A 71438-nucleotide genomic window follows, 5' to 3' on the forward strand; every position below is an offset into this window, starting at 1 on the left:
GCAGGTTACAGAGGCGGCTACAGACCACTCTCTCCTGCGGGGATGCGTGCACAGAGGCAGCCCTGGACAGGCTTCTCCAAAGCTGCCCCTTTGCCTGTACATCCCTGCAGTGTGCGGGGCTGATCCCTTCTGGGTTCCCCTTGTATTTTCCTGAGGTGCTCTGAGTAGGCCAGCTGGGTGCCCGCCCCCCCATGCCTTCCCCACCCCCACCCTCTGTGACCTCTGCCCTCCAAGGCGGGAGGGACAGCCGGCCACGGGAGTGGTGCTGGGGAAAGAGATGGGACCTGGGCCTTTCCCTCCCGCTCCTCTGCTCTGCGGGCCGTCCGTGTGTTGGTCACGGCTCTCCAGGGAAACCAGGAGGATGAGTGGACGTCCGGAGAGAGATTCAGTATCCAGAATTGGCTCACGTGACTAGATCGGCAGGTCCCAGGAGCTGCAGGCTGAGCGGACAGGCTCAAGACCCGAGAAGAGTCAGTGTTTCAGTTTGAGTCCAAAGACAGCAACGATTTTCTATTACTCAGGGAGCATCAGCCTTTTTGTTCTCTTCAGGCCTTTGGCTGATTAGGCGCGGCTCGCCAGGCCAGGGAGGGCCGTCTGCTTTACTCAGTGCAGCCGATCAGCTATCTGGTCTCAGCCAGGCAGCCAGAATAATGTTTGACCAAGTATTTGCACACCCCGTGACTTAGTGAAGCAGACACATAAAATTAACCATCCCCAAAACCCTGCCCGCCCACTGGTGGCACAGGATGGCAGCCACCGCGAGAGAGGCATGGGTCTGAAGACAGGCCAGAGCTATGAGCTGCTGTGGTTCATGCTGTGGGCAGTGTTAGAACTTCATGCCCAAACTCGAGCGCAGGCACCAAGGGGGACCCACAGATGGGTTGAGTAGTGAGACTGGGGCATCTGGCCCGGCAGCCCTGGCGTGGAGAAGCCCGGACCCTACTCTGCAGCTTCGCCCAGACGGCTCGTGTCAGATGGCCGTTGCTGTGGGGCGGCCCGGGTGCTGCTGGGGAGACCCTCGGGCGGCTTCAGGGCGGGGCCTCGGGAGCTCAGCCGCCAGCAGGGCCTGGGTGCGGGCAGGGCGGCCTCCCATCGCATGCACACACAGGACCCTTTACACCTACTGCCTTGTTCCTCAGACCACAGCAATGGCAAGTCCAGTAAGAGGCAGATGGTGTTCGGGGTCGTCACTGCCATCGACTTGCTGAACTTCGTGGCTGCCTGTGAGCGAGAGCAGAAGACCAAGTCAGGACCTGCCGGGGCCACGGCACAGCTCTGACGGCCCCCACGCCACTGGCCGGTGTCCGGCCTCTCTTGCTTTTGTCTGAGCACGCAAATGTGACTTTCAGCTGCCTGACGCTGGGCACTGCTCTAACATGATGGGTAGCAAGGACAGGTGCAGGATGCTTAGCCCGGGGCCAGCAGGAATGTTCGTTTTCCCTTTATTAGCACCTGGCTACCTGAATGAATCTATTTATGGTTTATTAGAGTAGATGTGTTTTTCTTTAACTTTCTTCTAAAATGTTTCAATGCAAGAATCTTCTTAAATAGAACTCAGCCAGGTGGAGGAACCCATGTGAGGATAGGAGCAGGGTGGGTAAAAGCAGCTGCAGGTGGCTTTTCTGGGGAAGAATCCAGAATGGGGAGCAGCAGAAAGGGGCTGGGGAAGCGTGGGTCAGTGTCTGCTTGGGGCTGGGTCGGTCAGAGCGACTCGAATGTTTGGGGTTTTTTGATTGAGGGGAAATTCCCATAACCTTAAATCAACAGTTTAAAAATGTGATGTTCTCGGTGTCATGTAGCCAGATCCCAGTGCACGTCATCACCTCCCCTCCCTCTCCTGGCCACCGCCAATCTGCTTTGTGTCTGCGTGGGTGTATCTGTTTGGGATCCATCATATAAACGGAATGCTACAGTCTGGCCTTCTGTGTCTGGCTTATTTCACTCAGCACGATGTTTCTGGAGTTCGCCCACACTGTAGCAAGGGTCGGTTCTTCACTCGTTTTATGGCTGAATAATGTTCCGTTGTGTGGATGGATGTTGTGTTTATCCCTTCATCCACGACGGATGGACATTTGGGTTGTTTCTGCCTCTCACCTGTTAGGAACTGTGCTGCCATGAACCTTTGTGTATAAGTGTTCGAAGATCTGTTTTGAATTCTTTTGGTTCTATACCCGGGCCTGAAATTGCTGGGTCACATGGTAATTCCACGTGTGATTTTTTTGAGGGACCACCAGACTGTTCCACAGTGGCTGCCCCCGGCTTACATCCCCACCACCCACGCACAGAGATTCCAGTTTCTCCACGTCCTTGTCCACATTTATTATTCCCTAGTTTTGGGGGTTTCTGTGTATTTGCTTTACAACCATGATGGTATAAAGTGGCATCTCATTGTGATTTTGATTTGCATTTCCCTAATGACTAATGATGCTGAGCATCTTTTTATGTGCTTTTTGGTCATTTGTGTATCTTTGCAGAAATGCCTATCCAGGTTCTTTATCCATTCTCAAATTGGGTTATCTTTTGTTGTCTTGCTGTAGGAGTTTTTATATACTGTAGATACTAGACCCTTATCAGATATGTGATTTGCAAATATTTTCTCCCCTTCTGTGGGTTAACTTTTCCCTTTCTTGATAATGACTTTTAGTGTACAATATTTTAAACTTTGATGAAGTTCAGCTTATTTTTTTTTGTTGTTATACCTTTGGTACTGTATATACGAACCCATTACCAAATCCAAAGTCATGAAATTTTACACCAGTTTTCTTCTAAGACTTTTATAGTTTTAGCTGTTATATTTGGTTCATTAACCCATTTTGAGTTAATTTTTATACATGGTGTGAGGTAGGGATCCAACCTCATTTTTTTTTTGTATGTGGATGTCTATTTGTTAAAGAGAGATTATCCCCCATTGAATGGTCCTGGCACTCTTGGTGTAAATCAACTGTCCAAGGTGGAAGTGTTTTTTTCTGGACTCTGAATTCTACTCATTGGTCAATAGATCTGTCTCTAGGCCAGTACCACACTGTTTTTGATGACTATAGCTTTGTAGTAAGTTTTGAAATCAGGAACTGTGAGCCCTCCAGCTTTGTTCATTTGTAGTATTATTTTGGAAATCATGATGCATCTTGATGTATTTTTCTTCATGTTTCTTGTACTTGGAATTCTTTGAGCCTCTTGGATTCCAATATTTGACTAGAGATAGTTCCAGGAAGAAAAGAGAAAGCAGGGAAAGAAATCACCAGTGAAATAATTCAAGAACCTTCCCAGACTGAAAGACATGATTTTGTAGGTTGAGAGGGTCCATCCAGTACCCAGCACAATGGATGGGGAAAGACTCATACAGGAAACATCACTGTGAAATGTTAGATCACTAGGGACAGGATCCAAAAGCAGCTTCCAGAGGTGGGTGGGGAAACCCAGCTCACCTAGAAAGTCTTGGGAATGAGAAAAGCATCTGACTTGATCTCTAGCTTGTGGAGGCTGGGAGACAAGGGAGCAGAGCCTAAAAACATCTGGAATGGAAGGAATATAGGCCAAGCCGTCCCTTAACAGCAAGATGGGGATACAGACATTTCCACCCAGGCACTGGAAGAGGTGCTCCCCAGGTCCTCAAGGGCACCCCAGAATGGCGGGGAAGGCAGGTCCCCTGACAGAGGGCTAGTGAGCCATGGACTGCAGCAGGACAGAGGGCTCCAGGGGATGCTTTGAGGGGGAGGGAACATCAGAGGCCTACAAACATTTGAGTCAAAGCCTGGTAGAAAGTAGGGGTTGCTTTAGTGTACCTAGGAAACACCACAAAAAGGCAATTTGAATGCAGGCTAGACCGTTGACCCTTGAACAGCACAGGGGTTGGGGTGCCAACCCCCCTCCTCCTGCAGTAAAAAATCTGCAGCGTTTTGTTCCTCAGAAACTTAACTGCTGGGGCGCCTGGGAAGTGCAGCTGGTTAAGCGTCTGCCTTCGGCCCAGGTCATGATCTCAGGGTCCTGGGCTGGAGCCCCACATCGGGCTCCCTGCCCAGTGGGGAGTCTGCTGCTCCCTCTGCCCCTACCCCCCTGCCCGCTTATGCTCTCTCACTCTCACTCTCAAATAAAATCTTTAAAAAGATACTTAACTGCTAATAGCCTACCAGTGACCAGAAGCCTTGCTGATAACATAGTTAACAGACTTTATATGTTACATTTATACTGTATTCTTACAATAAACTAAGCTAGAGGAAAGAAAAATTAAGACATCAAGAAGAGAAAATACATGTACAGACTAGACTATGGAGAACAAATCCACGGACAAGTGGATCCACGCAGTCCAAAGCTGTGTGGTTCGAGGGTCTGCTGAACGAGGAACGTAGTCACAGTGCCCAACACAGCTAAGCTGGGAGGAAGGACTGCCTAATTAAAACCCTGTAAACGCTGCGTGCCGATCTACACAAACGTGTGTCTGCGCTGGTGGGAAGGGGCTTGTGGGCAGGAGGGTCCTCACCCTCGGCAGAAGGACATGACTGGGCAACAACGACAGGGTGAGCAAGGGTTTGGAACCACGCGTGCAAGGGCCACGGGCTGCAGCTGGGGCGACCGAAGCCGCTGTCTCTCGAGTGCATGCGGTGGGTCTGGGACGCTCATGTTCATCGCAAGCCGCCTAGAACTCTGCCCTGGATCTGTGTGTAACGGTGATTTAAAAAAAATCTTTTTACACACGAAGCCAGTAAAAGCTAGTTTCTGGACGAAAAGGAAAGTATCTTGGGTACGTTTCTGAAACCCAGTAGTCCCTGTATTAGGCTTTTGTGAACAGTGACCGGATGGAGGAGACCGTCGTACCTGCTGCTGTCATTACAGGACTCCCGATGGGTCAGCAGGTTACTTTCCCGCAGCAATGCTGGTACTGGACCGTCCCCAACACGGTCATAGCCTGCTCCCTGGGGACCACGGTGCTCCACGTGGAGCTCCGAGCCTCCCCTCCCCCGGGCACCCCAGGCTTCAACCTCGTCAGGAGCCCGCCGGCCCCTGCTGCTCGCACTGGTGGCGGAAGCCGGCAGCCCCCGCGGCCTGCTCCTCATTCCTCCGTGCCAGCCCGGCCGAGACCCGGTGGGCAGCGCCGTGGCCACACGGGGCTGTCCTGGGGGGGCTCTCTGAGCTTCCCGGCTGGGCGGGGCTGCGGTGGAAGCAGCAGGCATGGGGCTCAGAAGCCACCTCCAGCACGTCCCCGGCTGTCCCCTCACCATCACCCCCGGACACCACCTCTCCGGAGCGGGAGGCCTTCGGCGACAAGCCTCCTGTTGCAGGCGCACCTCCCTCCCGTGCCCGCATCCTCTGGCAGAGAGCAGCCCGGTGCCCTGGGCACACCCCTTATAAAGCGCCGTTCCTTAGTCATTACCCCCTTGTCTCTAAGACGGAGGCTGCGACCTGGCATCCCGGGCCTGGGCTGTGGCGGGAAGCCCCTTGCTCTGGACGCGCTGGCAGTCGTAAGCACAGGTGGCCTGCTCCGCCCACGGGCCTGAACTTGGGGCGGGGCCCCACCTGGCTGCCAGGGAAGCTGGACTTTGGGGTGTTTAGTCAGCTGGCCACAGGCTCAGCTTAAAATGCCAGTGGTGGGGGACCAGTCCTAAGGAAAAAGGAAAAGGGGCGCCTGGGTGGCTCAGTCGTTAAGCATTTGCCTTCGGCTCGGGTCATGATCCCAGGGACCTGGGATCGAGCCCCGCATTGGGCTCCCTGCTCAGCGGGAAGCCTGCTTCTCCCTCTCCCACTCCCCCTGCTTGTGTTCCCTCTCACTGTCTCTCTCTGTCAAATAAATAAATAAAATATTTAAAAAAAAAAAAGGAAAAAGAAAAAGATGGGTGGGGACACACCCTGCCCTTTCCTGAGGGTGCCCTTTTTAAGGGAACCCCCACAAGTGACCAAGCTGGCTCAGGACACTAGTGTCCCAGAGGGCAAGGCGACGGAGCTCCTTGGGTCCATGTGACCATCCCATGTGGCCGGCGGACCCCCTCCTCCTGCTGAGTTGGGCTGGGGACCGTGGGTCACTCCTGGCCATGCCCAGAAGGTGAGCGCCCTTGTGGGTTGTGGATCACCTCAGCTCCCGACATGTCCTGGTGGGAGACAAAGCCCACCTTCCAAGCTGCAGACCGGGAAGCACCCATCACTCTCCCGACATCTCTGCAGCTAGGACGCAGGCACCGGAAAAGCCTGGCGGATCAGACGCACTGGCCCACGCCACCAGGAAGGAGGACGTGGAGCCCCATGTGGGATCTGGGCCAGGGGGTGGGGGCTGCAGTGTGGCATCTGCCCCATTCCCGGTGTGACCAGCGGTGGCTTGGCCGCCGGCCTCAGCCTGGTCCTCCGGCCTGAACCCGGTCCTCCGGCTTCAGGACCACTGGAGTCTGGCCTTCCCGGCAGTTTCCTTTTTGCCGAAGGAGCCACAGACCACGTCTCTTGCAGCAAGAAGCGCTGAGCAGGGACACTTCCTCCAAGGCCACCTAGGGACAGGTGTGTTCTCAGTCCCTTCCCCCATTCTCCGTCACAGCTGAGTGCACGGTGGATTCCAGAAGGAACATGCTCTTCCTGGAGCCCAAGCTGCGGGATGAGGAACCAGCCGTCCCCCACGATGGTCTGACAAGTGCTGGAAAGACTCCGGCCCCCGGACAGCTCTTCCTGGGCTTTGTCGCCCTGGCTCAAAGTACTGTCAGTCACACCTCACCCCTCAGGAGGCTGGCCGGCCAGCCTGCCTGCTCCTGGACTCAGAGACATAGGCCACAGGCCAGGTTCTTCTTCATCTGCCAGGTTAGTGAGGGCCAGGAGCAGGAAATCCCCCGAGTGGGGCGAGCCCCCCGCACGGGCCCCTGCCGGCTCCTGAGCGGAAATCGGTACAGCCTCTGGGGACGGCAGCTTGCCGGCCGGCACACACACTCTTGCATCCCACAGACACCGACTGAGCGTCTCTATACACCAGACACCAGTCCAGGCCCTGAATTACAAATGCCCGGACACCAGACCTTCCCTTCTGGTGGGAGGGGTCAAACAAGAACCAAACAAGCGCGCTCTGTACATGCGGAATATTACCCAGCCTTGGAGAGGAAGGACATCCTGACACATGCTACAAGGATGAACCTAAGGACATCACGCTCTGCAAAAGAAACCAGTCACGGAAGGACAAACACTGAATGCTTCCACTTGCAGAGGCATCTCGAAGGATCAGACCCATGGACACAAGACGGAGAATGGGGAGGGGTGGGGCGAGGAGCTGAGGGAGGGGCGTGGGGACTGTGTTTGATGAGGACAGAGCTTCAGTTTGGGAAGATGGAAAGTGCTGGAGATGGACTGTGGGGATGGGCTGCACGACAGAGTGAATGGACTTAATACCACAGAACTGTGTGCTTAAAAATGTAATTAAGATGCTATATTTTATATTGTTTACTACAGTGAAAACAAGAATAAAACAGGAAGAGAGTTGGAGAGAGCGGGGAGGCAAAGCGGCCACATCCCCCCAACCTGGGAGGGCTGGTGCCCACCGAAAGGTGACATTTCAGGCTGGAGAGCTGTGGGGGCCGCCCTGTGGGGCAGGAGTGTGCCGCCCGAGGGACCGGCAAGAGCAGGGCCACATCAGAGCCGGGGCAGAGCCGCCCTGTGCCAAGGCCCCCGCACTCCTGGCGTGGCGCTCGGCTCCCGGAGGAGCACTTCTGCCTGGCCCCGGGCTGCCCGGCAGAGCAGCATCCTCCCAGAGGCCAGCTCGTTGGTTTGGAAGTCCCGTGTGGCAATTCCTGCCCACAGACGCGTGTGTGCGAGCGCTCTGGACGGGGTGAGTCCACGGTTTCCACGGGTCTTGGCGACCGTGTTGGGGTGCCGCGCTCACAGCAGAGGCCACAAAGTCCTGAGAACAGAGCAGCTGCCCGGGCCGCAGGACTTGTCAGAGTGGCGCCGCCCATTCCTCTGAACCCTTTGCCAGCACAACCAGGGGTGGGGGCAGGGAGAGCGAGGGAGGCCGGGCCTGCGGCCTGGGCAGGGGTGAGGCACACAGACCGGCAGCCAGGCTTCAGGGGAGGCGGCGCGCGCGACAACAGGGACAGGTTCTGTGCAGAGGGGGCTCTGCCCCAGCCTGGTTCCCACTGGGGGCCCTGAAAGCTGGCCTTCACACGGGAGGCAGGCTCTGGCTGCCCGGTGTGTCCCCCCGGGGCTGGCCAGGCAGGGGCCCGCGTGTGCTGTGCCAGGGGATCACGAGCCCCGGCGGGGTGCGGTGGGCAGGGCGTCTGCAGGCTGACCGCCCCAGAACTGCAATGTAACACTGACTTAGAATTTCTGTAATGTATAATAACAGATTCACGCCGACTATTTTTGCTGCACTGACTCACATCAAAAGTTGCATTTGTTTTGAGCGGGTATTTGCTTCACTCAAAGTTTACAAGTTCAAAGGAAGGCGAGGACCAATGAAGCCTGTGTGCGGAGCCTGAGAAACTGTCAAGGGCCACGGAGGAGACAGGAAGGGACCGGGGGACACGGCGGATGGGGGTGGGGATGGGAGAGAACAGACGAAGCGCCGCGGAGCGGGTCAGAGCCTCTCCGGCACAGAGCCAGGAGGTGCCAGGACGGCCGGCCAGGCGCTACCTAAACCTCGCCAGGTTCCAGACACGGGATTCGCTTGATGGACAAAGTCCTAGACGCGCACGCAGGGCTGGAAATGCTGCCGTGGCCACAAGAGCCTGGCACGCCCAGAACACAAACACTCCCCCACACACAATCAGGATCGCCGGCGTTTGAGAACGCTCCACAGGAAGAAGACCATGAAACCACCGCTCAAATTCTAAGTAAAAGTGATTTCCAAGTCCCATTTCTCCTTCCTGATGCCCACTTTTAACTTGTGGACCTCCGGTGCAGAGAGCTCGTGATGCCCCCCGACCCGCCGCGAGCACCCTCCCTCCGTCTCCGGCACCCGCCTCGGGACGCACGCCTTGGGCCAGACACGTAGCCTCGGAGTAGCCGGAGTATCCTGGGGCAGGCGCGTTCCGCGCATTTCTCACCTGACGGAAGGTGTGGCAGACCCAGTGCTGCCTCTTTTCTCCACGTCAGCCTGTCTGGAAGTCTTGCTAATCATGCTGCGGCCCTGCTTCCCCTTCTGATGGAGAAGCCACGAGAGTATGCACCCGACAGTAAGGACAGCGGATAACCCACAAAACCCTAACTCTTCTCTGGCTGAGCTGCAGCGGCCAGGCCACCAGATGACTGACCTCCAGAGGGACAAACCCCTCCAGGGCAGGAGGGGATGCAGACCGGCTCAGGGAGGGCAAAGAACACAGCCAGCCAGGGAGACAGCGCTCCCTCACACGGGGGCCGGCGAGGAGGCGTGGGGAGCAGCCTAGGGGACTGGAGAGACCCCCTGAGGGTGTGTAGGCATGACCCCCGCCCACCACCCTGACTGTTCCCTCACATGAAGAGCCTTAATCCACAAGGGGAGGAACCCATAAAGACCGCTACTTCTGGGGAGGCCCAGAGAACCTTTTGGACCCAGGATGCAGCCCTGATCCCAGGCCACTTCCCCCCACTCTGTAAGGCAGTTTGCCGGCAGACACGAGTGGGCAGGACCGCTGTGGAGGCTGATCCCGGAAGCCCCCAGGACCTGCCCACCACCTCCCGCCTTGCCAGGGTCTTCTGCTGGGAGTGGGGTGGGAGCAGGGAGACCGCCTCAGGGGCTCAGGTGTGCAGGGCCTGCCGAAAGCTGAAGGCAGGGCAGAAACAAGGACAAGGGTCTGGCTGCAGGAATCTGAAGGAGAAAAAGCAACGGCGAAACCTAAACCCAGCTCGTCGGTTCAAAAGATTCACTCACACACGCTAATGGCCTGTCGGCAGGGGTGTGCCCATTCCTGGGCATGAGGACTATCTGCCTTGGTCTCCACTGTTCTACCAGATAAACCGGCATTCCATCCTGAGTTAGGAGCCGCACAGCAAAGATACACCCCCCTCCGCCGCCCCCGCCATCAAGAGAGAAAGCAGTCCTCCGAACCAGACCTAAGAACACGCGCCTGTCAGATTCACCCAGTAGGGGGCGCCCGCCTCAGCAGGTGCACCCCACCCCACGGGCCTTCCCCTTCCCCTTGGCACAGACCCCCAGGGTGCTTCTGGATGCCCTGCGGCCACGAACAACGCTGCCGGGAGCATCTCTGCAGTGGTCCGCACAGGAAGCGGTCACAACTCCCTGGCCGGGATGGTAGGGCCAGAACACACCACGCTTCCGTTTGCTGGAGTCCCTGGAGGACCGTGAGAAGGACCCCGCGGCAGGGGTCCCAGTGATGCTCCTACCCCAGGAGAGAGGCTCCCACTTCTACGCGAACTCAGAACCGCCTTCCCCACTGTGGCCTGAGAGAGAAAGCGGTTTCCGGCGCCCGGCTCGTGGTGCGCCTCCTCCATGGGCTTGCTGGCTGCTCAGACGCGCCTTCAGGGACTGCAGGTTCATATCCTCGGCCATTTTTCTCTCGATTTGCAGTCTTTTTCTTTTTGATCTGCAGGACTCTTCCCTTAAACCTAAACAGTAACTCCTCATCGGCGGTAGATGCTAAAACAGAAAAACACTCCTCTCAGATCATCAGCTGTTCACAGTCCACAGTGTCCTTTGCTGAACAGAAAAGCTTCCTTTGGATCTGGCCAAATCCACTCGTTTTATCCTATCGTTTCTGTGTTTGGGGTCTTAAAAGGTCTCCCACAAGGTAACAAAGACAAGCTCCCTCATCACCATCTGCTGATCCACAGTCACCTCCCCGTGACCCCTGGCATCTGCCTCACCCCACTTCTCTGACCCTGCTCCGCTAGAAGCCCCGATCACCTCCTGGGGGCCCAACCCAATGTCCTCCACACACGCCTCTTGCGCTCCTAGAAACACGCCTTTCTCGGCTTCTCTGGCTCAACTCCACTGTTCTGTTCTAACCAAACTCTGCGCTTCAGATCTCCGGTCTACACTAACACGCAGTGTAGATGCTTATGGGCTTCGCTACTTATTTCTGACAGGACTGCTGTGTTAATACTAGAGAAAACAGAGGTAACAGAAAGCAACATATTTAAAAATATACCTAATTTTTCCCCACAAGCCATTTTCTAAAAAAAATGCCTAAGCAACTGAAGCCATCAACATCCTTAAAATGTTCCTTTTCAAACCGCTGCAATAAGAGCCTTCCTCAGCGGGCGCCTGGGTGGCTCAGTCGGTTAAGCGACTGCCTTCGGCTCAGGTCATGATCCTGGAGTCCCGGGATCGAGTCCCGCATCGGGCTCCCTGCTCGGCAGGGAGTCTGCTTCTCCCTCTGACCCTCCTCCCTCTCATGCTGTCTCTCATTCTCTCTCTAATAAATAAATAAAATCTTAAAAAAAAAAAAAAAGAGCATTCCTCAGCTATGTTAAAGCCATCAGTGGCTTTTGCAGGCTGAAGTTTTGGGTTCATTTAAATGACCTAAGAAATGGAAACATCTGTGCAAGATAATGCCTTCTAAATACTATCTGTACATAAAATACTAAATTGTTCAACCAAGCCACACAAAGTAGCTCTTTACAGACTGACTGTGGGAGAGGTGGGAGAGCCGCTGCTGGGAGGAGGCTGGCCCGGGGCCTGGCTGCTGGGGACAGTGGACTGCTGGGAGGAAGCTGGCCACAGGCCCACTTCCAAGACCAGCATTCATCTCCTCGTCACGGGGGCTTAGATGCCACAGTTCTGCAGCTTTGCAAATTATAGTTTAAAAATGGTACGGAGATCTTAGATCTTAGTGAAGACAAGAGGATCTCATTGTAAAAGGGCAAAAATCATTTGTGCTAAGAATTTCGTCCCAGAGTGCCTATAAGCACAGCATAGGGGTTAAACATAACATACATTATTGCTGACTTCTGCATAACAGAACAAAATGCAAAACATTAATCTAAATATATTTCTTATTCTCAGGATTTGCTAGATCACTACTTATTTACTTATCTCTCTAGATAGATGAGTAGAATTGCATTAGTTATAAATATTATTTTTGAGCTAGAATAAACCTTATAAACCAATTTCTTCCTTTTACGAACAAAGCACTTGAAGCCTAAAGGGGTCAAAGACTGGGCCAAGGTCTCACCTGGTTAAAGTTCTGCCCTAGAGGAGCTGGAGAGACGACACAGAGGCTCCATTTTCCCTCCAAACAGAACATTTTCTGAAACAATATACTTTGGAACCAGCTCTCCTCATCGCCTGCAAGATTTACAGTTTCAGATGTACTTTTTAAAAAAACACTTAAGTCTGCTTACTTTGGCCTCTAAGGATAAACAGTTTGGAGGGAGTTAAAACACACTGGACTACAAAGAAAAAACTCTCTGAAATTGATTTAATGCAGCTCTTCAACGAGTCCAGAAGGACCTCGGGCATTACTTTACAATATGCACCATGGAAGGCCATACCTCACTGATGAATCATTTTCTCATTACTATCAAAATAATTAGGTTTATGAGAAACTACAATAAAAAACAAACAGAAACTTTCCAATTTTTTTTCCCGGAATACCAATGACTAATTGAAGAAAGTAATTTGAGGAAAGAGTCCTGAAAATGCAAATGGACCTGAGTGTCCAATGCAGTACAAGCCTAACTCTTCAACAAAGCGCAGGGCTCACTACGAGCCCCATACCACCAGCAAAACCTGTCAACGATTGGAATGTTTTACTTAAAATGGAAAAGCAGGGCGCCTGGGTGGCTCAGTTGGTTAAGCGACTGCCTTCGGCTCAGGTCATGATCCTGGAGTCCCGGGATCGAGTCCCGCATCGGGCTCCCTGCTCGGCAGGGAGTCTGCTTCTCCCTCTGACCCTCCCCCCTCTCATGTGCTCTCTCTCTCTCATTCTCTCTCAAATAAATAAATAAAATCTTTAAAAATAAATAAATAAATAAATAAATAAAATGGAAAAGCAGCTTGCGGTGACCTCCGCTTCAGAAAATAAAACATCCATAAAGCATGTTTCTATTTTTAATTTTTTTGCTTTGATAAATCAATTGCTTCACAAAAATCCCTTTTAAAGACAACAATCCAAGAAAACAATATGGTTACAGTATTCACATTTTAAAGATTGTCAGTTCATAGACCAAACAGAACTAAAACGAAGGCAGATTGCGGAGTTATTTCTGTCACTAACTGCCAGAGACGGGCCTTCTCCCCCCGTCCGGGTATGTTCGAGTCTGCCTAGAAGGAGCGCACCCTGACGCTCGCTCCCCCAGGGAAGGACTGGACCGGCCGATGACGGGCCGCGCGGAAAAGGCCCCTGCGCCCCGGGGGTGCGGGGTGTTCGCAGCCCCGCTCCTGCGGTCTGGGTGCGAGCCGGCGCCGCTGGCTGCCCACCCGCCCCGCCCCCCCACTCTGCATCCGGGACAAACACTGAACTTACTCGACTAGCTGCAGTCAGGACGCGGCAGGCGCGGTCGGCCATCGGCTACCTGCTCAACAGCGCAACAGCAGGGACAGCATGTTTTGTCTGGGTCTCAGGACGCATCCAAAGCATCCTTCTTGTGGAGAGTCAGGACCGAGTCTGCTCACAGAAACTGGACGTCGATGCAGTCCCCTTTGCAAAGATTCTCTGGAATGCCCGAGGGCTGGAAACGGGGGGTTTTTATAAAAGGCAGACAGACAACAAATATGCTGGGCGGCGGTTCCCTGAACCGAAACAGCTTGGCGTGCCGCGCTGCGTTCGAGTACCTGTGGTCCCCAGGCCAGCCCGGACGCACCTCTGAGTGGCTCATCCTGATGCTCTGAAGCCAGTGAGAACTGAGAGCCTAAGAAAACCGGCCTCAGCCCGAAGGAGCACGTGGTGTCACTGGGCATGGAAGGCCGAGTCTCAGGCCAGCGCGGTGGCGGCGGGGGGGGGGAGGACCCTGTGCGGCCCCCCGCCTCCACACTGACGAGGTCTGTGTAGCCCTCGCGACCCCCGGGTGGGGAGGGAGATGGTGACCGGCTGGGAGTCCACACTGGGAGAACGTCTGCACTCGGCCAAAGAGCAGGGGCGGCTAGGAGGGGCTGGGGATGGAGGAAGCCGGCTAGCTGGCCTCCACAGGTCCTAACTTCAAGAAGTCCAACAATGTCAGAGTTTAGGTCAAGTTAAAATGATCTTTTAAACTTGAGTAGACTTACTAAAAATATTACAAATCGTTTATAAATAAGGAATGTAATTGCTGCTTAAAAATGTGATTCTCTTGCCAAGAGCTGATAGTCAAGTTTTTTTCTAAAGTTCCTGAAATATTTTAAGAGAAATTTCCATGTATTTCTAACTGCCTTCTAAGTTATCTAGGAAATAATACTCTTCTGTGATTAACTTTAATCAATAAATTTTGGGGGAGGAAATCAGTTGCAGAACAAAATCTGCCCTCACTCAAAATATCCCTCAGTGTCACCTTGGTCTATAGCCAGCTAGTGTTACTAAACCCCAAGAACGGACGACTTTCCCAAACATGAAACTATCCTTTAGAAACACGAACTGTGGCCATCCCATGTAAGACCACGTAAAGACTTTATGAAACAAGGTAGCTTGTTTTCACTCTGAGAAAGAGCCCCACTTGCAAGCCATGTGAGAACTGAGAGCCTAAGAAAACAAATACATGAAACAAAGGAAACAAAACCCAGTCTACTCTTTTGGTTCGTCTTGTCACCAGGAAAACAGAAGTCCTAAAATTATTCCAAATCTCATGTGATCAAGTCAGAGGGGGAGGGCTCTGGAAATTTCAAAGCAACAACGGACAAGGAGAAAAAACGGACACCAGGACCAATGGCGGGAGAGTCTGCCGTCACGCTGTCACCCCAGTCCGGGTCACCATGTCACTTCAGGGAGATGTTAATTACGTAACAGAGCTGAGCGTGGGTTACTGGCCCTCACTCTGAGCCAGTGGGGTAGAGGACATTTTATATTAGTTTATAATAAACATTCTATGCAAACATATGGCTGACTAAAAGATCCTAAAACAACACAGCTAAGTGGCAGAGTAACCTTTAACTGTAGTCAGATTCAAATCAGACAGAAATACGGGTGGTAAGAGCTGTTAACCAATTACTGGCCACCACTTCACCTGACTTACCTAGTCCTATTTAGCATACCTTTAGATCTATGTTCAGATCGAGTGTAAGATGCAATCTGAGCATTTACATATAAACTAAAATTTGCAGGTATCAAAATTTCATTCAACAGTTGTTTCTTTCATAGTAGTAAGTATAAATCACTACCCTGGGATGGCAGAGAACCATGGAATGCTAGCTAACTTTGGGCAGGTTCACTAAATTTGGTCAGTTCAGAACATTCCAAATTGAAATAATAAGCATGTATTGTTTCTTCTCTAGAAATTTTATCCTCAACATAGTCATAATCCAATTCATAACGAATTTATAAAAATAGCTTTTTTATCCAATAATTCCAGCAAGGTAAAAATAGGAGTTTCTTTTTATCTATAGCAAATGAAACAGGCTCACGGAATGTGTGAGAACCTAAGCGTACTCAGACCGCCGCAAGCCCACCACGGAGTCACGCCTATTTTATTGTTGTGCGGTGCCCGCCTCGAGCCGGCAGCTTTAAGATGCAGAAGCTTCTTTCAAATCCATGGGCCACACAAAGAAATCAGCCCACGGAGACCTGCTTCAACCACAGAACTAAATTGAAACTGCATAATTTTTTAGAAAACGGCAACACTATTCCTTAATCTAATTAGGGGCTCACAGGGGTGTTTGTCATTCATCACATTTTTAGCGTTAAACCTTTCAAGAATTTCCTTAAAAACCCGCACGCACACGCACACGCACACTTGAAAGAAGTCGCTGCACCAGCGAAGATGCTCTCGAAGCATACTATGGAATACAAAAGTGCACTCTCCTCTATCTACATATAAAACATATTAGAAATAAAACTGTGTAAAATGTTTGCTGTGCAAACTATAAAAAGTCAGGCCAGCCCGCCCCACGGTTCTGGGCCCTGCTGGCCCCCTACTGCAGGGAGTCGCTGTTCTCCAGGACCAGGCCGCTGATGTGGGTGGAGGCGAGCGTGGCCCCACTGTCCCCCGTGCTGTCCACAGACTCGTCCTCGCTCTGTTCCGCCATCATGACCTGCTGCACCGCCAGGGTGGCGCCATCTGAGGACAGAGACTGGAGGCTGTCCACATTCATGCTCACGGGCGTGGTGATCGTCACAACGGCTCCTGGGGCAGAAGGTTAAAATTAGCATCCATGCAGGAAGACACTTTGTTACTCGGCGGGGCACGGTTGGCTTATCTGACCTCATGTTAAGACCCCTATATATGTTTCCGGGATGTTCCACAGGGATTAGGAAACGGTCTCTAGAATCAGCCTCAGCCCTTCCTTAGCTAATACACTCTAAAAGCTCTTGGTCTACAGAAGGCCTCAGGGGTCAGGACCATAAAGAACATAGATGCACAGGGCAGAAAGGAGGCGCCACACGGAGAACAAGAGAGACCAGGAACCTTGTAACATGCGGGTTATAAGGTCATAAGGCCTAACGGCGAGGGACAGAAGCCACACGAGCAGACTGCACACACACGGGGGTCTCGTGCGCGCATCTGTAAAGGCCTGCAGAAGTAGCGAGATGTGATGCCAGGAGAAGGCTGTGTCATACATCACAATTTGGGAAACACTTTTAAAGAGACTCATTCGTTCACTCTGGTCTGTGCACAGTGTTATCATGTCACGTATGCACTGGGAGCATAGACGGGAGAGACTGGTAATGAGGATGGTTTCTGGAGAAGATTAGGAGCCAGGATGGAGGAAAAAAATCACTCTTCACTGGATAGTTCTGTTTGAACTTCTTCCCCAATATACAGTATTATCTTTTCCAAGGGTGGGGGGGAGAGGGAGCGAGAACACACACCTTTGCAACTAATTCTTGGATTAAAAGAGAAAACAAAAACTGAAAACATAAATTATTTAAATATAAACAGAAGACCATTGCATATCAAAACCCAAAGGATGAAGCCCCAGCTTTAAATGCACACACCACAACTCAAGAAACAAAATCAAGCATGGCTGACAGCCCACCATGAGAGGCCCGCCCCAGCCCTCCGGCCAGCAGGGCTGTGGAAAGCCCCCCGGGTACATTCGGGGGAGGACAGGCCCGCACACGCATACAGGAAACAATCACGCCCTGGGAGAGAACCACCTGAGAAGATTCGAGGACACTGTCCAGGCCTCTGAGAGCTGGCTGCATGGGGGCCGGGGGATATCTAGTCTTGCCTTGGTTTGAGTAGTCAGCCTGAGACTGAGCGCCCCTGGGTCACCAAACAAGGACTAATCACAAAAGCAAGGCACAAGAGGGTCAGAGCGTCCCAAGTAACGTCACTGCTAGAAGAGAGCTCAGGAGGACTTGCCTCAGTGCGAAAGCACCAGCCCCCAGCAAGGTGACGGTCACAGGGCCTGGCATCCAGTCAAGATCACCAGGCCCTCACACAGGCAGGGAGACAACCCACAATGAGGGGCAAGCTTAGAAAGCAGCGCAGGGCGGCCAGATGTTAGAACCCGCAGAGAAGGACATCAAAACAGTTACTGTGACTGTTTTCTATGAGGTGGCGCCATGAAAGGTAGCAAAGCCTCTCCCGGAACTTCTGGAGATGAGCACGACAGTGTCTACCCTGGAACACACCCGCGGTGGGACCGGTGGCTAGTGAGCCACAGAAGAAGAGCTTAGGGAAGCCCAAAGACAGACGCAGAAACCATCAAAATGGCACAGACAAGAAACAGAATCCCAAACCCGGGAAAGCGCACCAGTACAACAGATGGGCACCTGGGGTCCCTGAAGGGGTGGGGGAGGGAGACAGAACATGTATCTGAAGAAATAGGGGCCCCAAAGCTCCCTGACGTCGTAGCAGCATACTGCTGAGAGAGGCATGGTCGGCGGGACCAGCGACAGCAGGACCAGGCCGGCAGGGGCTCACCGCTGGTAAACAAAGGCCAAATGCCAGGTGGTGAGGATGGGACCGCTCCTTCCCGCGCACTGAAGTCTGAGGGGAAAGACACACAGCAAGGGGAAAACGGGACCGATCACACTGCGGACACTGGGCCTGCGTGTGCGACTCTGTCGCAGGGCTCTGCAGATAACGTCACACGCAGAATACCGCAGCTGTGCACGCGTCCCAGGCAGCCAAGGCCGCCCGCCCCCCGCGCCCCCCCACCCCCACCCCAGCACCCAGGCGGCCCACCTTCCGACATGGCCAGCTCGCTGGGTGGCGGCTGCGCAGTTCCGGAGGCAATGGAGTCAGGCCAAAACCTCTGGACCGGTCTGTTCTGAGCAGTTTTCTTCTTAGTTTTTGGAGTTTCTGAACAGCTAGAATCCAACATGGGCTGAAGAATCCGTCTTCTGGCATTGATGAACCTGGGCATTGAGGGCAACACAGGGACCCGGTCACCAGGCCGGCCCTCCTCTAGCCCTCCCGCTGAGCACGGCCCCCACCGCCCTGGGCGCCTCGCCCCCTCACCCAGCGAACAGCGAGCCCACCCAACCCCGCAGTCCCGTCCCTCCTGGGCTTCGGGGTGCAGACGGTGCCTGATGCCACTCGTGGTCACCCCCACGCGCACGGCTCTGGAACCCGAGCTGCGGCCCTCGACACCGCCCCAGGTGACGGGCTAGTTACGGAGGGGCCCCTGTCCTAAACCCCTCAGCTGTGCCAGCGCTGCAACAGTGGCCCAGCAGCCCAGGCAGGGACGGGCAGCCGCGGCGGGGACCTGACCCCGCACCAGCAGAGCGGCGGGAGCACGCTTCAGGGACGTTCAGTATGTGCACGGAAAGCCTGCCTTCTTCAGCTCGCACCCTCCTGGCACCCAGCCGGTGCCCTCGGACCTGGGAAGGCAGCGGAGCTCCGGTCCACCGCCCCCGCCCGCCAGAAGCCCGCGGCTGTTCGGACCGCACACTCGGATGCAGTCACGGCTGCACCTGCCAGCCTAGGGGCACTTCCGCTTCCCCCTCTAGGAGTACGAGGGAGGAGGGGGTTCACCTCTCGCCGGAGCCAAGCCTGCTCACCCCTGCAAGCGGGGCCCTGAGGAGAGCGAGGAGCCGTGTTCAGGGTGTAAGAGAAACACAGGCTCCTCGGGAGACTCGGGCTCTAGGCTGGTCCTGGCAGTGTGCCCCCCACACCCCACTCTCCATGCCCCCCCATGCACAGCAGAACTGGGATGCATCTGCTCCCAGGCCACTTAACATTAGCATCCTGACACTCACGGGGCACCTGGCTGGCCCAGTTGGAGCGTGCCACTCATCTCTACCGAGAACGAGCCCGACATTGGGTGCAGAGATGACTTAAATAAAGTTTAAAAAATAAAATGAAATCCTAGCATTCAGAAGCATCTTCAAGTGCAAGAGGACCCATTCTCCGATGGAAACGAGGGGACTGAAGCCACAGAGCTCCAGGCAATGATCTGGTCCCGGGAGCACAAGCAAGGCGGGCACTGGAAGTCACCGGGGAGCCCTGGCGGCCCCCAGCTCGTCACTGACCCCGCCACTGCCTGGGGAGGGAAGCCCGCTGCTGCTTCTCAGCATGTGCCTCTTCAGCCTCCGCGTTCAACGCTGCTAGGTGGTGGGGTGCAAGCTAATGGGGTGCTCAAGCTCAGGCCAACATGTGATTTTTGTAAACGTAGAAGGAAAGTCACAAAAAGTAGAAGTAGCTACAAATACGAAAAGTTTTTAGAAATTTTATGCTAGTCATGCTAGTAAACTGCTATTAACGTAAAAATTAAAAGCTGATGTAAACCTTCCAGATCAGACAATTCTGTTAACTTAATAGAGCAGCAAGTTAGGGAGCTCGAGGAAGTCGAAAGATGAAGAAAAGCAAGAAGGCTGAGCAGCAACAAAAGCATCAGAATGTCCGAAGAAGTGACCCTAACGTCCACCCCCAATCAATCGATCGACCCTCCTTAGGGCTAAACCCAGACTGGAAGCGTCACACGAGAAACGTGAGGAAACCGAGGGTACTGGGCCATCGCAAATGTCGCAGCAACAACATAGGTAAAACCTTTGTTTTCGCTAACCCTATTTAAAAGATTTAACAGGAAATAATTCAAAGAGCATGGTCTATATTATTGGCACCCAAAACAATGGCCCAAATGCAAGATAACAAGTATTTAGTGCAACCCAAAGCATACCTCCTGCATATACGGCTGCATATGTTGGGAGATTTTGTCATTTATATGGGAACTTACCTGACCTTGCTCAAGTTTAAATTCTAACAGTTAAAAAGGCAACAGTGTTTACAAGTGGTAGAACTTGTGCTTTCTTTTACGGATGCCCATTTTACAAGCCGAACCTGTTTCCCACGTCGGAGTGAGTGCCAATGAGACAGATGACTGACACAAGTGGAAGTGCGCCCCTCGGCATTAACGCCCATCATCGTGGTGAACAGCTGTGATCTCAGGGGAACGCACGTGCTCGGGGTCCCAGCATCCACAGTAGTATGCGATACCGACATTACAACAGGATATTTCACTTAATAAAGTCGACACTGCCCCAGGCATTTCCCTCTTAGGACCCCGACTCCTGCTGAGGGGCTGCCTCCCCCACTCAGAGTTGACCAAAGTGACACAAGGTTTCCAAAGGGGGGGAAGCTGCAGGGGAGGGCCACCAGAGGTCAAGATGCCTCATCACCACCATGCACCACCCAGGGAAGCTCATCGACAAAAACATCACGTTTCTGAATGAATGTGGGGGTTTAGGTGTAGTAGTAACACAATGGAGAAACATTTTCTTTTTTTGAGAGTGTGTGTGCAGGTGCAAGCAGTGTGGGGGAGGGGCAGGCAGAGGGAGACTCTATGCCCAGCACAGAGACCGACACAGGGCTCGATCTCATGACCCCAAGGATCATGACCTGAGCCAAAATCAAGAGTTAGACGCTTAACCAACTAAGCCAACCAGATGCCCCTGGAGAAACACATTTCTGACTGGACAAGCAGGATGTAGACGAAAAGTGAGCATTAAATGTTTAAGTTGGAAGTGTGTGTTGATTTATTCTCAAATATCCTGCCACCAATTATCCAGTACTCTGATAACACAGTGTCGCTAGTTAAAAGGACTCAGATACTTTCAACCGGATCCCACTACTCATTAGTGTGTTTTCGAGGGCTCTGTCGTGCCGATGGCACAATTTCAGAGAGCAGGCGCATCTTACCAGTTGTTAACTTGGAGTAGAGTCAAATTTGTCTGAGCAGCAATCTGTTTTTTCTCATCTTCTGTCGGGTAGGGATGCTAAAAATAAAAAGAAGGGTTAGCATGAACTTCAGTTCTGAAAAAGGCACTCCAGCTTGTCTAGGTAGAACAGAAACATACAAATAATCCTCAGTAAAAAACGCATTAGTAGCAATAGTGCTTCCTGCCAAAACCTCTTTAGTCTTATAATCTCTTTTTAGAAATGTCCCAAACAGAAGGACATCTTTCTCCACGTCGCTCGAGAACGCGGCCGGTGAAGTGCAGGCGAAGGCGTGGTTAGGCCGAGAAGGCCCAAAGGGGAGGCGAGGGCCAAGCCCGCCGGGAGCCGCTGCCCACCGCGGAGCCGCGCTCTGCTGACCTGTCATTTAGGGACAACTTCACCGAGGCCAAGTTACGAGCCATACACTGGGGACAGCACAGGTACAACGCTGCACGTCCTACAGTAAATCCCTGATGCTCACACTCACTTCTGTCCTACAGATAAGGAAGCCAAGGCCAGAGGGTACACACACTCCCCATCCTCCAGCTGGGCAACAAGGGGGACGCAGGGAAGGGGCAGGGCGGGCTGCTCCCAGCCCGACACACAGGGTAACATGCTTCTGTCACAGGCACTGAGAGAGGACGGGGACACGGGCGTGCGTGGATGGCTTTTCGGGACCCGCCCCGGGCGAGGTCAGTGTGTGCGGTCTGTGAAGAGCCGAGCCCAGGGCTGGGGGTGGGAATGCCTGTTATATTGCTCTTTTCTTCTATGATGAAAACATTCCACTTTAAAAAACAGAATTCAACCAGAAGGTACATATCAAAATTGACAGAAGCACCAAAGGAAATCACTTCTATCTACAGTAATAAGCGGTTTCTCCGTGGCTGATTACGGTCCACGTGTAGAAACCAGTAAGACAATGCCTCAAAAACCTACGTGCAACGAAGTCCCTTATTTTGGACTGCCCGGGACCCCAGAGAACATGGTGGGGGGCAGGAGATACCGTACCACTCAGCGTATGGGAAAGTTGCTGCCCACTACGGTGACCCCGGTGACCACAGCGTCGTGCCACACCGGCCTCCCCAGCAGCGTCTGTTCCTTCGGACAGCGACTTGGGGTGACGCCACCGCATATGGCCCCGAGGTAGAGATTACGGAAATGCGAATACTGTGCCTGCCGTTTAAAAGCTCATAAAATAAAAGGGGACAGGAAACCCAGGGCACTAACCAGGAAAAACCCCATCGTGCGGCAGTAACCGTCCTCCTCCCGTGTTAGGAAGGCTGCAGGAGAGGACTGTTTCAAAGAAACAAGGGCCAAAGGAGGCAGAAAATGCCTCATAGGGAAAAAACAATAAGGAACGTTGTACTTCAACCTACGAGCAGGGTTTCCTGCTTTAGGAACTATGAAGACACGAAAGGGCACCGGGAGGACGATGGCCGTCCTACACTGGTCTGTGCTTCTACAGCGTGGACACGCACGTGGCGGGGCCATCCCAGGGGACAGCAGTGGGGGAGCCTGCTGTCTCACTCGCCACCCCCTGCCTGGGTCTGCCGAGCGCCCCAGCCCTCGTGTACCATGGGAACCAGCTGGGTAACGTCCCAGCAAACACACCAAGTCTTCCCACCACTAGAATGAACAGCGCTGAACCATGGTGTCCGTAACGCCTTTCCCTTTCAGGACAACTTTCCGGAAGCGGCTGCACTGCTCAGAGCGGCACTGTTCTCCCCGACTCATGCTGCTGTGTCCCGCACGCGGGGACAGCTCAGCAGGGCAGAAGAGGAGAGAAGCTGGGGGGTCCTAGCGCTCCAGGAGGGCTGGCCAGGAAAGGGAGAGGGGTCCTGCTCAGTGACATCACGTGCCGGTTCCAAGCCTGGAGTCGGTGGCTACCTCGGACTGCTGTCTCTCGGGGAAGGAGCCTGGCGCCAGTTAGAGAAAAGGGGGAGCCGGTCGGCAGTGACAAGGGCTAAAGCCCAGAAGACAGGGGATGACGGAGACTGGTGCCGGCCCCGGGGCTCAGAGTCAGGGCGAGGACGGAGACCGGCGCCAGGAGCACACGCAGGCCTCGGGCCCAGGCAGCGGGCCTCCCCAAGGGTGCATGCGGAGAAAGGGCACGAGGACACCCCGCTGACAGCCACGGGGCACCGGGATGCAGATGAGCAAGGCGGCCTGCGGAGGGAGCGGTCAGCACCCAGAGACACGAGTGGGGGCCAGGGGCAGGGAGGCAAAGGGGCAGAGCCGGCTGACGCAGCACAGAAGTCGGGAATAGCAGGCGGAAAGCTCCGGCCGCAAAGCTGGTTCCCGAGGCTGCCGGGCAGCTCCCCGCCGGACCCTGCCGGACCTCCTGACCTTCCGTCCCTCCGGGCACCGAAAGGCCTCTGCGTCTGTGCCCACACCCCTGCGGGCTCCTCGTCCACCTGGACAGGGCCGTACGCAGCAGACAGTAGCCACATTCCTGCCTCTGTCTCACCACACGCTCCCCTGCAAGCCAACCTGGTCAGTCCCGACCCTGGCCACTAGCCTGGGCTGCCGCCCCTGAAAGCTGCTCTGGGTCACATGCCTCCCCCAAGTTCAGCGGCAGGAGGACCGAGGGTCTCAGCTGGGCAATAAGCAAGTCTTGCCCAGTAAATGGACGAGCAAGTGTGTGCTCCCTAAGACGGGACATCTTCACAGAGAGGGTGTGGCCATGACCCAGGTGAGTGAACAGGTGGGCCGACACCGTGTGCATGGGCCGCTGCTGTCTGCAGGGCAAATGCCGTCTCAAGTTCAACAAGCTCACGTGCTGACCCCTCTGTCCACAGCTCCATCTTCGACCTTACGTATCTTCCTCTCAAATCCAGTATCTAAAATGTCACTAGCTCCCCAGGTTTTTCCCGAATTCCTCTTCTCTCTGCCCACTTCTCGAACCTCACCACACTGGGTCACCCTCCGTGGCACGTAGGTGATTAGCATGAGCGGAAGGCACTCCCTTGTCAGCAGCAGGGCCCCCCTGGTTAAGTCCCTGAGGCAGAGACCTGCAGAGTGTGGTCACCCTCCTCTGTCCCACGTTCCACCCTAACATTGAGACAGTCAATGACACTGACACTCAACACCAGGCCTCCGGCACAGACAGTACATTTTTTCCAGAAAGGAAGCCAGCAAGCAAGCGTCTCTGGGCGCTGTTGACTGGAATCACTTGCGTTCTTACCCCTATGTGCTGAAAGAGCCAAGATCTCATCACATTGGTAGCATGCTTCGGCAGAACGCCCCTTTTATTCTTAGATGAGCCATCATCTTGATGCAAGATGCTTAGATCTTGGTTTAACTGTAACTGAAGCTTTTAAACAATTGAAAAATAACGTTAGAAGGCACAGGAAATTAGGACACAGGCAAGTAGTTTACGACTTCTGATGGAGAAAATAACCACAGGTCTTACGGAGAAAGGACGTATGGCAGCGGAGACGCATGTGCTGGGCCCCACAGGCTCACCTGCGGGGGGCTCCCTCTGCATTCTCACTATTGACACCGCTGTTTCGCGGGCAGTGGCCCCTCGTCCGGCAGGTGAGACAGGAGCCCAGAGGGCCTTGGGGCCGCTGCCCTGCAGACATGTGAGGCCCACGGCCCTCTCGCCCACCACTCGTGTTCCCCTCGCACCCTCTAGTCATGGACGTGACAGCACCCGCTCTCCTAGCCTAGAGAGTCCAAGCGATCAGCAAGAACGGGCAGGAAGGCAGAAGCGCCGCTGACGAGAGGTGGCCACGTGGGCTGAACAGAGGGGAGAGACACAGAGGCACGCACAGTGCAGACACGGGGCTCACAGAGCAAAGGGGCCAAGGCACCTGCCTCTGGCCCAGAAGCCTTTGGAGCCAACACAGACACGGCCTCCCTCGCCCCTGAGGACAGCATGGACACGTTCTGCCCACTCCCTTTCCACAGGAAAGGATGCGCGTAACACTTCTTACGGGACTGTCTTCCACACAAATGTAAGAAAGATGTGATGTCCGTAAGGCCAGGTCTCAGCCCCACAGGCCCAGCCTCCCTGTGCAGAGGTGTGGTCAGCGCTCACGACCCGGGCCAGGAAGAACCCCACCGCAGCTCCGCAGGGTCTCTGCACAGACCCGTCGGGGACATCCCTGCTGTTGTGCACGCGTGAACGCAGAACTTACGCAGGAATCCGACTTTATAGAGGAAAGAGCATCACCTTCAGTGTAATGTATCCAGACACCCTTCTCAGGGTTTGGAATGTGACTCTGGAGGTCACTGTATTATCTGTACTTCCTCTGGCCTGACATCATTTCAGATGTATGCTTTAAAAGCCTCAACAACATCGCAACAACACAATCCATGACTTACAGGGAACATCAAGCCACTAGCCGTATCTAACATTTCTTAATATTAAGGGTGTGAGTGTTTTTTGAAATGAATTTCTTTGTTAAAGGACTGAAAGCAAACAGTATTAAGCACCCTCTCTATGCTTGTGTTTGTGTGTACCGGAAAAAGAAGAGGAAATGAACTTTTAATACTAGCTCCAAAGCACCAGGGCCAAAATGTAGCTCATCTGTCTTATTTGTCTCAATTAATATATGATGTTCTTCATGAAATTTGACATACGCCCAGTGTTGCTTTCTTCGTGCAGGGTTAAAGCAAATGCAGGCTCAAAAGTAGGCGAAGTGACAGCTAGCCGTATGACTCGACCTCACAGATGCTACCAAGGGGCCTGAGTGCCCACAGGGCTGCGTCAGGAAAGCAAGCCGAGGCCTCTGCACAGAACGGCCGCTGGCCCTGCTGAGCTCTAGCCCCGTCGGGGGCTGGACAAGCGGGGGGTTTAAAAGCCTGGGAAACTGGCTGGAAGTCTGTTTAAGAAGCAGTGAGACCCCCCCACACCCTCCCCATCATTCTCTGCAGATGACTGATCTGCCCCCTGCCCTGCAGGAGACTGGGGCACACTGAGCAAGCTGGACAGCGGAAGTGAGGGGCAAGGCCAGAAAGAGGGGTAAGGAAAATCTACACGCAAAATGGGAGACCCCGGCCCACTCTCGCCCTCGCAACCAGGCCTATGCCCCAGGCAAGAAGTCTGAAAGTCCTTCTCTGGAGACACTAAGTGGAGGAAACACTCCAGAGGCCAGCCCGCGGAGAAGCCGGCTTGCTGTGGCCTGTACCTGCCACACACCCAACAGCTTTCTGGCAGCTCATGCTGACAGGTCCGAGGACAGCCAACTGTCCCCAAACATCCGAAGGCCTCCATCACAAAGAGCAGACACCAGAGTGAATAAACGCTGAGATGCAGAGGGAACAGAGAGAAGGCTTCAACCACCCATGAAGCAAAAACGGGAGCTACTTCAAGAGAAAGCACAAAGGGCATGGAAGAGTCTAAGAAATCCAAACTGAGGAACGCCTGGGTGGCTCAGTCGTTAAGCGTCTGCCTTCGGCTCAGGTCATGATCCCAGGGTCCTGGGATCGAGTCCCACATCGGGCTCCCTGCTCCGCGGGAAGCCTGCTTCTCCCTCTCCCACTCCCCCTGCTTGTGTTCCCTCTCTTGCTGTGTCTCTCTCTGTCAAATAAATAAATAAAATCTTAAAAAAAAAAAAAAAAGAAATCCAAACTGTGCTGAAGAGGTCAACCTGCATGGATGGGTTGGGAGATAAAAGATCTCTCAGAAACCAGACAATGGAGGGGCGCCTGGGTGGCTCAGTTGGTTAAGCGACTGCCTTCAGCTCAGGTCATGATCCTGGAGTCCCAGGATCGAGTCCCGCATCGGGCTCCCTGCTCAGCGAGGAGCCTGCTTCTGCCTCTGACCCTCCCCCCTCTCATGTGCTCTCTCTCTCTCATTCTCTCTGTCTCAAATAAATAAATAAAAATCTTAAAAAAAAAAAAAAAGAAAAGAAACCAGACAATGGGAATACAAATACAAAATGACACAAAAATGCAGAGATTTGGTTCAGAAGATCTAATGTCTTGGGGTGGGGGCAGGGCTATCTCAGCGGCATCAAGGAGAGGTCTCAGACTCCAGGACATGAGGTTTTCCCAGGGCTCAGCAACAGCTCGGAGAAGAGACGCGGCTGAGAGGAGAAAACACAGCAGCCTGGAAAGCAGCCAGCGCTGACCTCCTCCCAAGGCGGCTAGAGACCCCGATGCCATGCTCCCGGGCCCTGCTGACGATTTCTTCCGGAAACCGTCCTGGGAAACAGTCAAGTACAAGACCAAAATAAAGTCATCTTCAGGTTTGCAACGTCTCGACAGAATGTATTTCCCATGCACATTTTCTGTGGAAGTTTTCAAAGTGGGGAGTAAAGCCAAGAAAGTAGAGGATGTAGGCTCTAGGAGAAGGGATTCCTCAAGGCGATGTCAAAGGAAAGTTCGAGAACACACGCTATGCCCAGCCTGGATAGAGAAGAGCCCCGGAGAAGGCAGGCGGAGAGCTTCTGGGGGCCCATGGCCCCGATGGATGCACCTTGGGCAACAGTGAAGCACTTGTGAGCTCAGCCAGACACATCCGAACCAGAGAAGCCCTGAGATCACAGGTACACACTCAGCTCCGCAGAGACCAGGTGATGTTCATACTGACAACAGGTGTGGCCGAGCTGTGGGGAGAAGCACGGGCAGGGCGGGGAAGAGCCACCGCCGAGGGGGCGCACGGACAGAGCACAGGCCCCGACCGTGACAGAGAGCCCAAACAGGGAGCTTCAGGGGTGAGTTAAGAGGGAGGATTTTTAGTGAGACACGGGAGGAAATCAGCAGGATCAGAAAGCAGCTGCCTGAGGGGAGAGGAGGGAACAGGGCGGGAAAAGCGGTGCTTGGCTCCAAGCCTCTCAGCACCCTGCACACTGAGCTGGACACACAACCACCTGATATAAAAAAGCAAAATAAGAGTAAAACAGAGGCAAAAAAACCTTGTCATAGGCCAAGTAATAGCAAAAACTTAAAATATATACAAATAAGACTCTCCTGGGAAAGGGGGAGGAGCTAGAGCGGGAGGAAATCCGTGAAATTCCCCCTGGCTACTTCTCTTTTCTCGAAAACATGTTTTTAGAAGTAGAAACACCTTGGGGCGCCTGGGTGGCTCAGTCCTTAAGCGTCTGCCTTCAGCTCAAGTCATGATCCCAGGGTCCTGGGATCGAGCCCCGCATGGGGCTCCCTGCTCCGCAGGAAGCCTGCTTCTCCCTCTCCCACTCCCCCTGCTGGTGTTCCCTCTCTGGCTGTCTCTCTGTCAAATAGATAAATAAAAACTTAAAAAAAAAAAAAAAGGTAGAATCACCTTTCCATAGAGATGCCCTAGGAAAAGGCCAAATCCTGCCTCCTCCTGACGGGCCGTAGGTCAGAATGTGGCCCACGGTGGCCAATTCTCTTCTGTGGGAGAGTGGCAATGTCAGAATCCGCCTCAGCTGCGCTCACAACGCAGCCAGACATGGGGCAGGACGGACAGGTGGGGGACAGCACAGGAGTGACCGCCACCACAGTGCTGCCGTGAATGACGCTGGCCAGAGTGGCCACGGGAGCCAAGACAGACAGCGAGCAGTTTTCTCGATCAAACCAACCCTGACAGTTTCTGACACAAAAACAGAAAATGTCACTGGTTAAGTTACTCTCCCCAATTACCTGAAGCCCAGTAAGAACCAATCCCCTCTCCCCACAAAAAAAAAAAAAAAAAAGGGAAGAAAAGAGCCCAGAGCAGCCCAAACAGCTACAATAAAAATCACACGTACCATGTACAGGTTTTATTCAAAGAACACCTGCACCCAGAGCCCTCAGTCAATCTGTTTACTCTTCTGTTGGAAACCCGGGGCAGCTCGTGTCTTTGGCTTCCTGGCCCTGCTGCCCTAGAAGCCAGACTCGGCAGGAGTGTGATGAGGAGGGGCCAGGCGCACGGTGGACTGATCACCGGAGCAGAGACAGCCCACAGGCTGGGAGCTGTGTTCACCTGTCTGCCTGACAAGGCTGGGGAGGGTCACAGGCATGTTCTGTGTCAGAGGGGTTATGCTGAAATACAAACTCTATGTATTTGCTAGTTAAACCAGTCCTTTCCATCTATAAGAAAATTCAGTTAAGTAGAAAACCTTTTCTTTTTCCCTTAAAGATTGATTTATTTATTTGAGAGAGAAGGGGTGGGGGAGAGAGAGAGAGTGAGCATGCAGCAGGGAGGGGCAGAGGGAGAAGGAGAGAGAATCCCAAGCAGACTCCCAGCTGAGCACAGCCTGATGCAGGGCTCAATCTCACGACCCTGAGACTGTGCGTGACCTGAGCCGAAATCAGGAGTCAGACTCTTAACTGACTGAGCCACCAGGTGCCCCGGAAAACTTTCTTCTGAAGCGACAGGACAAATAAACCTCTACTACATAAGGAAGGCACCTCACTCTAAAAGCAGTTCCATGTGGTACCAGGACGAGCTCTGCGATCCAGACACCACCTCACGCTCACAGCTGTGGTAAATGGGAAGCTCCAGGGAAAGCAGGCTGGCTGGAAAACCAAGGGACAATGCTGGTGGAGTCCAGTTCCTCCTGTACCCATTGCTGGGCCTGGTGAGACCCCATGTGCCCAGATGACAAGGCCGCCTGCCCCAGCTCAACTCTGTCCATGCAGTGAGAGGCAGTAAGCCCTGGATTGGCGGTGCTAGCCCTTGCCCACCGACGCCCTCTCGCCTCTGCTGTCTGCTTGAGGGACACACAACATCTCCGGGGCTGGGCCTCCACGCCGTCCGTGAGGTTGTGGGAAACACCTGTGTGGGCTAAAGACAACTAACATAAAGAATCTGTATTCCTAACTACGAGCTGACAACAGAAACATTATCTTGCTGACTTAAACCTAGCTCAATGTGGAAAACAAGGGCGTGTGTGCGTGTGTGCGTGTGCGTGCATCTCCGTGATCGACAGCGGCCTGGACGACCACCAAGGCAACCCCGTCTTACCACGGAGGCACAGAGAGAGCAGTGTGACCTCAGCCCAGCACAGAACAGCACGTCCACGTGCTGCTTCTGCCCGTGAAGCGGCCTCCTGCGCTCTCGGAGCTGGGGTGCCCGGGGTGGGGGGAGGGGCACGAGAGGCCAAGGGCAGGAAGAGCACACCAGCCTCCTTGGGGCAGGGCCTCCACGGGGCAACTGGGAGCAGGGAAGGGGCAGCCCTTGCTCAGCTTTCGCACCAGGCTGTGGGAGGATATTAAGGAAGGGCCCCGGCCAGCCCGAGGACCAGCCCGGAGTGGCGCTCTGGCCCAGCAGAAGCACAGAAGGGCCTCGCCACGGGCTGCAAGACCTGCCTGCTGGGTCCGCTGTCAACCTGCATGGCGGCGGGAAGAGCGTGTCCACACTGCCTCGAGTCTCCTGATCCAGAGACAACCACACAATCCAGTGTTCAACTGGACGACAGTGGTTGCTGAAGGGAAGGGGTCATGGATGACTTTTTTCCTGCTTCCTTAGACTTTCTGAACTTTGCAACTTTTTTACACCGAGGGAGACAAAGAGTAAACAAGAGACAAAACATGGACACTGAGATTAACTGGAGACTGCTACTGGGAAGCCAGCTCGAGACAACCGACCTTCAGGCAGAGGGAACAGATCCAGCCTGGGCCTACTGTGCCCCACGCCTGCGCGACGCGCCCCCAGACCCTCCCGCGGGAATGGCACACACACCTGGGAGTTCTGGATCCTGATCGTGCCGGGCGACAACGCTTGTGTCACTACTTGGCCTTGAGGGGTGACAACTGTGACAGGTTGATACACTGTGCCACCTCAAGAAGGAAGAAATTAAAATACTCTTTAACTCTCAATGATTTAAAACCATATTCTCAATATACTCGATATACGTATGAAAGGAATAAAATCTTTAGTCTGATGTGGTTTTTAAATTGTTTCAAATGATCAATACTTTGCTGGCTGACTTGTCACTATAAATTATTGAACAACTTCCCTGGACAAGTAGTGTTCCAGCATCTATAGTGAGGTCTGGCTCTTTGCAGGGGAGGGGCACTCGGGGGGGGGGGCATGGTACTGTAAGGGGTGTGCGGGCCACTGTGCAGGAGGTACGGCAGTGTGCAGGGGGTGGGCGCAGTGCAACAGAGCAGGGCAGTGTGCAGGGTGAGGGGCAAGGCAGTGGAGGGGACAGGCACGGTCGGGGGCACAGTGCAAAGCGGGTGTTAAGGTGGACCACTGCACAGGACACAAGGGCTTATTTGGATTCTGCAAATTCCCTTTTTTGTCCGCCTCTGTTTCCTACTTTCCCCACAATTAGCAGTATTAAAGGACCTGGCAACTGGTGTGAACTATTTGTTATCATAGTATATTTTGATCAAACATGCCTTCGTCTTCCTGTGGAGGTTTCGCCTGACACTATCACACGAGGGTTTTCGTTGTAAATTTCTCCCCTCCTCACATGCCCCATTCCATTTTCATGACAATTTTATATCTGCGATGTTCGAGATGCACCAGGGAACCACAGAATTGGTACCCCTCCCGTGTTTTTATTTGACAAGTAATACTAAGAATGAATTTTTCTTTCTTTGTCAAACATTAATGACCCAACCTAAGCTTTTCCCGGTGCTGCCAAGAGTGCAATTAACAACTATGTTATCTGCAAAGTACAATTGGCTTTTGCTATATGCTGTCAACTCCTATATAAAACCTTTCTTCCCAAAATTTTTTAGTAGGGAAACACAATTTGCGTCAACTATTTGTTACTGGGAATTAAAACAAGAAACAGGCATTCAATTCTAAATGCTCTGGATTTTGCCACTCCTATTTCAGGAACTGGCATTAATTAGAAATTATATTTATGCACCTCTCTGTTCTAATATAAAGGGCTTTTCCACAAAAGCTCAAGGAAAGAGCATCCTTTTCTCGGTCGGCGTACCTGCCACCGTTGCCATGGTTACGTTCCCCTGCTGCAGCGCAGATGCCGGAACCACGATTCCTTGGGGGCTGAGAGTGCCTGAGATGGCACTTGGAATCTGCTGTAAGTCAGAAATACAAAGTGAGGGGCTATGGGAAAACAGAAAGCCCACCTTACATACCTGCAAACCAAGAGATCCAAGACTGACCCAGTATCAACTATCATCATCAGTACTGAGATACTGGTTTCAATCTGGCTTCCAAAAGATTATCTTTCCTCTTGTCATCATATTGATCATCATAAAAGACGCGAGCCCCCTGGTGTCCATGATTGGGGAGTGCTAGATCTGGGCCTGGCCTGCAGCAGGTTCCACAGAAATGATCATAAACACCGCATCAAGATTCCACCCGTCCATTCACTGAGATGGCTGGGTTGCTGGCCGGCCAGGGAGAGAGCGCCACACTGGCATCCAGGCACAGGTCTGGCGCCCAGCAGGCACCCAGGGATTTCAGCAGCTCAACAGCATCAGTGGGTACTGCCCAAAGACGACTACTTTGCAGGCTGCCACATCAATCTGAATGTATGTATAAAGCTCTGGTAGGTACATACAAATAATGTGGGTCTGCCACATTAACTTGGTTAGAATATTAATTCATTCAAATCAATAATCCAAGCTCCCACCATCAAGAACCTAAAAAAGAGGAACAAAAGGAAACTAAAGCAAGCAGAAGGGAGGAAATAATAAAGATCAAAGCAGAAATCAATGAAACTGAAAACAGAAAAACAGAGATCAATGAAAAAAGAGCTGGTTCTTTGCAAAGATCAATACACTGACAAACCTCTACAAGACTTAGGGAAAACAAAGAGACATGACAAATTACCAACATCAGGAAGGAAACTGAGAGCACCGCAGACCCTACACACGTCAGCAGGAGAGGAGTGCCGCAGTCCACGCGGCACGCGGGCCTCTGAAGCTAGCGTGAAACAGGTCATCTGAACAGCCCTACAACTATGAAGGACACCGAATTCGGAACTTGAACACTCAAAAAAGAAATCTCCAGCTCCAGCTAGTGTCACTGGAGAATTCTATCAAACATGTAAAGAATTAACACCAATTCTATATAATCACTTCCAGAAAATAGGAAAGGAGGATATATTCTTCATTTTACAAAGCTGTACTATCCTGGTACCAAACCTAGACAAAGACTGTAACAAAAAAGAAACTACAGACCAATATCCCCCAATACAGACATACAAACGCTTAACAACATATTAGCAAACAGAATTCAGGAACCTATATAAAAAGAATTATGTGCCATGACCAAGTGGAGTTTATTCCAGGAATGCAAGGCTTGTTCAGTATTCGAAAAATCGAGTAATGTAATCTACTACCACGTTAACAGAAGAAAGAAGAAAAATCACATAATCATATCAATTCACCCAGGGAAAGCATTTGACAAATTCAGTATAATAGAAACTCTTAGAGAAACAGGAATAGAGGGGAACTTCCTCAACTTGATGAAGAGCATCTAGAAAAAACCTGCCACTAAAACTATAACTAACAGTGAAAGGCAGAATGCTTTCCCCTAAGATTGGGAACAAGGCAGGATGTCCACTCTCACCAATCGTATTCAAGATAGTACCAGATGTTCTAGCCAACACAATAAGGTAAGACAAGGAAATAAAAAGCAAACAGATCAGGAAGGAAGGAACAGAACTGTTCCTATCTGCAGATGACATAACTGAATAAGGAGAACATCCTGAGGAATCTGTGAAAAGGACCTCCTAGAACTAATAAATGAGTTCAGCAAGGTTGCAGGATGAAAGATAAAACATACAAAATCAACTGTATCTCTAAATACTAGCAGGGACACTAAAGTTAAAAATATAATACCATTTGTAATAGCCAAAAAAAAAAAAAAAAAAGAAAGAAACAAACACACAAGGTGTAATTCTAAAAACACATATGTAGGACTTCTATCACAAAACTACAAAACACCAATGAAAGAAATGACAGAGAGACATACCCGGTCTGTGGACTGGAAGAGTCAACAGAGGAAAGACATCAATTCTCCCCAGAACGATACACAGGCTTAATGCAATTTCTATCAAAATCTCAGTAACATTTTTTTGTTGATATAGACAAGATTATTCCAAAACTTATATGGAAAGGAACTAGAATAACTAAAATAACTTTGAAAAAGAAGAATAAAGTGGGAGGAAACAGTCTACCCAAATTTGAGACTTATTAAATAGCTACAGTAACAAGATTAGCTGGTGTAAATACAGAGACCAGCGGAACAGAACAGAGAACACAGAAACAGAGCAACACAAATACACTGACTGTTGACAACGGCATAAAAGCAATTCAAGGGAGGAATTTGAACAAATGGTGCTGGAGCACAGGACGTCCAGAGGCAAAACAAAGAACCTCAACCTAAACCCTCACACTTTATACAAAAGTTAACTCAAAATGGGTCATGGATTTTTTTTTTTTTTAAGATTTTATTTATTTATTTGAGAGAGAGAATGAGAGAGAGAGAGCATGAGAAGGGGGAGGGTCAGAGGGAGAAGCAGACTCCCCGCTGAGCAGGGAGCCCGATGCGGGACTCGGTCCCGGGACTCCGGGATCATGACCTGAGCCAAAGGCAGTGGCTTAACCAACTGAGCCACCCAGGTGCCCCTGGGTCATGGATTTAAATGTGAACTATAAAACTTTCAGGAAAACAACAACAACAACAAAAAACTAGAGAAAATCCTTGGGATCTAGGGCTAGGCAGAGTTCTTAGACAACTCATCAAAGAAAAGTTGATAAATGGGACTTGATCAAAATTTAAATTAAATTTAAATGTTTGCTATGCAAAAGATCCTGTTAAGAGGATGAGAAGATAAGGTACAGACTTGGGAGAAAATATTTACAAACCATATAGCTCATAAAAGACTAGTATCTAGGGGCGCCTGGGTGGCTCAGATGGTTGAGCATCTGCCTTCGGCTCAGGTCATGATCCCAGGGTCCTGGGATTGAGCCCCACATCAGGCTCCCTGCTTGGCAGGGAGCCTGCTTCTCCCTCTCCCTCTACTGTCCCCCCTGCTTGTGCTCTCTCGCTCTGTCAAATAAATGAACAAAATCTTAAAAAAAAAAAAAAAAAGACTAGTATCTAGAATACTCTCAAAAGTCAACAGTTTAAAAAAAAATCCAATCAGAAAATGGGCAAAAGACATGAGCAGACCTTCTACCAAAGAGGATCTACAGATGGCAAATTAGCTCATGAAAAGATGGTCAACACCATTAGCCATCAGGAAGTGTGAACTATGACCACAATGGAATGTCACCATCAGAGTGGCTCAAGTATAACAGTGTTTCAACATGGATGAACCTCGAGGACATTATGTCCGTAAAGTAGGCCAAGCACAAAAGGACAAATACGGTATGATCCCCTCACGTGAGGTACCTAGACTGATCAAATTCATAGAAAGTAGAATAGTGGGAGCCAGAGGCTGGGGAGGGAAGAATGGGGAGTTAGTATTTCATGGGGATAGTGTTTCAGTCTGAGAAGATGGAAGGTTCCAGAGATAGATGGTGATGATGGTTGCACAACAGTGTGAATATGCTTAATGCCACTGAATTGTACACTTAAAAATGGTTAAGACAGTACATTTTATGATATGTGTATTTTACCACAATTTTAAGAAATAATAAAAACCCTAAAGAAAAAGGAAAGCAATGAATGGTACTCCATCCTCCAGAAAGCTGGGATCCAGGGTCTGCACACGCAGATTGAGGCCTCACCCCACTTACTGCATGAAGCCCAGAGGGCCTGTCCTTGTGGCTTGAGGATGGCGTTATGTCAGCCCAGGCACTCCAACAGGGCAGTTGGTCTCAGGAGTCAGTACCCGTCACCCCCGCAGACCTTACCATCACCAAGAAGCAGAGCAGGACCCGACACAGATACCTGGGACTGGACGGGGGAGTACGGGCTTCCAGGTTCTCCGCTCAGGAGAGTCTCACTGTTCATTTTCGTTTTTAGACAAGCAATGTATCGACTGCAGAAATCTTTGCACAGTTCGTTAACCTTTTCCAGCTCAAGAAGATGAATACGCAAAACCTGGATTGCTTTTACCATCTAGAAGCAGAGAAAATGAAGACCTTCAGACAAGAAAACGGCAGCATCACGGTAAGTTGTAATTCTCAGTCATTCGCCTGAATGCCACAGAGCGCTGACCATCTGCACTGCCAGTGACAGGAGGGGGATAACCTCAGAAATCATGCAAAACGACAAGTCATTCCAGTGCCGCGGACCTCTGGCATCTCGCTGCATCTGGTGTGTGGGGCACAGATGTCCCCCTGCTGCCCTCAGTGAGTCGCAGCACCAGGAGACAGCCCAGCCTCACCCCGGCCCCACCGCGGACCGGCTCCAACAAAGAGCAAGGTACTTACCCTCCCTCTGCTCCTGTGTCTTCCTCTGTAAATGGGGAGGAATCCATACCCCCCTCATAGGAGGCTCTTCATTTTGATAAAACTCCACTTACCAACTCTGCCTTTTATGGATTGTGCTTTTGGTGACAAGCCTAAGAACTCTTTCCCTAGCACTAGGTTAGCCCTTTTAAGATTCTTCTAGGAGTTTTTTTGTTTTGTTTTGTTTTGTTTTAAAGATTTTATTTATTTGACAGAGAGAGAGACAGCGAGAGCAGGAACACAAGCAGGGGGAGTGGGAGAGGGAGAAGCAGACTCCCTGCCGAGCCGGGAGCCCGATGTGGGACTCGATCCCAGGACCCAGGGATCATGACCTGAGCCGAAGGCAGACGCTTAACGACTGAGCCACCCAGGCGCCCGATTTTTCTAGGAGTTTTACAGTGACTTTAAGTCACTAAATTTCACAGTAACCTGCCCCACAGCAGTAGACAGTCGTCTGTAATAAGCACCACTTGCCTGTGAATGCACAACCCCAAAGCTCAGCTCCTTCCCGGTGACCTTGGGGACAGTAATTCGTATGTACCTGTGGAATGAACCGCCAAGCAGGCGATAAAGAGCGACCCGTCCCAGGCTCTGCTAGGCTCTGTGCTGGAACACCAGTCAGGAGAACCTGGGTCCCCTCTGGCTGTCCCCGCAGCCATGCACTGCTGGCTGTGTGATAGATTCAGAGGCGGAGAGAGCTTCTGATTCTCACCCCAAAAGGGCGGGCACTCTCCCAGTTCAGAGATGAGGAGGCTGACTCCCGGTCAGACAGCGCCCTGGTAAAATCCGTTAGGCACGAAGTGTTGAACGTATAATGAGAAATTAAAAACCAACAAAGATCTGGGACATTTATTCAGGAAAAAGTTTCCTGAGACACTTTTCTGCTGATCAGGGCCCTGACTAAGGTTTTCGGCTGGGGGTTAGCAGGCTCTAAAGGGAGCCCAGGAAGGAGTGTGTCCCCTGACGCAGGCTAACAGCGTTCCACCAGCACTGAGGGGTGCAGCAGTGATGTTAACTCTGACAAACTCTACATTTCCTTCAGCAAGCACAGAGGACCCTGGACCTTGGGGCGCCGGACCTGGGAGGAGGGCACCCACACGAGGCTGAAAGGCGAGGGGAAGCAGCTGAGGAGCGTGCGAGCCCCGTTAAGCCTGCCCTGCTCTGTGTTCAAGGGCCTCCTCAAGTCTGCATACAGCCTTGTCACCCATCACCACTTACTGCCAGCCTCCACACAGAGCATAAGGGTGTGTGTCCGCGATCCGGGGAAGCCCAGAACTGGGCTGGGGCACAGGCATGCTGCCTGAGAGGCACGGCTTATAAGCACACCAACCCCAGTGAACTTCACAGACACTCAGGAGAGAACTGCGTCCCCAGGCCCCTTGTGACACAGACACAGATGAGCTCCTTTGATCCCTACAGTAAAAGTCACTACAGAAAGCTAGAAGACATGGGGACGTTCAGGTCACACATACAGGAAGTTATTTCATAAACTATCGGATTCTCCCCTTTAGCAGAACTACATCCTGAAGTTCTAATTAGACGTTTAAAACTTACTGAACAGATTTTAAATTTGGGGAAAAAAATAAAACATTTCTTCTACTTACTAAATTGTCAGTTTCCGGATCTTCACAAAAGAAGGGTTTTCCTTCCTTCTCTTGCTTCCTTACAAAATTTTCAATATCTACATCAAAACTGGCAGAAGTTGTGCCTTCTGAGCCCTGCGTAGATTGTTCACATTTTTCAAACAACAAAGCTAATAATGGAAAGAGTGGATGCCTGCAGGAAAAAAATTTTAAAATGTATGTCCTACATTTGCACAAGAATATTTTAGTACGTATGTCTGCATTCGTTTATGTAACAGCTTTGTTGAGATATCGTTCACATACTACAGTTTATCCCCTTCAAAGTGTACAATGCAATGGTTCTACTCTGTTCACAGAGCGGTGCAACCATCCCCAAGGTCAATCTTACAGCATCTTCGTCATCCCCCAAAGAAACCCTGCAGCCATCAGCTGTCACTGCCCATCTTCTCCCAAACCCCAGCCCCAGGCCACCACTACCGACTTCCTGTCTCTATAGATTTGCTAGGGTTCTAGACATCTAAACGGAATTATACAATACGTGGCCTTTGGCATCTAGCTTCTTTCACTTAGCACGGTGTTTTCCAGGCTCATCAATGTTGTAACACATATCACTAGTTCGTTCCTTTTTGTGGCTGAATAATATTCCATGGTATGGAGAGACCAGTTTTATAGTTTTAAAATTTACACTTAGATTTATACCTCGTTTTGAGTAAACTTTTTTTTTTTTAAGATTTTATTTATTTACTTGAGAGAGAGAGAGAGAGAGCACAAGAGGGAGAGAAAAGCAGGCTCTCCACTGAGCAGGGAGCCCGACGTGGGGCTCGATCCCAGGACCCCGGGATCATGACCTGAGCCGATGGCAGATGCTTAACTGATGGAGCCACTCAGGCGCCCCTTGAGTAAACTCCTGTATAAAACGTGAGATTAGGTCAAAGACCTTCTTTCAGCATATGAATGTCTAATTCTTCCAACACCATTTTTTGGAAAGTCTACCTCTACTCCACTGAATTGTTTGCACCTTTGTCAAAGATCAAATAAATAAGGTATTTGTATAGGACAAAAGTGATTCTGATCCTATCCCTTCACCACCGTCACCACATTCTCATTACCATAATGCCATGGTATGTCTCAAAAATCCCACTTTATTCTTTTTCAACACTGTTTCAGCTGGTCTAGTTATTTTGCCTTCCATATAAAATCTAGAATTAACATGTCTGTATGTACAAAACTGTCCTAGGGCTTTAACTGGAATTATGCTAAATCTACAGGTCGATTTTAGGAGAAAGGACATCTTTACTAAGTTGAGTCTTCCAGTCCATGAGCATGGTATGTGTCACCATTTATTTAGGTTTTCTTTGATTGCTTGCATCAGCATTTTATAATTTTTCACATAAAGTTTCTGTGTTTTGTTAGATTTATACCTAAATTTTTTGGAGCTCTTGTAAATGGTATTGTCTTTTTTAATTTTCAGCTTCCAATTGTGTATTACTCATATAGAAATGGGATTGGTTTCTGTGTGTTGCCCTTGTAATGTGTGACCTTATTAAACTCACCCAGTTCTGGAAGGTTTTTGGTTGAGTCTTTGGGATTTTCTATATAAACAATCATGTCGTTTGTGCACAGACCCAGTTTTATTTCTTCCTTTCTAATCTGGTATGCCTTTTCTTCCTTTCTCTTGCCTTAACCGCACTGGCTAGGACTTCCATTACAGTATTGAACAAGAGGAGTCAGAGCGTACGTCTCTGCTGTGTGCCCACAGTCTTTGGCCATTAAATACGATGAGAACAACAGACTTTTTGATGTTGCCCTTCATCAGGTTAGGAAAGTTTCCCTCCATTACCACTTTGCTGACAGTTTTTAATCATAATTAGCTGTTGATTTTTGTCAAATGCTTTTCTGTGTCACTTAGTATGATCATGTTGTGTGTCTCACTGGTTGATCTTTTGACTAACGAATCAGTTTGAGTTCTTGGGATAAACTCCACTTGGTCAGTGTGTGTTATTCTTTTTATATGTTGCTGGATTTAATATTTTATTAATGATTTTTATGTTTAAGTTCATGAGGCACACTGGTGTATACTTTTTTTTTTGTATTGTCTTTGTCTGGCTTTAGTATCAGAGTGATGTGTTGGGAGGCATTCCCTCTTCCTTTACTGGATTCTCCAGTAAAACTACCTGGGCCTGAAGATTTCTTTTTGCAAGGTTGACTAAAATGTCCATTTATATTCCAAAACTTTTTTTTAAGGTATCAGGAATAATATCTTAATTTGACAAACTTCTCACTCCCATGGTTATCACATCAAACCTTACTACTCTGCCTAGCTAATAGGTCTAGCATTCCATTTAACAAGGTTCTCTATTCCTGTCATTCCTGTTAAAACCCACATGCGTCACATCTCATCGCTACCTATAAATGGCCTGCTTGTCCACATCCATTGGCGTCTGGGACCCCACGGGTGGGGGGCTCACTCCTTCCACATCAGGTTCAGAGCAGTTGGGATCTTGCTCCGTTTTTAACTCTGTTACTACTTGCATCTGTGAAAGGAGGAGAGAATTCTGGTTACTAAACATAAAATAAACTGCTACTAAGTACTCTATTCTCAAACAGAAACAGAAATGCAACAGGAGTGGTAAATTGCTAGACAGCTGGATGACTGGCAGTAATACATAAAAAACACTACCAACAAAATTCCTTTGAATTTAATACGTTTTGAAAACGGCTAAAACAAAGGTCAAATTTCCAAATCATCTTGAAAACTGTGAGGACCGGTATCCGTGAAATGCTTATGATTTTCAAAAACACACTACTACACAGCGCTGAAGGGAAGCGGCACATAAATAATCTTTCCACTGTCTCTGCCTGCTCTAGATGCTCACGCTGAGCAAGAGAAGTGCACACGAGTAGTTAAAACTCTTATCTTGTCACAAAAACAACTCAGACCCTATATTCTAAATTCTCCCCTATCTACTCTTACATTTCAGGAATACATAAGCTATCCAAATTTTGAGAAAAAGTCACTGTATTCAGAAGGCAAAGACCAGCTGTGTTTAAAGAAATAGTATTAAACATAAGAGGAAGCCTTAAAGATATTATAAATTGCTTTCAACTAGCTATTTGGTTTGTAACTTAGGTGAAAAGTATTTAAATCCTTAAGCATAAAGAATTCGGTTTACAGAAAGAAATCCCAAAATGCTGCAGGAACCTTGTAATTATCCGTGAGCAGATCGCCAGCCCCCTCAGCTTCTTCAGGACCACCCCTCACTGCCAGGACTCTGTCCTCAAGGAAGCAGCCCGGTGGGGGCCCTCGGGGAAGGGGCTTATTCCCACGCAGCAGGGGAGAGCCAGCGTCCTGCCACAAACCTGGCACCTAACAGCCAGGGCTGGTCACAGGCCCCAGGGGCTGTGTCGCAGGGGAGACCCTGGCGCCGCACTTGCCTCTCCATGGTCCAGATAGGCAGGGACGCCTCTGTGCCTCTGCCTTTAGATGGTGCAGTGGGCCCGGGAGAGGGTTTCCCTCTCTCTCTCTCGAAAAACAAAACACTAAAGCAACTAACTAAAGCCCAGTCAAACACAACTTTCTGGTAGGAAATCTGACAGTAGTATAAAAAGGCCTTAAAAGATTTATTTCAGGTTTTTTTTTTTTTTTTAAGATTTTATTTATTTATTTGACAGAGAGAGACACAGCGAGAGAGGGAACACAAGCAGGGGGAGTGGGAGAGGGAGAAGCAGACCTCCCATGGAGCAGGGAGCCTGATGCAGGCTCGATCCCAGGATCCTGGGATCCTGACCTGAGCCAAAGGCAGCCGTCTAACGACTGAGCCACCCAGGCACCTATTTCAGGTTTAAAAAAAAAAAAAAATGAGTGTGGAAGAAAGAGAAACCTAAATGTTGGAGACATGGCCAAGGAAATTGGGCATATCTATGCTGTAGGATAGGAAATGTTTAAAATAATGTTCGCCAAGAGTTTTCCACGTCAAGGGAAAAGCGAGGCTCCTTCCCTCCCTGTGCCTGGCGCTGCGCAGGAAACAGCCACCTCAGTCACCTCCAGGCACAGACCTGCTGGAGGAGGAGACTCCTGGCAGGATCTGCCAGCAGGGCATCAGGGGGACCAGTGGAGGAAGGACGGGAGGCAGGTGGCAAGTGGGGAGGGACCAAGGCAGGCTGGGAAGTCTTCATAGGAAGCGATGGAAGCAAAGACCTGCAGGACCAGAGGGCCCTGGCCAAGCTGCTCCTTGAGGCAAGAGCCAAGGGAAGAGCCAGGGCCAGGGCCGCAGGGCAGGGATGCCCAGAAGTGGGGTGCAGAGGTGAGGACAAGGGCAATGCAGGGTCCTCAAGGCAGGGCTCAGCAGGTGGAGAGAGGGACAACACTAGCTTTGCATTTTAGAAACAAAATCACTTGGAAATATCCAAGGACTTCCAGGTGCAGAGAGCACCCCCATGCCTCAATTCCCCTAAGAAGCTAAGACACTTAAACAAAAAGCCAACAACAACAACAAGCCAACAAAAACAAAGTCTGTGCAACAGGAACCAAAGCAGGAATGCACAGAACTGGCCACCAAGGAAAGACACAACAGAAGAGGGAGGGAGCCTCAGGTCCCAGGCGCCACCTGCAACTTCACTGATGCAGGGCTGTGACCTCATTCGGGCCAGTCCCCCTGGCCTTGTTGTGACCCAGCTCACTTCGAGTAGGGAAAAAAGGGGCCTCTTGGCCTTCTTCTACCACCTCTTGACTACAGGAAGCAGGAAGCAAAGACTGGAAGGTCTTCGACGAAATAAGCTCCAGGGCTCCACAGTCAGAGGGGGACTGGACCCCATTCTGAACACAAAGAGCATCCCAAGACCTCAGGTGTCCCAAGAGAGGCTGCCCAGGCCTCGGCTGAGCTTCTCCCATCCCTGCCTCCCCAGTTCCTTCAGGGCACAGAACACCAAACACCCAGACCTTCAACCGCAGCTGCAAGGAACACCAAGTCCACGGACAGTGGGAGGGCAGGCAAGAGGCTGTCCGGGCACGGCCACACAACAGGAGCGGACAGCACAGCAACGATGCTGCCCAGACAAATGGGACAGGCCCCCCGCCGCTCACGCCTGGGGAGGGGAAACACCGTGGTTCCCACTCAGGTCAGCAACCGGTCATCCAGCTTTCCTCAACACCCAGCTTTTCTTTAAAAGCAACAACACTCATTAGCAAGGACATCAAAAAGGGAAATTCCCAATGAACTATGACTTAGGGGAGTCACAATTACTGGCAACTTGGTATCAGTGGAAGAAATGATTTGAATAACTCTAGAGCGAGCCTTTCTAGCACCAGCACATGATCAATGCATCACATCCTTAAAATTGAGCCTGCAACCTCACGAAACTGAATTATAAATATACAAAGCATCGGTCGTGTTTCAGTACCCGATCCATGGACTGTATTTAGAATGTGGAATAAAGCTCAGGCGCTCACTTGTTGCCCATCTTGATAGCTGTCTATGCTTAATGTCTGTGTAGCCATCATGGTTAATGAGTTTTATAATAAAACATCACATCATCTTGAGTCAAAAGCAAATGGTGTCTGAGGAAACAAAAGCAGAAAAGCGTCAGTTAATAATTGCAGAGCATTTTTGGTCCCTTTATTCCCCAGCATCCATATACTTTTTTAAAATGCGTATTTTCACACGGAGAGGAAAGAAGCACTCTACCTCGTTATAAGCCAACCCCCTCAGCCTGATCCTGCTCACTTGGTGGCCCCGAGTTTCCATGTGCTCCAGGCCTGGACTTGTTCTCACAGTTTTTACCCACCCGGATGCATTCCCTCTAGTAACTGTCTACACGTGCAGGACACCGTCCTGGGCCCGGGGCTGCGACAGGGAGTCGGCGAGGGCCAGGGGACCAGGCCACACAGAAGGGGCACATCAGGCAGCCCCTGCACAGACTGAGGGCGGGCTGTGGGGACAGAGTGGGAGCCAGAGCCCCCCCGAGCTGTGCGATGGGGCAGCCCTTCTGGGAAGAGACCTGGTGACTGTGAGGTCGGGGAGACTGGATGGAAGACAGGAATGACAAAGGGCACTCTCCTGACATCTGTATGTAGGAGCAGATGGAAATAATGGTTCATTTACTTGATGACAAGGCAAAGCTTCAAAGTAAGACTAATTCGAGGGGGGGCTACGCCGAGCCCCCCCCATGAACACCTGCAATGTGGCACAGGAACCGGTCGAGGGCAGTTATGCCACTTGTTCAGCACTGGCTGGACCACGGAAGGTCACCAGGGGAAGTAATGCTTTGGGAGACCGTGTTCAGTGGGAGAAATCCAGTCCAAGACTAGCGAGTCGGGGAAGGAGCGAGAAGCCTGTCCCGATGCCCAGCCCACTACCAGCAGCAGTGGCTGCGAAAGCCAGCCCAGTTCCTACGCGCTTCAGCATCTTAACCCACTCAGTGCTCGCACCCTCCCTGAAGGCAGGTTCTCCCGGGGGGGCCGCTCTACCCTGAGGAGCCTAAGTAACAGGGCCAAGACCGCAGAGCTGGCCAGGCTGCCAGGGAGTCCAGGGCCTCCCACCTGCCCAGGGAGCCAGCATGAGGTGGGGGCTCACATGACCTCGTGAAAAGCCAAGGGGCAAATGAGGTTACCCTCCTTCCTTCAGCAAATGCTCATGCCTCAAGTACCATCCTGTGCCCTGGGGGAGCATGGGCTCCGGCGGAGACAGGCACCAACCCGTGACCACTCACACAGGGTGTTGGGGAGGTCACTTTGCACACGGGTGTCAGGAGGCGATGAGGACAACCAGGCAGGGACAGAGAAGACTGGGGGAGGGTCAGTAAAAGTGCCTGCGGGAGACACTCGGAGGCAGGAGGACCAGAAGGAGCCACAGTGTGGTGTGTGAGACAGACAGCTGGTGTGGCTGGGCAGACTGGTGAAGGAGAAGGGGAAGGTAAGGGAGCAGGACGCACAGGACCGGGTCCCACAGACTCTCACGGGCCACAGGCCCCCCTGACTTGGGGGCACAGGGAACCATGGGAGGGTCTGAGCAGAAGGGGGCCGTGACAGGGGCCCAAGGACAGGTGTGCAGCCGTGGACAGGCAGGGGGCCATGCGGGGTTCCCACCTGAGCAACCAGCAGAGCAGAGCCGCATGTCCCGAAATGGAGCAGACGGAGAGGAGCAGGTTCTGTTGCCTGGGAGGAGAAAGCAAGAGTCGGGACATTTTAGGTTTGAGATGCTTCTCACACAAATTCTGAACAAACGAGACTGTGACAGAAATGCAAACTCGGTGACCATCAGGGTGTGCCTGGTGCAAGGAGAGGGTTGAACGGTGTCCTCCGGGAGATCGCCAAATCCCAGCCCCTCGTCCTTGCAAATGGGACCTTCTCTAGAAAAAGGGTCTTTACGCAGGTAATTATGTGAAGGGTCTTAAGATGAGATTATCCTGGATTTAGGGGAGGCCCTAAATCCAATGACTGGTGTCCCTTAAGAGTGGGGAGAGGAGGATCTGAGACATACAGAGGGGAACGCCATGTGAAGACAGAAGCCAAGCCTGGGCTGATGTTGCCACAAGCCAAGAACTCCTGGATCCACCAGGAGCTGAAAGAGATTCCAGGCTGATTTCAGGTTCTGGCCACCAGAGTCGCAAGTTTCGTCTACCTGGTTTGTGGGACTTTGTTCTGGCAGCTCCAGGACACTGAGTCAGTATGTAGAGCCTCCAGCTTGGGTGAGGCCACCCCGGAGAGAGGGGGTGGACCACACGAGAGTCAGGAGGTCGGGACATCTTGGACACCCTGCACAGAATGGGGAGCGGCAGTCGGCAGGACAAGAATAGAACCAAGTGGTGCCGCTGACGCCAGCGGAGGAGGCGGATGGACGAGGGGACGTCAGCCACATCACCGCAGCTGACCACGGCCATGGGGACCTGCAGGGGTGTGTCCGTGTGCTGGGGAGAGGAAGGGCCTGACTGGAGTGGGCAGGACGTGGCCAGCCCAAGGCTAGGAAGTGAACTCCTGTGGACTCATTACTCAAGTTGCCCTCTCTGCCCCTGGCACCCCCAACCCTGAGATGGACGCAAACCTGTCACTGAGCACCTCCCAATGGTCTTTGCCTTGACCAAAAGCTGGCCGTCCTCCTAGCATCTTGCCTTCCCCTCCACCCCAGGGCAGTGACTCCAACCAGCACTCCCCGCCCCAACCTTGATCACAGTAGGGGCTCGGGTGAACCTCTGGTCTTGCCCTCCTCCCCTCCACCGTCCACCTTTCAGAAATGCAAATCTGGTGAAAACCCCCCTGCAGGTCAAGTCCGTGGGCGGCAGCACCCCGGCCAGCCCTCCCTGACTCAGAGCTGTGCCAACAGTCAGAGGGCACCACGCTATTCCCTCCCCAGCCCGGCGCTCCCCCAGCCTGCCAGTTCTGCTGGAACACTCTGGCCTTCTCTGGGCCGGGCCAGCTCGCAAATAGGCCTCATCACCCACATGGCTGTCCCCAGTCTGCCCAGCGGCTCGCCCGCACCTGGCGTGTGCATCTCTCCCGGGGCCTCATGTCCGGCCCGTGCTTAGGGCTGCGGTAGCTCATCGTTTCCCTCCACGCTATGCATTCCTTAAGGGCCAAGGACCCTGTCCTGCTGTGGCCCCGACGACCAGCACCATCTCTGATCATGACGTACAGGGTTGACCATCGACCGCATGGTCTGGACACCTGGCTCACCCCAGCTCTGCCTGCCCCGGTGCCCACATCAACGGGCTGCGCTCTCAGCCTCGTCTAATCTCTGTCACTGTCACTTTCGTGGCTGCTGGCACGAAAACTCCCACAGCCGGCCTACGCCTGAGTCAACCCCGGTCTGCAGAGAGCAGGGCAGCCACTGGTTCGCAATGCCAGTGACTGTTGAACCAGAAGAACAGCAGAGGCTTTGTGGGAGGATCCAAGTCCCCAGTCCCCGTGTCACCGGTCAGTGGAAAGCCACCCTCTCTCAGTGAACATCTGCAGAACAGGCAGATGGAAAAGTAACTCCCTGATTTCTCAGCTTTACTTTCTCAGCCACGGAGACCTCGGGCCAGTGCATCTGTGCAGGGGGCTGCTTCCACATGTTTTATCTAACCCCACACAAATGCAGCAGGGGGGTGCGAGTGCCGCCTTCCAGAGCAGGCACGCCAGACCAGGAGACTTGCCCAGAAAGTGATGGGGCCAACGCAGGACCTGGCTCTGGGTGACCAGGGGCTCATTTTCTCAGAGCTGCACAGTGGAAATGGAGGTTTCCCTCCAACAGCCATCTGAAAGTCTGAGACTATTCAAAGTGGAAAAGAAAATACTTTATAAAACTTCCATTTAAAGAATAGCTAAACTAAGGAAAAAAGACATGTCCCTCCCCTGGCTGTGCCAGCCGTGGGAGCCAAGCCCTGAGCTGCCTCTGTTAACTCCACTGACGTACACCTTCCAGGATACGGCCCAAGGCCGGATCTGACTCTACAGCAGACAGTTCTAGATCAAAACCATGCCGGCCCAGAAATACCCGTGTCAGAAGAAGTCTGCATCTACTCATTTATTGGTGTCAGAACTTACACCAGCTTTCATGCAGTTACGCTAATTCCAAATAGCAGCAACTGAAGAGAAATGAGCAGGGCCCTGCGTGAGCTTCATCTGGAGGGTCTCCTCTCCTGGGTAAACCCTGCCACATGTGCAGGTGGCCATGTGGCCCTCACTGCCTTGCCCACAGGGACTTAGGCACAGGAAGTGGGGCCGATCCAGAGGCCCCGAGTCTCCTGCACTAACCCACTATTCTAGAATCGATGTGATGTTCAACCACAAAGCAAAGCCCATAGGAGACGAGGCGGTACCGCATCCACCCGTATCCCTCCCCACGCGCATCAGCAGTGCCCTGTGTTCAACTTTGAAACCATTCTTCCTCACGCGACAGGAAGAGGCTTCACTTCATTTAGGCACGACGTCACAAACACACCTGATGCGTGAGACACTCTTGGCAAGAACACCTACCAAGAGCCTCCTGCAACAATCCAGTGACTCAGATTTTAAAAGTAACTTCCTTGGGTTTTTTGTTTGTTTAGTTAAAGGATAGATAGGCAGATTTTTAAGATTGGGATAGATGGGGACGCCTGGGTGGCTCCGTCAGTGAGGCGTCTGCCTTCGGCTCGGGTCCCGGGGTCCTGGGATCAAGCCCCGCATCGGGCTCCCTGCTCAGCAGGGAGTCTGCTTCTCCCTCCACCAGCCACTCCCCCTGCTTGGTGCTCAATCTCTCTCTGACAAATAAATAAATAAATCTTAAAAAAAAAAAAGATTGGGAAAAGATGTTCCAGTTTGAGAAGACACATAAATATACAGTGAATAAATATAGGGCTGTCAGTGCAGAGAAGGGAGCAACACATAGAGACACTGAAGGGCTCAAATGAGCCCTGCTTTCCTGGAGTGGACATGGAGCTGTTCCTATGAATTCATATGTTGAGCACACACAGACATATGGAAATAGAGGCACACCTCACCTATACACACATACACATGGGAAGCATGTGCACACACCTCCCCATCCCTGTCCACTGAGAGGGTTGAGAAGCAGGGACACCCAGTAGCAAGGAGTCAGTATCCAGATCTTGGTCGATAAATGTCATTCCCCAATACAAAGAATTAGGGCTCCTTAGAGAAATGGCTGATTTGATTCCAGGGCTGGGGCAGGGAAAGTATAAGATGAGCCTGAAACCTGTGCTCAAAACAATTACGGGGGAAATGTCAAAAGGAAAGACAAACCAGCTTGTAGAAGCTCTCACTGGCCAAAAGCGGAACAATGTGAGCAATGACATATGATAGTAGTTGGGAGTAAAACAAGAATCTGTTGAGTCCAATAAAATATCTAGGAATAAACCTAACCAAAGAGATGAAACACCTGTACTCTGAAAACTATAAAACACTGATGAAAGAAACTGAAAATGACACAAAGACATGGAAAAACATTCCATGCTCATGGATTGGAAGAACAAATATTGTTAAAATGTCTATGCTACCTGAGGCACCTGGGTGGCTCAGTCAGTTAAGGAACTGCCTTCAGTTCAGGTCATAATCCCCAGGGACCTGGGATCGAGCCCCACATCGGGCTCCCTGCTCAGCGGGGAGCCTGCTTCTCCCTCTCCCTCTGCCTGCCGCTTCCCCTGCCTGTGCTCTCTCTGTGTCAAATAAATAAAATCTTTTTTAAAAATGTCCATACTACCCAAAGCAATCTACACATTTAGTGCAATCCCTATCAAATTCCAACAGCATTTTTCATAGAACTAGAAAAAACAAGCCTAAAATTTGTATGGAACCACAAAAGAATCGCCAAAGCATTCTTTTTTTTTTTTTTTTTTTTTAAGATTTTATTTATTTGACAGAGAAAGACACAGTGAGAGAGGGAACACAAGCAGGGCGAGTGGGAGAGGGAGAAGCAGGCTTCCCGTTGAGCAGGGAGCCTGATGTGGGGCTCGATCCCAGGACCCTGGGACTACGACCTGAGCGAAGGCAGACGCTTCACGACTGAGCCACCTAGGCACCCCAAGAATTGCCAAGGCATTCCTGAAAAAGAAAAGCAAAGCTGGAGGCATCACAATTCCAGACTTCAAGCTCCTTACAAAGCTGTAGTCATCAAGACAGTATGGTACTGGCACAAAAATAGACACACAGCTCAATAGAACAGAATAGAAAACCCAGAAAAGAACCTATAACTCTATGGTCAATTAATCTTCAACCAAGCAGGAGAAAACATCCCAAGGAAAAAAGACAGTCTCTTCAACAAATGGTGTTGGGAAAACTGGTCAGCTACATGCAAAAAAATGAAATTGGACCACTTTCTTACACCATACACAAAAATAAATTCAAAATGGGTTAAGACCTAAATGTGAAACCTGAAACCATAAAAACCCTAGAAGAGAGCACAGGCAGTAATTTCTGTGATATCTGCCATAACAATGTATTTCTAGATGTGTCTCCTGAGGCAAGGGAAACAAAAGCAAAATTAAACCACTGGGATTCCATCAAAAAAAAAAAAAAAACTTCACAGCAAAAGAAACAATCAACAAAACCAAAAGACAACCTACAGAATGGGAGAAGATACTTGCAAATGACATACCTGAAAAAGGGTTATTATCTAAAATAGTTAAAGAACTTATAAAACTCAACACCCAAAACCAAACACTCCAATTAAAAACTGGGAAGACAAGAATAGACATTTCTCCAAAGACGACATCCAAATGGCCAACAGACACACTCATCATCAGGGAAATGCAAATCAAAACCACAATGAGATACCACCTCACACCTGTCACAATGGCTAAAATCAGTAACACAAGAAACGACAGATGTTGGCAAGGATGCAGAGAAACCCTCGTGCATTGCTGGTGGGAATGCAAGCTGGTGCAGCCACTCTGGAGAACAGTGAGGTTCCTCAAAAAGTTAAAAACAGAGCTACCCTACAATCCAGCAAACGCACCACTGGGTATTTTACAAAAACACTAATTCAAGAGGAGTCAAGATGGAGGAGGAGTAGGGGACCCTAATTTCGTCTGGAATTCAGCTAGATAGTTATCAAATCATTCTGAACACCTGCAAAATCAACCGGAGATTGAATTGCTGCAATTCTACAAATAGAAAAGCGACCACTTTTTGCAAGGTAGGAAGTGCAGAGACATGAATCCAAGGCGATATATCGGAAGATAAACCGCGGGAGGAGGGAGCCTCCGTAAGCAGCTATGGGAAAGTGTAAGCAGTGGAACACAAAATCGTAACTTTTAGAAGTCTGCCTGAAAGGCACTCAACGGGGCCAAGCAGGTCAGAATCCCAGGTGGGACGGCGTGGTCTCAGGGTCCCCAGGGTCACAAAAAGAATGGGGGTGCCCAAGGGTGGCAGAGTTCCCAGGCATCGGAGCAGAAATCGACTGCGATCAGCGAGACCAGGCGCCAGCTTTCTGCTTGGTGTTGCCATAAACTGAGAACCGCTGCAGGGTCGGGTAACCACTTTCCAAGCAGGGACCCAGCAGGCAGCAGAACCAGGGTGAGACACCCCCCTCCCGTGGCCCAGGAGGAGCGACGTGGGTGCACACCACAGGAGTCTGCAGTTTGGAGACTCCAGACGGGGTCGCGTGCCTGAGATAAAAACTCTCGGTCACAGGCTGGGTAAACACAGGAGAATGACTGACTGCTTTTCTGTGGGGGCTTGTGAAGAGTGGGGGGTGTTAATTTCAGCTCCAGGGCTGGAGATCAGGGTGCCACCACTTTCATCCCCCACATGGCTCTGGAGCCGCTTATATGAGCCAGGCATCCTGTAAGTGGGGTACAACTCTGCCGGAGCAAAGACACCTGACAATGAGCGTAACAGGCCCCTCTCCCAGAAGATCAGCAGAACTTCAGGCTATACCATGTTTACTGATCATACAGAACTGCAAGACTCCAGCTCTTGGAGAAAACAGTATATAGCATTCGTGGTTTTTTCTTTAGTCTTTCAGTTTTATATTTTATTTCCTTTTTAGCTATTTTCTTATATTATCAATTCTTTTTTTTAAGTCTTTAATTTTATTTTTACATTTACATTCCATACGTATTTTTCATTTCTGGCTTCCTTTCATTGTATTCAATTTTATTTTTGTATATATATAAGTTTTCCTTTCCTATTTTGAGATCTAGTTTATTGTTCTGTTTAACTTCTTGTTTGATTCTTTTTTTTTTTTTTTTTGGTTTTTGTTCTCTTCTGATTTGTTTATTTCTGTATTTTCTCTCTCTTTCATCTATTCTTTTCTGGACATAATGACAAGATGGAAGAACTCACCCCAAAAGAGAGAACAAGAGGCAGTACTCACTGCCAAGGATTTAGTCAATATGGATATTAGTAAAATGTCAGAGCTAGAATTCAGAATAACAATTATAAAGATACTAGCTGGGCTTGAAAAAAGCATAGAAGACACTAGAGAATATCTTACTGGAGAAATAAAAGAACTAAAATCTAATCAGGTAAAAATGAAAAAGGCTATTACTGAGATGCAATCAAAAGTGGAGGCTCTGCTAGGATAAATGAGGCAGAAGAGAGTTAATGATATAGAAGACAAAATGATGGAGAATAAGGAAGCTGAGGAAAAGAGAGAAACAGCTGAGGAAAAGAGAGATAAACAACTACTGGATCACGAGGGAAGGATTCAAAAGATCAGTGATTCCATAAAGTGAAACAACAGTAGAATAATTGGGGTCCCAGAGGAAGAGGAAAGAAAGAGTGGGGTAGAAGGATTATTTGAACAAATTATAGCTGAGAACTTCCCTAATCTGGCAAAGGAAATAGGCATTCAAGTCCAGGAGGCACAGAGAACCATCTCCCCCCTCAAAAATCAATAAAAACAGGTCTACACCTCCACATATAATAGTGAAGCTTGCCATAATAGTGAAGCTTGCAAATTTCAGAGATAAAGAGAAAATCCTGAAAGCAGCTCAGGACAAGAGGTCCTTAACCTACATGGCTAGAAACATAAGGTTGGCAGCAGACCAATCCACAGAGACCTGGCAGGACAGGAATGGCATGATATATTTAGGGTGATAAATGAGAAAAATATGCAGCCAAGAATACTTTATCCAGCTAGGATGACATTCAGAATAGAAAGAGAGATAGAGAGCTTCCAGGACAAACAGAAATTAAAAGAATTTGTGATCACTAAACCAGATCTGCAAGGAATATTAAAGGGGATCCTTTGAGTGAAGAGAGAGCCCAAAAGTAACAAAGACCAGAAAGGAACAGAGACGATATACAGAAACAGTGACTTCACAGGTAATACAACAGTACTAAGTTCATATCTTTCAATAATTACTCTGAATGTAAATGGGCTAAATGCTCCAATCAAAGGACACAGGGTATCAGTTTGGATAAAAAAAAAAAAAAAGACCCATCGATATGCTGTCTGCAAAGATGCCTCCAGATTGAAAGTGAGGGGGTGGAAAACCATTTACCATGCTAATGGACATCAAAAGAAAGCTGGGGTAGCAATCCTTATATCAGAGAAATTAGATTTTAAACCAAAAACTGTAATAAGAGATGAGGAAGGACACTACATCATAATAAAAGGGTCTATCCAACAAGAAGATCTAACAATTGTAAATATTTATGCCCCTAACATGGGAGCAGCCAATTATATAAACCAATTAATAACAAAATTAAAGAAACTCATTGATAATAATACAATAATAAGGGGACTTAGCACCCCACTCACAGCAATGGACAGATCATTAAGCAGAAGATCCAGGGCCGGATGGCTTCCCAAGGGAATTCTACCAAACATTTAAAGAAGAATTAATACCTATTCTTCTGAAGCTGTTTCAAAAAAACAGAAATGGAAAGAAAACTTCCAAACTCATACTATGAGGTCAGCATTACCTTGTTCCCGAAACCAGACAAAGAACCCACCAAAAAGGAGAATTACAGACCAATATCCCTGATAAACATGGATGCAAAAATTCTCACCAAAATACTAACCAATAGGATCCAACAGCACATTAAAAGGATTATTCACCAAGACCAAGTGGGATTTATTCCTGGGCTGCAAGTGTAGTTCAACATCTGAATCGGAAAAGAAGTCAAACTCTCACTCTTTGCAGATAACATGATACTCTATGTGGGAAACCCAAAAGACTCCACCACAAAACTGCTAGAACTCAAAGGAATTCAGCAAAGGGCAGGATACAGAATCAATGCACAGAAATCAGTTGCATTTCTATACACTACAGATACACTAACAATGAGACAGAAGAAAGAGAAATTAAGTTATCAATCCCATCTATAATTGCACCAAAAACCATAAGATACCTAGGAATAAACCTAACCAAAGAGGTAAAGGAAGGATCTGTACTCTGAGAACTATAAAACACTTATGAAAGAAGTTGAGGAAGACAGAAGGAGATGGAAAAACGTTCCATGCTCATGGATTGGAAGGAGAAATACTGTTAAAAGTCTATGCTACCCAGAGCAATCTATACATTCAATGCAATCCCTATCAAACTACCATCAATATTTTTTCACAGAGCTGGAACCAAATAATCCTAAAATTTGTATGGAACCAAAAAGACCCCGAATAGCCAAAGGGAAGTTGAAAAAGAAAAGCAAAACTGGCGGCATCACAATTCTGGACTTCAAGCTCTATTACAAAGCTGTCATCATCAAGACAGTATGGTACTGGTACAAAATTCTTTTCTGACAAAGCAGAAAAGAATATCCAATGGAAAGAAGACAGTCTCTTCAATAAATGGTGTTGGGAAAATTGGACAGCCACATGCAGAAGAATGAAACTGGACCATTTCCTTACACCATACACAAAAATAAACTCAAAATGGATGAAAGACCTAAATGTGAGATAGGAAACCATCAAAATCCTAGAGAACACAGGCAGCAACCTCTTTGACCTCAGCCACAGTAACTTCTTTTTTTTATTTAAATTCAATTAATTAACATATAATGTATTATTTGTTTCCAGGATACAGGTCTGTGAATCATCAGTCTTATATAATATCCAGTGCTCATTACAACAATACCCTCCCCAATGTCCATCACCCAGTTACCCCATCCCTCCCGCCCCCCTCCCCTCCAGCAACTTCTTGCTAGACACGCCTTCAAAGGCAAGGGAAACAAAAGCAAAAATGAACTATTGGGACTTCATCAAGATAAAAAGCTTTTGCTCAGCAAAGGAAACAGTCAACAAAACCAAAAGACAACCTACAGAATGGGAGAAGATATCTACAAATGTCTTATCGGATAAAAGGCTAGTATCCAAAATCTATAAAGAACTTACCAAACTCAACACCCAAAACAAATAATCCAGTCAAGAATTGGGCAGAACACATGAACAGACATTTCTCCAAAGAAGACATACAAATGGCCAACAGACACATGAAAAAATGCTCCACATCATTTGGCATCAGGGAAATACAAATCAAAACCACAATGAGATACCACCTCACACCAGTCAGAATGGCTAAAACAAACAAGTCAAGAAACAACAGATGTTGGCGAGGTTGTGGAGAAAGGGGAACCCTCTTACACTGTTGGTGGGAATGCAAGCTGGTGCAGCCACTCTGGAGAACAGTATGGAGGATCCTCAAAAGTTGAAAACAGAGCTACCCTATGACCCAGCAATTGGTTGGTATTTACCCCAAAGATACAAATGTAGTGATCCAAAGGGGCACCTGCACCCCGATGTTTATAGCAGCAATGTCCACAATAGCCAAACTGTGGAAAGAGCCCAGATGTCCATCAACACGAATGGATAAAGAAGATGTGGTTCATATATACAAGGAAATACTACTCAGCCATCAAAAATATGAAATCTTGCATTCACAGCAATGTGGATGGAACTAGAGGGTATTATGCTATGCGAAATAAGTCAATCAGAGAGAAAATTATCATACGATCTAACTCATATGTGGAATTTAAGAAACAAAACAGAGGAGCATAGAGGAAGGGGGGTGGAAATAAAACAAGAAGAAATCAGAGAGGGAGACAAACCATAAGAGACTCTTAATCATAGGAAACAAACAGGGTTGCTGGAGGGGAGGGCGGTGGGGGGATGGGGTAACTGGGTGATGGGCATCAAGGAGGGCACGTGATGTAATGAGTACTGGGTGTTACATACAACTGATGAATCACTAAACTCTACCTCTGAAACTAATAATACACTATGTATTAATTGAAGTTAAATTTTAAAAAAAGTAAAACGAAAAATTTTTAAAAACCCACTAATTTGAAGGGATACATGTACCCCTATGTTTATAGCAGCATTATCTACAATAGCCAAGATACGGAAGCAGCCCAAATGTCCACTGACTGATGAATGCGTAAAGAAGATGTGGTGTGTGGGCGCCTGGGTGACTCAGTTGGTTAGGCGACTGCCTTCGGCTCAGGTCATGATCCTGGAGTCCCGGGATCGAGTCCCGCATCGGGCTCCCTGCTCAGCAGGGGGTCTGCTTCTCCCTCTGACCCTCCCCCCTCTCATGTGCTCTCTGTCTCTCTCATTCTCTCTGTCTCAAATAAATAAATAAAATCTTTAAAAAAAAAAAAAAAGATGTGGTGTGCACGCGTGCGCGTGTGTGTGGAATGGACTATTACTCAGCCATAAAAAAGAATGAAATCTTGCTATTTGCAACAACATGGATCGAGCTAGAGAGTATTATGTTAAGTGAAATAACTCAGTCAGAAAAAGACAAATACTGTATGATTTCACTCATATGTGGAACTTAAGACACGAACAAGCAAAGAGAAGGAGAGAGAGGGAGGCAAACCAAGAAACAGACTCTTAACTATAGAGAACAAACCAATGGTGATCACAGGGGAGGCGGGTAAGGGGATGGGGGAAACAGGGGATGGAGATTAGGGAGTGTACCTGTCATGATGAGCACTGGGTGACTGAAAATAAAAACAAAAAAAGGAATCGTGAGTCCATATTGATATACATACATACATGAATAAATATTGGGGGAAACGGAAAGCTCTAAATTATAGCAGAGTTCCAACCAATGTGTAGAGGCAGATGCAATTCGATCACTGGCAATGAGGACCGGGGACAGTAATCGCTCCTTCAGGTAAGAACCATCATGGAGGCCAATACTAGGTGTGAGAAATAGGAAATGCACATGGTCTCCGAATACCTGTCACAAGATACTACTAATTATAAGGGAAAACAGTAGCTTCACAATGAAGAGACCTGGCAAAAAAACATCCTAACCAAATGGTGAAAATTCACATAATCGGTAATGAGACAAAGAACATCACAGCCCTCCCAGAAGGGACAGATAAAACTTCTGAGTAGTCCTGCCCAATCCTGAGGCTATACTCACAAACCAAAACTGAGGGGCAATCTACAAAGTAACTGGCCAGCAAGCTTCCAAAGTGTCTACATGAGAGAGGCTGATGGACCTCTCCAGAAAGGGAAGTGACAGGTAAATATGTGTGATCCTGAACTGGGTCCTGAGCCCCAAAAATGTTATTTCCTTTTTGCTTTAAAGCTCATTAGTGAGACAACTGGCAAAATTTACATAAAGTCAGAGTGGATAAGAGTATTTTATCAGTTACTTTCCTAATTTTGATAACTGTGCTATGGTTAATTAAGACTACATCCTTGCTTTGAAATGCATACTGAAGTATTTAGCCTAAGAGGGGCGTCATGTCTATAACTTACTCTCTCAAGTCTACGTGCACACATACGTGAATATGCATATGCACACACGCGTGCACACACATGGGGAAACGGGGGGGCATAAATTTGGTAAAATGTTAACTCTGGGGAAGGTATATGGGAAATCTTTGTATAATTTTTGCAACGTCTCTATAAGACTGAAATTCAAAGCAAGAAGTTTTTTAAAGTTTAACACTTCCAGGGTTATAAAAAAGATGAGGGTCTCTCCTGGGTTCAAAGAAAGTAAAGGAGGAACGACCAAATGAGCACATTACAAGCTGCAAGAGGCAGTGTAGAGGCTCTGGGGGGGGCCACATGGAGTGGACAGGAGCGATGTGAGAGACTGAGGGTTGCTCCCCACACGGCAGTGCTACTCACTTGTACGAAACATCTCTGTTTTGAGGAGCAAGGGCCGCGATGTTTCGGGGTGTGGTTGCAATACCAGAACTTACTTCAAATGGTCAACAGGCACACAGACACAGCTAAACAAAGCGTGGCCAGAGTCAACAACTGTTGGAGTCCACGTGGTAGGGGATCTACGTTCTACACTTTCAAACTTTTTGTCTCAAAGTGTTCATAATAAATATTGGGGGAAAATCAGAATTTTGTTCAAAAACATATGGATTTTTTAAAAAAGATTTTTATTTATTTATTTGACAGGGAGAGCACATAAGCAGAGGGAGCGGCAGAGGGAGAGGGAGAAGCAGGCTTCCCGCCGAGCAGGGAGCCCAATGCGGGGCTCAGTCCCAGGACCCTGGGATCATGACCTGAGCCGAAGGCAGACGCTTAACCGACTGAGCCACCCAGGCGCCCCAAAAAAACATATGGATTTGCAGTCCTTCTCTCAATCAAAACTGGTTAAAACCACATAATTACTACAACCATTCTAAATGGAAAATTTGACATTTGTGCCAAACGCTTTGAAAACATGTGCTTCCTCTACAATAGAATACCATGCAAGGAATTTTTTTTTTTTAAGATTTTTATTTATTTATTTATTTATTTATTTATTTATTTATTTATTCTTATGTTAATCCCCATACATTACATCATTAGTTCTAGATGAAGTGTTCCATGATTCATTGTTTGTGCATAACACCCAGTGCTCCATGCAGAATGTGCCCTCCTCAATACCCACCACCAGGCTAACCCATCCTCCCACCCTGATTTTTATTTATTTTTTGACAGAGAGAGACACAGCGAGAGAGGGAACACAAGCTGGCGGAGTGGGAGAGGGAGAAGCAGGCTTCCCACAGAGCAGGGAGCCCGATGTGGGGCGTGATCCCAGGACCCTGGGATCATGACCCGAGCTGAAGGCAGACGCTTAACAACTGAGCCACCCAGGCGCCCCCATGCAAGGAATTTTTTAAAAAGGGCCGGGGGGTGGAGGTAACTCTATAACTAACACATACTATTGAGTAAAAACAGGGGCAGAGGGCGCCTGGGTGGCTCAGTCGGTTAAGCGACTGCCTTCGGCTCAGGTCACGATCCCAGAGTCCCGGGATCGAGTCCGGCATCGGGCTCCCTGCTCGGCAGGGAGTCTGCTTCTCCCTCTGACCCTCCTCCTTCTCATGCTCTCTGTCTCTCATTCTCTCTCCCTCAAATAAATAAAATCTTAAAAAAAAAACAAGGGCAGAGTAGGAAGGTGACCAACATTCCTACAGGACAGGACACCAAAGAGCTGGAGGGAAGTGCCAGCAGGTGGCGCCATTGGCTATGAGGCTGAAAGGGGTGGCGGAGCCCCAAAAGCAGCACCAGCCCATGGAGGGGTTACTCCTAACTTGAGGAGCCCCTCTCCAAATTCCACTCCCCAACACAATGCTCCACCACCTCTCGTAGGAACGCTGACTGCTACCTGCAGGCAGGCAGGCAAACAGCTCCCAGCAGCATTCACCGGGTTCACCCTGCATGACTTCTGGGGCTCAGGAGGAGGCCTCCGTCCACCTGCTCAGATGCAAGCCCTCCAGGCTGCCAGCCAAGCCAGGCACAAGTCACAGTCTGAGCACCTAAGGGAAATCTAGCATTAACTGGGAAATAAACTAAAAACATCCAACCCAAGGATGAGCAGTCAGCAAGCTCATCTTTATCAAAAACTGTTTTGTCAGGCATCATGTCAAAACCAAGGCTAATATGAGATTTAGAAACAATCAATTAATCCCTATTTCTTCCCTCCATTACATAGAAAAATAAGTTCCTATTATGTTCAAACTCAAACAACAGTGCTAACTTAACTTTTTAACATCACACGGAGCTCGAAGAATTGTCAACCCAACGGACTTATAATACCGTGGTGTTGAAGGGTTGGGCGTAGTTTTTGTCTGTCTTATTTCTACAGGTTTCATCCAATAAAAAAAGGACACATCATGTACTGAAGTTGTCACTTTGGCACCTTTTCAAGAGTTCTAGCCAGACTAATACAGAGGAAGAAAACACAATTTTCTGATCCTCATGTACAGAAATATTAAAACTCACCAGTAATTGAAGAAATATAAATTTTTAAGTATTAAATTTAAACAAGAGTCTCACACTTAGCTGGCAGAGATGAAGTGAAACCTGGAACCCTGAAGGAGTCCTGAGACTCAGGAACAGTGACTAGTCTGAAGACCAATTTGACCACCATGTACAATTTGCCATAAAAAAAAATGTTACACTCTTGTCAAAATCAACCTAAGACTATAATGTAGGTGTTGTGACCTTAAAAGCAGATCAAAGTACGAAATGTGGCCCAAATCCAATAGGCAGGCATTTTAATGTTTTTATGCCTTCCTGTCCAGGCAGATGGGAAGAAGTTTAGTTTTTCAGAAAAGAACAGATACTAACGGACTGGTTCAATCCCACTGACTGGTGAAGTCTCTTGTGCTCAGAGAGGGTATATGAATCAGGGAAGGCTCCCATGGGCTGGGAAGCCTTGCATGGGGGGTGGAGGGCAGGCAGAGGCCCTAACAGGGCAGGGCCTGTCTCTCATCACCCCTGCCACGACCCCCCAACCAATGTGGGTCCACCACAAGGAAACTCTTGCTTCTCTGAGACGGTTTATTTATTTTTTTAAAGATTTATTTATTTGACAGAGAGAGAGCGCGCACAAAAGCAGGGGGAGTAGCAGAGGGAGAGGGAGAAGCAGGCTCCCGGCTGAGCAGTGAGCCCGATGTGGGGCTCGATCCCAGGACCCCGGGATCATGACCTGAGCCGAAGGCAGACGCTTAACCAACCGAGCCACCCAGGCGCACCTGTCTGAGAGGATTTAATGATTGCCTTAGGGGTGGCATTAAGCCCTGGGGAAGATTTAGATTTTAATATTTTTATGTTAGGCTTCAGAATAAACTATGTATTTGACCTTTAAGGTGTTTGTAGTATTTAAGAAAATTTGGCAAATTAATCTTACATTTTAGCCTTGACTCTAAATTTAAAATGTATAATTGGGGCACTTGGGTGGCTCAGTTGGTTCATTATCCGACTCTTGGTTTTGGCTCAGGTCATGATCTCAGGGCCCTGGGATCAAGCCCCACATTGGGCTCCCTGCTCAGCGGAGAGTCTGTTTGAAGATTCTCTCCCTCTACTGCTCCCCCCATTTTCTCTCTCCCTCTCAAATAAATAATCTTTTTTTTTTTTCTTTTTAAAGATTTTTATTTATTTATTTGACAGAGAGACACAGCGAGAGAGGGAACACAAGCAGGGGGAGTGGGAGAGGGAGAAGCAGGCCTCCCGCCAAGCAGGGAGCCCGATGCGGGACTCGATCCTAGGACCCTGGGATCATGACCTGAGCTGAAGGCAGTCACTCAACCAACTGAGCCACCCAGGCGCCCTCAAATAAATAATCTTTAAAAAATAAACAAAATGTATAATTAAGCTTCTGAATTTAGACATGATTTTTTTTTTTTTAGTGAAAAGGTATAAGAGAGAAATTTACAGAGACCATAAACATTCTTTATCTGTGCAAGTTTATCAATTGCTAGGCACTCTTCTAGGTCCTGGGAATACAGCAGTGAGCAAAACCAAGTTCTTGACTCTGCAACACACACTTCCTGGTAGACAGGTTTGGAAAGAACTTGAGATTCATTACGTAAGTAATTTTAAATTATTAGATCTAATTGGAAAGGTTTTGTTTGGTAAGATATTCCAGGTGTTTAAAATGACAATTAAATTTAATACACTTAAGAATAAAAACTAGGAGGGCACCTGGTGGCTCAGTCGGTTCAGCATCCAACTCTTGGTTTCAGCTCAGGTCACGATCTCAGGGTTGTGAGATCGAGTCCCATGTGGGGCTCCACGCTTAGTGGGAAGTCTGCTTGAGATTCTCTCTCTCTCTTTCTCGCCCTCCTCTGTCCCTCCCCCACCCCCGCTTGTGCTCTCTCTCTCCAAAATAAATACATCTTTTTAAAAAAAAGTATTAGGGGAGCCTGGGTGGCTCAGTCGTTAAGCGTCTGCTTTCGGCTCAGGTCATGATCCCGGGGTCCTGGGATCGAGCCCCGCATTGGGCTCCCTGTTCAGCGGGGAGCCTGCTTCTCCCTCTGCTGCTCCCCTTGCTTGTTCTCTCTCTCTCTCTGTCAAATAAACAAATAAAAATTTTTTTAAACTGATACAGTCTGATCATCTTGAGTTGATCAAAGGTTACCTTAAAGTGAAGGTTAAAATTTACCAAGTTATACAGAGAATAATAAAATTTGTAAAGTCCACATAAAACTGTAAGAAAAGAACAGGCCCATAACTTTGTGGCCTAAAAAATGTCAATTTAAAATAATCTCTCAAGGGCGCCTGGGCGGCTCAGTCGGTTGAGCGGCTGCCTTCAGCTCAGGTCATGATCTCGGGGTTCTGGGATCAAGCCCCACATCGGGCTCTCCACTCAGTGGGGAGTCTGTTTCTCCCCCTGCCCCTGTTTGTTCTCTCTCTCTCAAATAAATATATAAAATCTAAAAAATAAAATAAAATAATCTCAAATAATCTTTTCTATGCTCAAAAGCCTCACTTCAAAGGGCATTAAAAACTCACAGCAAGAAAAGCTGGATGCTAACAATGTTTTTTAGCCACCTTGATAAAAAATGGAAACAAAACCTATATGTCATCCACAGGGGAATGGTGAAGTCAATTATAGTCCCCCGTCATCAATCATTAACAGGATGGTTACATCCAAGAGTGGCCTGGAAAGGGCTCCCAGCAACTGTCCAATGGAAAGGGAGGCACACATTTGCTGTGCATTCATTCAGTCCACCAATATTTACCACAGGTCATCTCTGTGTTCTAAATGCTGGGGATGGAGATGCAAACAAAACAAGGTCCCTGCTGTCAAGACACGACTTTATAACAATGTCAGAAATGTATTTATGGATTCATCTTGGGAGATGAGACATCTCTCTACTAAGCAGGGTCGGGCCTGGTTAGTACTTGGATGGGAGACATCTCTCTAGTACCAGGTCACCCCATCTAAGAGCGTGGGGCCCCCTCCGGCATCCCCTATGAAGTTTGATGGTCTCCGTGGAGGCCCACCGTATTCTTGGTTAGATTTATCCCTAAATATCTTGTGGGTTTTCTCGCTACTGTTCTTTCTGCTGGACTGCTAGGTAAGAAATGCCCCCAGTTTGTGCAGACTAACCTTGTCCCCGCCGGCTTCGCTGGGCTGCCTCTCCTTCTGCTAGTTCACGGACAGCCTACCGTTGCTCTTGGCACATGTCATTATCTGTAAGTCATGGTGCTGCAATCCCAATCAAGACTCCTGTCGTTTTTGAGAAACTCGGCCTATTCTAAAATGCATATGGGAGAATAAAGGTCCATGAATAGCTAAATTACTCTTGAAAGGTTTAAGAAATACCAACTTCCAAAATGTCCTACGAGGCCACAGTAACAACCAAACATGGGCAATGGCACAAGAACAAATTAACAGGCCAATGGAGCAGAATAAATAAGACATTAGACTTGCCAGTGCTTGAAGTACCAAAAGTGCACAAAACTTGGCAATTCTGATGCTTTTACAAAATTCTCTGAACTCCATCAATCCCTGCAAAGTGCTGGTGAAACGGTTTTGGCGGTACTCGGCAAGCACACTGTACCCGCCAACCACGCGCTCTCGGTCAGCCATGTGGGCACGGTGACTCTTGATGACCGAGCTGGCGAAGGCAGAAGCACTCAAAAGATAAAGTCTCTGCAGATTTGGGAGAACACTGTCTCAAACCTGTGTTACAATCCTATTTACGTAGCCCATGCCAACGCCTGGATGCATGGAAAATTTGTTCTAAGAGGCTCACTCTTCGTTTTGTACGAAGGGTAGAGAGAGGAAAATGAGAGAAGAAATATCAACTCAATGTCTACTCCGTATGTCAAGACGTATGTGAGGCACTTTTAAAATATATCCCCTCATTCACTGACTCTTCCCATTGAGATGGGCGGTCTTTGTCCCCTGCTCTTGAATCTGGGCTGATCTTAGTGACTCACTTGGAACGCGAAGGCAGTGGAAATGATTTGAGAAAAGTCCTCCCAAAGACTCCAGCCCTCAGCCATCAATCCACCGCCAGCCTGTGTCTTCCTAGCTCAGGACCGGAACACTGTGGAGCAAAGATGGGCCATTTCCACTATACCCCTTCCCAAATTCCTGACCCACGCAGCCTTGAGCATAATGAAATGGTTGTTTTATGGGGTGATCGGGTTCACACTAGTAGTTAACCAGAACACTCTGGTAGATAATTGGTAACAGGGTCCTCAGAGGTTAAACACCTTTGAGGTCAGTCTGTCTGGCTCCTTGGCCCTGCTGTATCTTTGACACATTGTCTCTGAGAATACAATAGCCTTGTTTCTAACGTAACTGTAGAACTTACAGGGAAATCAGTACGGTATGTGGTAACAACTTTGATGCCTACATGTTAATTTCATGAATCCAATCTATGAATTAAGGTGTCATTCAAAATGGGAAACACTGAGCTTGGATGAAGGCAGTGATCCATGGGCAAACGGGAATGACTTCCAACCAGAGCGAGGATGTAACGCTTGAGGACGCCCACACGCCTAACTGCTCCGCAACGTTAACAGGAGTCAAAAGAAAATGACAGCCTGGTGCTTATGAGCAGAAGTGGCACCTCCCACAGTCAAGGTTTAGAAGTCAGGCGTCTCGGGCGCCTGGGTGGCTCAGTTGGTTGGGCGACTGCCTTCGGCTCAGGTCATGATCCTGGAGTCCCAGGATCGAGTCCCGCATCGGGCTCCCTGCTCGGCAGGGAGTCTGCTTCTCCCTCTGACCCTCCCCCCTCTCATGTGCTTTCTCTCATTCTCTCTGTCTCAAATAAATAAATAAAATCTTAAAAAAAAAAAAAAAAAGAAGTCAGGCATCTCCAAAACACCATAACACAAATTACTAAAAAGGAAAGAACTCATTGTTCATGCCTCATCAACACCTGTAGGAAACACACGCTGTAGCAAACCGATATTGACGGCGTGTGAAGGATTCTTGATACTACTCATAAGCATGTAAGGGTTAAAATTCTGGGTAACAAAGACTCTAACTGCAACTGTGAAGATTATTTTCCAGAATTTCACTTTGGAGAAGAGTCATCTAACTTTGATTCAACAAGTTTACAGAAACAATCACCCTACCGATGGGGTGAAGCAGCACCCTCACATCTCCATTTCCTGACTTCCCATGGCCACTCTTCCCAACCCCGACCCCATCCTGAAGTCCATCCCCCACACTGCAGCCCCAGTGATGGGGTTCCTTACGGCTTGCTTCTTTCCCTCTGGTTATCAATTTTCAGAATAATGTGGTGGTTCCCCAGCATTCTCCAATAGTGATCAATGAGGCTGTTTTTAGTACATTATATCTCGTGGGTTTGAACATTTAAAAAATAAATAAGGTTTTATATAAATGTATATATTTTTTGATGTTCCAAATTATCCCATCTTTGGCCAATGCAAGCCCCTTTAGTTCCCTGCTAGAGCCTTTAACACACCCTACTAATTCTCAATAGCTTTCTTGCTTTCAGGTAAAACAAGCTACTCCATGCTCATCTTGTTCACTTTCTGCACCAAACTCTGACTTTGCCATTTATCCAAGGGGCTCTGATTCCTTTCAGTGGGAAATGACACGTAGAGACCACAATCTAGGTGCCACGGGTGCTCACTGCTACTGGTTGGTCACTGTTTCTAGGCTTTTCAGGGGACACAGGAAATGTTTTCTCATTAAAATTCTTTCAAAACGAATTAACACTAATACCTACAATGCAAATTTGGGATTACAGGGTATTTACCTAACTACTTTGATTTCATACTGTGTATCTTCTCTTTACCCTGAAAACGTTGACCATGTAACATAATGACGTACAAATTTTTATTTAGTTAATGGTCACTACAATTTATACAAACACAAAGTTTGACCTAACACAATGGTTCCTAGTGTCTTTTTAACCGACTGAGCCACCCAGGCGTCCCTCCTAGTGTCTTTTTAAACAGATAAATCTTTGACTATCTTCTCCATTTCATCTAAAGTTGCTGGTCTGCACAGGTTTTCCACCTCCACGGTCAATTATGGTCATTTCAGGTCTTCCTCATAAAGCATCCACAACTCTTCAAATTTGTTGCCATCAAATTGCACATGGCGTATTCCTATTTAAAAATCTCCCCACGGGGTGCCTGGGTGGCTCAGTTAAGCATCTGCCTTCAGCTCAGGTCATGATCCCAGAGTCCTGGGATCGAGCCCCGCATCGGGCTCCCTGCTCCGCGGGAAGCCTCCTTCTCCCTCTCACACTCCCCTTGCTTGTGTTCCCTCTCTCACCGCCTCTCTCTCTGTCAAATAAATAAATAAAATCTTAAAAAAAAAAAATTATAAAAATCTCCACATGTGCAGTTATATCCCTTTTGTAAATATTGTGCTCTCATGTCTTCTTAATCAGATTTGCAAAAAGCAAAAATAGATTTGCTTCTATTTTCTTTGACTTATTTTCCTGGTTTCTTGAGTTGAAAGCTGAATGCATTTACTTCTCTTGTTCTCTAATGCATTCTTTCTCCTGATAACTGTTTCTGCCTGACCCTATGATTGTGGTATGTAGCCCTCTGCCATTTATTTATACAGTCTGAAAATAGTTTTTGATCTCCTCTTTAATCTAAGAGATATAATGAAGGGGTTCTCAACATTTTCAGGGAGTAATTCTTAGCTATCCTTTCACTCTTAGTTTCTAACTAGGGTGTATTGTGGTCTGAGAACCTGGCCCATAGGACTTACTTTTTGAAACTTGGGGTTTTTCTTTGTGGCCTGTATGTGGCCACTTTTGTTAAATGTTCCATGGAAATGAAGAGAATCTATATTTTATGTTTGTTGGGTACAAATTCCTATACATATCTACTGGCCACATTATTTAAATCCTTTATATCGGTGGCTCTCAACTGGAGGCGATTTGGCTCCCTGAGGACATCTGGCAATGTCTATAAACAGAAACATTTCTGGCTATCACAATTAAGGAGATGAGTAGCTACTGGTATCTAGTGAGTAGAGACCAGGGATGCTGTTCAGTAACCTGCAGCGCATAGGATGGCTTCCTGACAAAGAATGATCTGGCCCCAAACGTCAACAGGGGAAGGCTAAGAACTCCCCCTCCACATCCTTTCTTCTTTTGGGTCTACTTGGTTTGCAGCTTGCAAAGAGTCACATTAGAGTCCTCCCTTTTACGTATACAACTGTCAACTTCTATTTTGGAAAGTTTTACTGTTACATTAGTTTATGATTATTAATCACACCTTTGAGTAATATGACATATTCCCCTAGTGCTCTGTAACTTGAGTCTAGCTGTGTCCAGCCTAATGTTACTAGACCTGTTTTCTTTTTGTTAGGATTGATAGTGATTCCCATCCCTTAGTTTCCTACCCTCTTGTGTTCTAGACGTTATCACTTATATACAGCATTTAACTAGATTTCACTTTTCTCCTAAATCTGGAGTTAGTATCACCTGGGAGATTTAAACCCTTTTATGTTAATTGTAGTTACCGATATATTTGGGCTTATCATGCCATCTTATATTAGTTGTTTGCTTTTAATAACACCAAGTAAACCTCCTTGTTTTCTTCTTCTCCTTTTCTAAGTTTTTAAGTAATCCCTACAGCCAACATGGGGCTCGAACTTACAACTCCGAGATCAAGAGTCACATGCTCCACCAACTGGGCCACCAGCCAGGCGTCCCTCTTCTTTCTTCTTAACACACCCTTTCGTTGGAGTGAAGTTCTTCTTCGCTCCATTTCCCTCTAGTGCTTTGAGAATTCCACAGCCCACCTTTGGTCTTCTATTGCTTGCTCTCACACTACTACCTCAAACCAACACTAACACCAACATCCCAATCCAGGTCTCTAACAGTCCTCCCTGCATCAACGAAATGTAAACTTATGTTCACTGTACTTCCACACTTGAGTTTGTCCTCCTTAGCAGTAGGGACTGTGACATTTTGTCCTTACAGGCTCATACACAAGTCTGTAAAGGCAAACACATCTAGGATCATTTTAGAACATTTTTTAACCCCTTAAAATGAATTTTGGGGCATTTAAAGGTTAAACTTTGTATCTGTGGGTTTCTCTCAGCTATAATGCTTCATTCCCAATTAATGCCATGTAACCTGTATAAACTATATGTACACATAGACACATTTAGTATTCTATATGCTCACAGTAAAGTACTAGGATGCCTCCTTTTAATGAGGAACCACATCAGACATAGTAACACATATTACAATAATTATTCTGAACACCTGATTATTCTGACTAGACAGATTTCAGATAATTTTAATGATACCCTATCAAGAACATAACTAAAAAGAAAATATTTAAATGTTTTATTTGCACTATAATCATTTTCAGTATTATTTATTACATGAAAAAAATTACATTAGAAAAAATTCTTTTAAGCTTTGAAGGCAGAGATACTGGGATAATGTTTTCTACTCCATGAACATCCAATTAACTAAATTATCCACTTGGAGGTCAATTCACATACAATAATTTTTTAAAAAACAGGGAAAATAACAGACATAATGATAGACTGATTTTTAAAATTTAAAATAGGTACCAGTTACATTCTTAGAATATACTGGACTGGCATTAAAATTGAAACAGAGAGGGGCGCCTGGGTGGCTCAGTCGTTAAGCGTCTGCCTTCGGCTCAGGTCATGGTCCCAGGGTCCTGGGATGGAGCCCCGCATTGGGCTCCCTGCTCAGCGGGAAGCCTGCTTCTCCCTCTCCCACTCCCCCTGCTTGTGTTCCCTCTCTCGCTGTGTTTCTCTCTGTCAAATAAATAAAATCTTTAAAAAAAAAAAATTGAAACAGAGAAACAAACACTTAAATAAACAATAGGTAAAGTGCATCCTCCAGCAAGTTAACTTCATATTATTTTGACATGTCAAAACATTCAGGAGAGGGCGCCTGGGTGGCTCAGTTGGTTAAGCGACTGCCTTCGGCTCAGGTCATGATCCTGGAGTCCCGGGGTCGAGTCCCGCATCGGGCTCCCTGCTCGGCAGGGAGTCTGCTTCTCCCTCTGACCCTCCTCCCTCTCATGCTCTGTCTCTCATTCTCTCTCTCTCAAATAAATAAATAAAATCTTAAAAAAAAAAAAAAAAAACATTCAGGAGAAAACAGCGGTCATAAAAGAGCTGAAGATTTTTAGTCCCCTTTTTTATTCCTTTTACAAAAGAAATGCTGAAAGAGATTTGAAAACAAGCAAACAAAAGGGGGGGGGGCAGGAATTCTAGAAAGAAAAAAGAAGCCCTGACAAACTAAAGACCACCCCACCACCCCAGTCCAGCCCCTTGGAGCCTGGCCGGCCGCTCCCCGGTACCCTGCTCCGCACTCCTGAGCCCGGCCCGGGGCCCACTGGCCCTCACACCCAGCGCTCCTGAGCCCAGAGCCCAGCCAACGCTGAGAGTGCTGCCCATAGGAGAGGTGCCTGACCAAGGAACCCTCCTTGCTTTCCCAGCAGCATCCGGGGTCCCAGACTGCTTCTGGGCCAGGCGGTGGCACCCATGAGAAAACTCGACCTGATATACTGACTTCATCAGCGAAGGAAGGTTTCCCAGGGCTCAGATACCAAGAAGAGAAGAACAACTGGGCACAGAAGCAACAGGAACTAGTCACTACAGCAGACTTCTAGATTTAGCTTCCAGCATGTAGTCACATGGAGGCCTTCGTGATTCTAATTCTGGTTTAGGAGCTATTTACATAGGCCATGTTTTTACACTGATATCACAGACCAGTCCCAGCAGGGTGCAGTCCACCAAGGGAAACTATCCTACTTCTTCTCTTTTCTTATTCGTACTTCCCCAACAGAGTTATGCAATTTTATCCATTTAGATCCAGACTGACTTCCAGTGTTTCAGGTGAGAACTGAGTGGAGGTCAGCAAACCTCTTCCGTAAAAGGCCAGACAGTAAACTTTAGGCTTTGCAGGCCACATACTGTCTTCATTACATATTCTTCTTTCCTGCTTTTATGACCCTTTCAAATGTAGAACATATGGCCCCAGGGCCAAACAAGAAGAGCCCTCAGCGGGATCCCTTGCCAACCCCTGGCCTAAAGGCATAGCTGTCCAAAGAGACATGTGATACTTCAAAAATTGAACTATACTATTTTTAACCCATCTAGAATTTGCTAACTCAGTTTTGGTGACATCAAGTCGTTTGCATTTTTCAGTGAATCTACAAACAAGCCCGATGCTCCATCCCTCCCTGGCTGCCAGACTTAGCAAAGGGTTTACTTTCCCAGCGGGGCAGCTTCACAGCTGCTCTCAAAGGCTGCTTTATTTAACTAATGAGCACGATCAATTCCACTGACAGAGAAATGCCAGAAATTCTAGGGGAATTCAGGTTTATTGTCTCTCTGAGAGCCGGTTACACAGCCAGAACAGGACTGCCGACAAGAGCAACAGTCGTGAGACATGGGCAAACTGCAACTCTCCCTCTTTCTCTTTTTTCGTTTTGGTTACCAGTATTTCCCCAAAACATTTAACCGAGGATCCTTTTTCAAACGAAACCTGTTTATTAATAAAGCAAGGAAGCTGTCAAGGAATCCAAGAAAATTGTCAAAATTCTATATAAAAAAAAAAAAGAGAGGGAGAGATCTTTTCCCAGATACCTTTCAGGAAACTGTCACTGCGGTCCAAGGAGTTTTCATTTTGAGTGTGGGAAGTCTTCAGTGCCTACGGCTCAGAAGCTCAAGCCACCTGTCGGCCGCCTTCCATCCCGGCTTCACATCCCCCAACCCCGGGACATGTTCAGTCAACAACTCATATTGAGGAAAACATTCGTCAAGAAATCACTTTATTTTTCAAACAAGGTTTGGGGAGGTGCCTCTTGAAGTTTAATATTCAAATAAAATCAGATACTAAATCCTGTTAAGACAAACTCTGTATTAAAAAAAAAAAAGCATTTCCAAGCCAAAGGTCCAAATGTCCATTAAAGTCACAGCAAAATTCCAATAACAAAGGTGATTTAATGGTATGAGAATCTGTTTTAGTAAATTCTGAGCTGGATGGTCTTAGTAGACTGCTGGTAGAATTTTAAATTACATCACACCCTTGCTTTTCAGACGGTGACTATCATCGACATTATTAAAAACTGACACTCAAAACTTTCACGATGGACTTGTTAAGAGTTAAGGTATGGTTTTAGGAAAAAATAAGAACCCCAACTCTTCATGAAAGCAAGGGCCCTTTCACACAGACAATCTTTCTTCCCAGGACACTGTGTGCTCGGGGACAGAGCACCGTAGAAATGGACCTAGGAGCACTATCCCTCTGCCCACAGCCCCTGTGATCTGACTAGCGCTAAGCTTGGTAGGCCAGAGAATGATGAAAAAAAAAAACATAGGGAGTATCAAAACCTAAATGCTCAAAAGGCTCTGCAACATCAGACACAGCCGTAAACAATACAGAAAAAAAAAAAGAATCACAAAATTATGTGGAGATCTTTGATACATTTTTTTAAATGAGAAACATGTGAGTTATATAAGTACATGGAAACATACATAATAATACTGACTAAAAATACAAAACAAAATAACTAATACGTAAATATGGATGCATATCCCATTAAACTCAGGTTCCACACAATACATTTTGGGAAATGCTGTTTTAGAGCAGTTCTCAACCAGGGGTGACTTTTGTCCCCCAGGGGACATTTGGCAATGTCTGAAGACATTTTTGGTTATCACAACTGGAAGTGGGGGTCCCAGTGGCATCTGGTGGATAGCAACCAGGAATGCTGCTGACATCCCACAATACACAGGACGGCCTCCACAACACAGAAGTATCTGGCCCCAAATGTCAACAGTCCCACAGTTGAGAACCCCTGCCCTACAGAATCACAGAAGTGTTTGCGTTTATGCTGCAAAGAATTCTGCTAAAGT

At 48.8% G+C, this 71438-nt stretch overlaps 2 protein-coding genes across 6 annotated transcripts in view; one reads left to right on the plus strand and one right to left on the minus strand.

Moving 5' to 3' along the window:
- Positions 1–1914, plus strand: part of CBS (cystathionine beta-synthase) — a 26492-nt gene extending 24578 nt beyond the window's left edge. For both annotated transcript variants that reach the window (XM_035030100.1, XM_035030101.1), the window contains one exon: positions 1140–1914. In XM_035030100.1, coding sequence (XP_034885991.1) covers positions 1140–1279 — 140 coding nt within the window. In that variant the 3' untranslated portion in view covers positions 1280–1914. The remainder of the gene's footprint in view (positions 1–1139) is intronic.
- An 11019-nt stretch (positions 1915–12933) lies between these two features.
- PKNOX1 (PBX/knotted 1 homeobox 1) lies at positions 12934–48133 on the minus strand. 4 transcript variants are annotated; one of them, XM_035030103.1, is made up of 12 exons: positions 45578–48133; positions 45043–45111; positions 43408–43515; positions 40365–40492; positions 37980–38151; positions 35873–36043; positions 31941–32040; positions 30725–30822; positions 24314–24442; positions 21112–21188; positions 18157–18329; positions 12934–16146 (listed from the first exon to the last, which is right to left on the minus strand). In XM_035030103.1, exons 3-12 carry the CDS (start codon positions 43456–43458, stop codon positions 15935–15937), a joined length of 1311 nt encoding a protein of 436 aa, XP_034885994.1. In that variant the 5' UTR covers positions 43459–43515; positions 45043–45111; positions 45578–48133; the 3' UTR covers positions 12934–15934. The 4 variants fall into 4 exon arrangements, with proteins under 4 accessions (XP_034885994.1, XP_034885995.1, XP_034885993.1 ...); XM_035030104.1 differs by lacking the exon at positions 45578–48133 and having other exon boundaries at positions 31941–32037; positions 45043–45554; XM_035030102.1 differs by lacking the exon at positions 45578–48133 and having other exon boundaries at positions 45043–45553.
- Between the last annotated feature and the right edge of the window lie 23305 nt (positions 48134–71438).

The sequence above is a fragment of the Mirounga leonina genome, unplaced genomic scaffold, assembly GCF_011800145.1.
Source record: "Mirounga leonina isolate KUSES-001 unplaced genomic scaffold, KU_Mleo_1.0 Mir_353, whole genome shotgun sequence".
Taxonomy (NCBI): domain Eukaryota; kingdom Metazoa; phylum Chordata; class Mammalia; order Carnivora; family Phocidae; genus Mirounga; species Mirounga leonina.

Coding starts and splice junctions, on each gene's coding strand:
- PKNOX1 (XM_035030103.1), bottom strand. CDS start 43,458: ATGATGGCTACACAGACATTAAGCATAGACAGCTATCAAGATGGGCAA. Junction 32,041..35,872: donor ACTCCCCCGTCCAGTCCCAG/GTATCTGTGTCG, acceptor TCTGACTTACAG/CAGATTCCAAGTGCCATCTC. Junction 21,189..24,313: donor GGCTCTTTCAGCACATAGGG/GTAAGAACGCAA, acceptor TTTTATTTTTAG/CATCCCTACCCGACAGAAGA.